Source organism: Eutrema salsugineum, unplaced genomic scaffold, assembly GCF_000478725.1.
Source record: "Eutrema salsugineum unplaced genomic scaffold, Eutsalg1_0 scaffold_8, whole genome shotgun sequence".
Classification (NCBI taxonomy): Eukaryota; Viridiplantae; Streptophyta; class Magnoliopsida; order Brassicales; family Brassicaceae; genus Eutrema; species Eutrema salsugineum.
Window position 1 is genome coordinate 10241146 of NW_006256414.1, and position 72089 is coordinate 10313234.

The 72089-nt window shown below is 35.7% G+C and overlaps 5 protein-coding genes across 8 annotated transcripts; 1 reads left to right on the top strand and 4 right to left on the bottom strand.

Moving 5' to 3' along the window:
* Positions 1-19321: 19321 nt before the first annotated feature.
* On the bottom strand, positions 19322-21407 carry LOC18009708 (protein AUXIN RESPONSE 4). The gene is made up of 2 exons (XM_006392410.2): positions 20141-21407; positions 19322-19641 (listed from the first exon to the last, which is right to left on the bottom strand). Exons 1-2 carry the CDS (start codon positions 21329-21331, stop codon positions 19423-19425), a joined length of 1410 nt encoding a protein of 469 aa, XP_006392472.1. The 5' UTR covers positions 21332-21407; the 3' UTR covers positions 19322-19422.
* Positions 21408-24463: 3056 nt separating this feature from the next.
* On the bottom strand, positions 24464-28696 carry LOC18009646 (mitogen-activated protein kinase kinase kinase 2). Of its 2 annotated transcripts, none has more exons than XM_024149764.1 (17): positions 28278-28696; positions 27746-27787; positions 27519-27584; positions 27314-27424; positions 27151-27231; positions 27000-27065; positions 26779-26861; positions 26612-26693; positions 26429-26529; positions 26290-26329; positions 26141-26200; positions 26003-26052; positions 25703-25928; positions 25417-25587; positions 25014-25321; positions 24813-24883; positions 24464-24720 (listed from the first exon to the last, which is right to left on the bottom strand). In XM_024149764.1, the coding sequence occupies exons 1-17, from the start codon at positions 28572-28574 to the stop codon at positions 24626-24628; spliced, it is 1950 nt and encodes a 649-aa protein (XP_024005532.1). In that variant the 5' UTR covers positions 28575-28696; the 3' UTR covers positions 24464-24625. The 2 variants fall into 2 exon arrangements, with proteins under 2 accessions (XP_024005532.1, XP_024005530.1); XM_024149762.1 differs by having other exon boundaries at positions 26988-27065.
* Positions 28697-32764: 4068 nt separating this feature from the next.
* Positions 32765-36157, top strand: LOC112082235. 2 transcript variants are annotated; one of them, XM_024149785.1, is made up of 6 exons: positions 32765-32893; positions 33635-33697; positions 33840-33972; positions 35154-35442; positions 35532-35857; positions 35930-36157. In XM_024149785.1, exons 2-5 carry the CDS (start codon positions 33655-33657, stop codon positions 35616-35618), a joined length of 552 nt encoding a protein of 183 aa, XP_024005553.1. In that variant the 5' UTR covers positions 32765-32893; positions 33635-33654; the 3' UTR covers positions 35619-35857; positions 35930-36157. The 2 variants fall into 2 exon arrangements, with proteins under 2 accessions (XP_024005553.1, XP_024005559.1); XM_024149791.1 differs by lacking the exons at positions 32765-32893; positions 33635-33697 and adding an exon at positions 33708-33729.
* Positions 36158-39348: 3191 nt separating this feature from the next.
* LOC18009574 (putative UDP-glucuronate:xylan alpha-glucuronosyltransferase 4) lies at positions 39349-43365 on the bottom strand. 2 transcript variants are annotated; one of them, XM_006392412.2, is made up of 3 exons: positions 42564-43365; positions 40287-40735; positions 39349-39828 (listed from the first exon to the last, which is right to left on the bottom strand). In XM_006392412.2, the coding sequence occupies exons 1-3, from the start codon at positions 43363-43365 to the stop codon at positions 39349-39351; spliced, it is 1731 nt and encodes a 576-aa protein (XP_006392474.2). The 2 variants fall into 2 exon arrangements, with proteins under 2 accessions (XP_006392474.2, XP_024005537.1); XM_024149769.1 differs by having other exon boundaries at positions 40287-40729; positions 42564-43308.
* A 22493-nt stretch (positions 43366-65858) lies between these two features.
* LOC18009695 lies at positions 65859-67570 on the bottom strand. Its single transcript, XM_006392413.2, has 2 exons — positions 67302-67570; positions 65859-66872 (listed from the first exon to the last, which is right to left on the bottom strand). The coding sequence occupies exons 1-2, from the start codon at positions 67546-67548 to the stop codon at positions 66073-66075; spliced, it is 1047 nt and encodes a 348-aa protein (XP_006392475.1). The 5' UTR covers positions 67549-67570; the 3' UTR covers positions 65859-66072.
* Between the last annotated feature and the right edge of the window lie 4519 nt (positions 67571-72089).

Sequence of the window (72089 nt, forward strand, 5' to 3'; positions counted from 1 at the left end):
ATTTGAGAAAGGAAATCTGAGTTATAAGTTCCAAATAAATTTGTAGTGAATGAATAAATTAATAAACTACTTTACTTTTTCATATTTCATATTATCAAAATGGTTGGAAATTATATTACCTTCTCACCACACAATATAATGTTATAAGACTTGTTTATATTATTCCAACCTTTTAACGTTATAAAAGAGAAAACAAAATAAAGGGAGGATCAATAAATATATACTTATTGCCATTTGTTTAAAAGTTCCAGAGTCCAAAAATACTGTATAACACAATGCAAAACATTAAGCGTACTTCAGAATAACATTGGGCCACAATAAAAGGGCTAATTTGATAATGTTGAAATAACACAAAAAAAACCTAAACAGATTGTCGTAAAGAGCATTTTAAAATCTTACTGAACACATCTTTGAACACATATTAGTTGTCTTTTTCTAAACGTTACCACTTTTACCAGTAATCAAAATCTTCAAACCAGACCTAGACTTCATCCTTGATAATACAACATATAACTGTCCATGTGAGAACACTGGTCTAAGTAGGAATAAACCAACATTTTGAAGAAATTGTCCCTGACTTTTGTTGATTGTCATTGGAAATGCCAATGTTACAGGAAATTTTCTTCAACGCATTCTAAAAGGAAAACTCGTTTTCGGAGGTGTAACGAACATTCTAGGAATGAGAACCTTATCTCCAACCTTATCGGTTCATGTTATGATTCTACCCTCTATAACATGGCGAGCCAATTGTGTAACAATCAACCTAGTGCCGTTACATAGACCTCCATTAGGATCAATGTTACGCAAACACATAGCTGGTGCACCTATCTTAAGTTTCAAACAATGTTTGGACAATTCAGAAACTTTGATTCCATTCAAAAACTCTGTAGGATATGTTACCTTGTTAGATGGGTCTTTGCCGCTGGGTGCAATGCTGTCAGCGCTCAGGTACGAATGTTCTTCACCTATAAATAAACATTATAGGAAATTCAGTACGTTCAACAATTGACTGAGATTCAATAATATATATATATATATAATACATATAATTAGTAGAATGTGTTACTTGACAGCAATGACAACATATAATCATTAATTTGATCAACATTTTCGTTTGTGGGACTCATAATAGCACAATGTTGATAAAAGTCTTCAGCATGTTAACTATCTATTAATTTTCCATACACTTCTTTAACTATAGTTTTCATTGGATCGCTCTTTGATCAACAAATTTTCTGGAATGTCAATATCCACAACTCCATCATTTGGAGTATTGATTTTACCATCAGCAACAACTAATGTCCATTCAGAGAATGCCTTAAGTTCAGCGACAGCGACATCACTTAGTCCAGCAAGCAATCTCATATTATTTATAAGTCGTAAAACTTTGCAATCATCCCATAGTTCTAAAGAATTGATTGTTGCCATAACTGTTTCTGATCGGCCAGCATGAGGAATTATCGGAAGTATCTGACGGAAATCACCTCCAAAACAACCACCTTCCCAGCAAATGGTTTTCTCACAGGTAATCTGATGATATCATTTAGACTTCTATCTAAGTTTTCGAAACAATACTTGCTCATCATCGGAGGCATATTGGCAAGATTTGATCCAGGAGGCATATTGCATTATGTAAAATCATCTGGATTTATTGGGATTTCGAACCTCGAATGAGCTGTTCTACCACCTTTTAACAACAGAGAAGCAATCCCCATCGATGCAATATTGATTACTACCTTACCTGTAGATCGAATAGCGGTTGAAAAGCAACTCCAAAGATATGTTTTACCAGTACCTCCAAAACCATATACAAAGAAAACACCACATTTGTTGTTCAAAACAGCATCCAAAATCTCTTCGTAAACACCTTTCTGCTCATCTGTTATCATGGAAAGAAGTCTCTCATTCTATTTTCTTTGCTCCTCAGCATTGTAATTAAGTTCATCATCAATCAATCGGATGTCGTTGTACTCCATGAAATTATCTTGTTTTGGCATACAATCTCATTTCTTTAGTAAATGTCATCTGCTTTCTAAGAAATCATGAATCTCTTGCAATGCAATATTTTTAATCTGCTCGGTCGATAGATTCAAACCTGAAATAATAACAAAACACAAAAAGATATTTAAAAAATGATGACCAAGTTGATAATTGTAACTTGTAGAGCAAGCTTCATGTATTCAATAATTACAACTGTTGCATACCTTCATATCCGCTTTCAAGACGACGTCTGTAAAGTATATCATTCGTCAAATACTCTTACATTGCTTCCCAAACTACACCAGGTAGTGTTAAACAATCACCTAGCAACACTATACTAAAAAAAGCCTGAGATACCATCTTGAAGCCCAGATGCTAGCTTCTTTGATGCCTTCGATATATTATTTGTTATCAACTAACAATCTTAATGTATCACACGCTTCTTTGAAAGTTTTATAAACAACGTCGTCAACTGTTTTAATATCATCATAACATGTTGGACCTCTGACTGTATTAATTAACATTGTGAGATAATATGTCTCGTCACCGTTTGGATGGATATGAGCAATCCTTCCAATAACAAAGCTTTATTTTCTGGGTTTCCACTCTCTATGTTTTAGATGCCGAACAAATTTTGTTGGTAGCTCTGCATAAATTAGTTTTCTCGCATCTAGATATTTCTTACATGCTTCAAACCAACCTAGAAACATTGAAACACTGATTCCAACCCGTTTCAGAATAGACTCAAGAGGCTCGTCTTCATCATGGACATAAACTTCACGGTTCGGAAGATGGAAGAAAAGTTTTTCCACCGAAACAATCCCATAATGAGTTGGACAACCTAAAATTCTCTATGTCGCTTCGCAAGCAGAGACATATCTACATTTTAGGGAAAAAATGTGTTTAAAACGTCTCAAAAATATATATAAACATATAGGCCATATAATGATATAATTATCACAAATATACCTGCAGTTGTAATAATTTTTAATTTCATCCACAACTCCATTCTCATCTTTGTCTAAAGCCGCAAAGACATAGTCACGACCCTTATGAATATATTTGAAAAAATATTTCACAACTCGCGTTTGAGTGCACCACTCAACATTTATTTGTGCACGACAACGTAGCATAAGATCCATGTTGTATAGTACAACATATCCATTGTCAATATTTTATACAATTTTTGGTGGAAAACCTATTATCCCTGCGCTGTCGGTATGATGGAAATCCGTTGGATCCATCGAAGTTTCATCATTGAAAGATCTTGGAAAACTCTTTGAACACTCCCCGTTCACCATGCAAACATTGTAAGGTTTAGCAGCTCCACATGGTCCATACATCATATTTTTACCAACAATATTATAAAGGTCTGGATATGTTGTTTTTAAAAGAATCTCAGCGCTGATGTACTTGTCAATATCATCAGTAGTTCGTAATTTATTTTTATCTTTCAAAAATAACAAAATATGGGCGTGTGGCAAACCCCTCTTCTGAAACTCTATTGTGTACATAGTTGAAAGACATTATAGTAAAGTCAAAACATGGTAATACTCTTTCATAAAAATAAATGACATAATTTCACCAATGGATTACTATAACAATAAAACATACCAGCAGCTATTGGACCAAAAATAGCTCTTTTTTTTTTGTTAGTTCAGTCATCAGATTTTCCAGTTTCATCTTGAAAAAATGGCACATAATGTATGGCCTATCCTCTGTTATTAGATTATATTTCTGGAGATACCGTATAATCTCGGGCCATTTTGGATTGCGTGTAAATGTAATGAAAAAATCCGGAAAACCAAAATATTTGCATATGGCTATAGCATCTAGGTAGTGCTGAATCATATACCGTGGTCCATTGGTAAAACTCGCCGGCATATAAATTCTTGGACCTTCTGAACTAAGATTATCGGCACCCGCTTCAGATGCCTTCTTTATAGTTGTATAGTTATTACAACGAATATTTTTTCTGGTTGAACCACATATAATGTAGTCTACTGGATTCAATTATGGTATATGCATCCACAAGAAACTGTTGAAATAGTCTACCTGATCGATTGATTGTAGGAGTCTCACCACGTCTCTCACAAATCCGGAATGCAAAAACCTCTCACATTGTTACTGATTTACGTTTCCTAGCCTCCGTTTATTCATACGCAATTGGAATCTTCAAATGAAAACCGTCCTCTCCATATGAGAACAATAAAGGATATTGAAGAAGAAGGTATGTAGGATGTAATTTACTAATCCTTTGAAATCTTCCATCCATAGTGGACTCAATAATGATGTCTCTAGTTTCCCCTTTGCATAACAATTCTATTAACTCTATCGGAGGATTTCTATGTTTAGGGAGGACAATTTTGCCCTGCTTAGAACAAAGCGTGAATATGGATATCAATTGTCTCCTGGAATTTCTTACACGCTCTCCATACCAAAATTAAGTCACAGTGTCCACATTCGAATGCGGGATCTCCATCATCATAATATTCTGCCAACAAATAATTCACATTATTGTGTTCTATATGAAAATAAGTTAATAACAAAATAGTCATTCTTGTTACTTACTATTTGGTTGAACGGCAAATTGAAATCTTGATATTGATCCAACTACATTGGGAACAATTGTCAGTTATATATTTACATCTGCCTCCACGTTATTAAATTCATGGTTATATAAACAGTCATAAGGAGTAAATGTGTGCATACGTTTCAAGAGTGGGGGTGAGTTTTCTTTGTTAGATGAGCTATCTCCTGAAGCCATTTTTGAAGTTCATCTATGTATGACTGTTTGAATTTTGAAAACATTCGCCAAGAAATCACTTTAATTATTTCCCAATAAAAAAGATCTTTTTACATTTATTGGTTTCCTAAGATTACATATTTTTAATTTAAATTACGGTTGTCTATAATTATTCAGTATTTCAAAACAAATCTACCTTCTTTTTATGGAGTTAAAATGAATTTTTCTTTGAATTTAGAAATAAATGTATAAACTGAAAATAGTTATTAAATCGAAATTTTTATTGTTATCTCGATTTTGCTATCTTGTTATAACCGATACTTCATATACAATATGAGATATCTCATACAGACGTACGTAGCTAAATAAAATACTTATATTTCCCTTTTTAAAATATATTGCAGAAAAAGATTGATCTGGAATAAATTTCCATTTGAATTGCTTTACGGAATATTTACCAAACCTAGAAATTTAAATTAATTATTGTTAGCTCTGCAAATCAGAATAGATTATTCGACTATTCATTGTTTCACAATCTAAATTTCGTTGTTTGGTTCGTATTTTCAAGAACATGGGATTATAAAGAAAAATATTGCAACTTTATTAATAATTTATTGAAGCAGGAATACAAATCTTCAAGAACATCATGTAGCAGAAATATCTAATTTAAAGTTCTAATGGAATTACTTCCTAGGACGCTTGTTGCTCATGGATGTATCGCACTCTTCTTCACCAATGCTGTGACTATTCAACTGATTGTTTGCATGGTACAACGATCCAAAGGAAGTATTACCATTGTCCTGAAAACATCCAAGATTAATTGGAAAACAACAATAAATTTTGCACAACTTTAAAATTTTTATAAATCAAGCTGTGTATTAGTATATACAATTACTGAGGACATATTACCTGTGATCTAGAATCCTATTCGGTAATTGTTAAATTCGAATAACCCTAATCAGCGTGAACAACTACTTGTTGTTTTTAGGCAACCTACAAAAAAAAATCATTTGTGAATACAATACTGCAAAAATATTTGAAAAGTGTATATATTACAGAAAACATACTTATCTTTGAAGTCTTTGACGATCTTAATGTCAGAATCAAACATAATTTTAGTGGAGTTGAAAGAGTTCTATGTTGAAATAACACCTAAAAAATCAATCAAATTATAAGATATCGCATAACTTGTTAACAGTTACAGACAACTGTGTGGAGTATAAGATATTGAGAACTCACGTTTGAACTCTTGAATACGGACAAAGCGCATTAGACAGACAACGACAGATTCCATATGTTGTTTAATGTACTCAACGGTCATCAATGCATATTCTCCCCATAGTGTACATTTAATGTGAACATCACTTGAGCATAAAGCTAATCAGCATCGCATGTTGAAAAGATGTTTCAAAAATTAGAAAAAACATTTAAACTTACTTGGTATCACGTAGTGTAATCCACAATTTGCCGGTTCTTTTGCCTTTAATTTGAACAAATTCAATACTCCCCACCGTGATAATTTGTCCAATAACATTATCAATAAAAACATCAAGAACTTAATAATAAAGTAAAACATGGACGTTTACTATAATTAACCAATAAGAAAACATACCAAACAGAAGATTTCTGTCGACCTTGCCCTCCTTGATACGCTTGAAAGCAGTCAAATATTTTTCCGCAACGTTTACTGGAAAATCATAAATCTCATACGCAACGGTTGTCATGCAGAAATAAATCTTAAATGGCAAAGAAGTAGTCCTAAAAACATTGTGGTACTCTTTCAATAAGAAGCAAGTAATAGAAAGAGTTCTCCCTTCAATAAGAAGACCCTTGTGCTTTTCAAATAATTCTTCATCGGTGGCAGCGTGAATCCTTGATCTCTGTTATAGAGAAATTTTTATCACTATGTAGTTCAAAGATAAAATCAAGACGGCATAAAAAAATAAATATATGAATGACATACCTCCTCATCCAATAAAATTATTTCGATTCTAATACGTGAATGTTTGGTAATCACTTTCCAGATGTAACATATCTTAGCCCTAACTTGCTGAATGGTAGTAGGATCTAATTTAGCAAAAGGAACAATAGGAGCTCCATATAGGCGTACTATAGACATTTTGAGAAGAGAATAATATCGTTTCAGCCTTTTGGTATGATGTTATATATATGGAAAACAATTGAGCAAAAGAAACCCTAAACTATTAAATTCAAATTAGAGAACATTCATATTGTCGTTAGAAGAAGTAGCTATAGTTCTGGAAATGCTATAGTTGAGCGGTAAAGATGGATATGTAATCTTACTGATTAAATTGAATTTAATATCAGAAGTACCTATATATGCGATAAATGGTGGTAAAATATTCAAAAAATGAAAGATATTTAGGCATGTATGAAGTCTTGAGCCATATGATGTTTTTAAAATACACTTAATTGGGCCGGATTGGGTATAAAGATCCGCGTGTTTATCCGTTTATAATTTTAGGTTTTTAATTATTTTAAATCAGGAAGCTTGTAGAGAAATTACTCATCAACATTTCTGAACCAATAAAAATTGCGCAGAGGTAGCGCCTTTGCCATGTCACATTTGACGTAGAATAAATATCATCATTGACGTAGGCAATGACCTCGTTTTAAATTAATCAAATTAAAACACATCATATTTTTTTATTAAACTACATTCTCATTTAATATATAAGATTTTTTAGATTTTTTAAAAATTTGAGAAGTAATAAAAAACCAAAAAACCAATCAAAGTCTCCATAATTACAAACTCAATAACGGTTTGGATCAGGTAAAGTCAAGATCTGGTGAAATCCTCCACGACATTGGGTCGAATCCAATTAAATCTTTTCAAATCCCGATTTAAACCAAAAATTAGGACAAATTGCTCATATACTCTTTAAGGATTAAAATCTATTCTACCATACTCTCTTTTATTTCTGTCATACTCCTCCTTTTAAAAGAAATAGATTACTCTCATTCTACCTTTTACTAATATTAAAATTTTGAATTAATAAAAGTAAAATACAAATAATTAATTAAGAAAAAAACTGGGCTAGTCAGAATCAAACAAAGCCCCTCAATATCGGATTCACACGACATCAAACCCCCTATCCGACGTTGATCAGCCATCTATGGTTCTATCACCATTGGAGCTGATTCAATTCAGGTTATTTCTAGGCCTAAAAAATGTGTTTTAGCTTAAATTTATGGTCTGTTATTTTGATCTAGAAACGATTTTTGATTTTTCATTTGACATTTAGGGATTTTGGTGTTCATAATAAATAGACATTGGGTTGGTAACCAGTCTTCCCTATCTTCTTGGCCGATTAGGACATAGCTTTGGTTGAATGGTATCAAATCGTAGGATCTTTTTAGTGTTTTTAGTCTGAATGCACTTAAACGTTTTTTTTTTAAGAGACAATGAACAACCGTTATAGAGAGATAAATTTCTCTATTTGAAGATATAATACCAGTGATGATTACGGATGAAACTCAAAATACCTGCAAGTATGCGATAACGTTTAAGGCATCATCTATAAAGTAGATAACGTATAAGTTGTCAGTGGATATATGCAGGAAGATTAGGATAGATGAAAATACGATGAAGCTGAATTTGAGTTACCTTTTGGTGCAAGTGAATGATAGTCCTATTCAAAAAAGAAAAGTGAATGATAGTCTTTCTATATATTTTTGATGATGAAGACATGTATGGTTATCTAACAGTTGTGGCTAAACATCTATATATAAATGTTTTGCATATAGAGGTCATAGAAAATCTTTTGGATGTGGATATAGGTCATATAGAGGTTATTGCGTCTGCATTTATAGTTATATAACTAAGCTATACTGATCTTCGAATGGTACAACTTTTCAATTTCATTTATTTGTATTTATATATTCTTTCTATTTGATATAACTAAGTTAAATTGATTTTTGTATGGTACAATTAAGTTCGATTCCCTTTTGTTGTATTTTTTTTTTCTCTCTGTTTGGTACTCTATAACTATGTAAAACTGTGGACGAGAAGCCATTTTAAATAAAACTAGAGATTGCCCCGGGCTACGCCAGGGTCTTTCATAAAATTTTCTTTTTGGATTTATTATAATTGGTGGTATTTTGATAATGTTTTCAAATTTAAAATTTCATATCATAATAATAAAAATGTGAGAATATTTAAACGTAAAATCTACTATTTGTAAATAAAATTAGCTCTTCATTATGAATATAAAATTTTGTAGTTATAAGATTTTTTTTTTTTGTTAACAACTTCAATAGCATGTAAATTTATATACCATTATAAAAATTACATAAATAATACTTTTGTTGTCTAAGTAATTAGCAGTAGAGAATATTCAGAACTCTTTGACAATTTACTAATCCGCAGATAAATAGGTTTTAATCTTAAAAATGCATAGAATAAACAGGCAAGTATAACTCAAATGTATAAACATAATCGAAAAGAAATTGCTGCTGTTATACCAAAAATTTGAACAACCACCAAAAGCACACCAAACTAAAATGGGAGCAAACCAATTCAAACAGTGACCTACATGTTCTGCATGGACAATGAAATGTTAATTAGTCATTTTGTGAAAGAGATATTTGTTGCTAAGTTGTCTGTAGGTATGTTTCCCATTTTACCGAAATCCCTTATAGTCTCTATTAATTTATCGAAATAAAATCTTGTTGCTAACGTAATTGTAGCTTTCTTGCATTAGTTCTATATTTTAATAATTTTTAATAAGTTTCATTATTGGATACCGAGTTAATAGATGTCAGAAATTTGCTGCTTGCAAGAAGTTCATAATTTGACAATAGTGCATTTGCAAGAATTTGATAATTTTGTAGATATCACCCGTTTATAATAAGACCTACTGTGTGAGTTTTTGAGATTTATAGCATGTATGAATATGATGTTATACCAAACTTTGTCGTGCTTGTAGATATGATCAACATTACTGTCCAAAAAATTACGCAGTTATTGTTTATTTAATATACGTACTTAAATCAGCATTCTTTTAATTATTTTTCATTATTTAAAATGAAAGAATATCCAGATTTATCCTTTTTAAATCTCCGGTTGACCAACTTTGCCTTCCAGAATTTTGATCATGAAAAAAGCTTGAGCTGCATTTTTATGTGGTTTTCAAATTCGAAGATTGACAATAAGCCAACATGTAAATAAGTTATTTGCGTTCATATGAAATACGTCAGAATCTCTCATATGTCTTTATTGTAACATAAATATTTATACACCAAGTTAGTTATTTACACACACAAACGGCAAAATCATGTGCTAAAAGAAAGTGAAATTTTGGTCTCTGGCTCTCTGCAACAGTTTTGTGATCATTAAATCATTAGTACATACATAAACAAAGCCATGGACTTTCTGTAAACTGAAGTGGACACTATTGAAGAACTTGAACCGACCATAAATTTAGTTACCTTGAACAGTGATTTGAATTCTGTGTATAAACCAGATTAAGTATTGCTGATAAACTCCAGCCAATTATACGCGGAGGCAGCAGAAGCATTTGCCAAAATAGCATAAAGAGACAGAAAGCTAAGTTAAATTGATTTTTGTATGGTACAATTAAGTTCGATTCCCTTTTGTTGTATTTTTTTTTCTCTCGGTTTGGTATAACTATGTAACTGTGGACGAGAAGCCATTTTAAATAAAATGAAACGGAGAACTATATGAAAAAGAGTAACATAAATATTACAAAAATACTTAAAACATAATAAAAGGACACTTAAAATAATTCCAAAATAGCATTAATATTGCGACCAAAATAATTAAAAAATGGCCTTGATATTTACCATTATCACTTTTAACAGAGAACCAGGTCAAAATTAGCGACCTTTCAGTTTACAAATTTTACCCGAATATACATTAAAATTAGTTAATTTTGCCGCGCCTTGTACGTACTGATATAATTTCCATTTGATTGTTTGAAAATTCAATAGTAATTTGGATTCATTTGTTTTTTATTTTTAAGTAAATTATACCTTATCCGGCGCTACGCGCCGGTTTCTGTATATATGCTATTAGCACAGATTGTTTTGCTATATATGTTTTTAACTATTTTGATAAAATATCAGTTTTGATAAGATAATCTTTGAATGTATGGTTTGGCTGATAATATATGGTTTAGTAGGGATTTCTAAGTTTGAAAAACCAGGTAAAAAATTGCATTTTAAAGCAATATATTTTCTTTATGTATTCTCTTAAATTCAGTCATTCAATATTCCTTTTTCTTAGTTACTCACATGAGAATTAGGTTTTGAACGCTGATGGTAGTTCATCGAAACGCAGTTAAATCCCTACATAGTTTAGCTATTTGGCAATAATTGTATTATTTATGGACCAACCTTTTTTAATTTTAATTTCTGTCAAATATTGTCCTACCTATATGTGTCTAAACATTTCCTTTTTGCATGAGAGTATTTTTATTAACTTTTTGCACAGTTTGTGTTGTTTTCGAAAGCTCTGTTATAATCAAATACTATATTTTTACCTTGTGGAAGGAGATAGTTTCTTCTGTGTATTCACCAAATCTACACTAATAAGAGAGCATATGGGCAGTCACATCTTATTTAACCTACGATTATGTTTACACAATCAAAAAGTGTTTTTTTTTCTATACACCAAATCTCTAATGGAACACAAACGAAGCGAAGATCATTGGACCACATATAAATAACATACATAAACAATCAAATATTCTCCAATATCGGCAAAAGGAATGTCTCAGAATCCCGACTGAAAAATATGAAGCACACTTTCCTTTTCCCATGTGATAAAATATATTTTTCGCATAGACTTTTACTTCAATCTTATATACATACACATCAATTGCAAAGACTCTGACTTTTACTTCATTCTTATATACATCACTTCAATTTTATCCAAACATAGAGTGCTCTGTATACATGACGACCGAATTCATCTTGACTACCCTACAAACAATGAATTGTAATGCTACCAATGATAGCGTACCATGAGCATTTCACAAATATTATTCCTGAACTGAATCGGATATCTAAGGCTCTTTTTCTTCATCTGTCCATTTCTCAGACTTTAAAATTTTCATATACAGCAAAATCAACATAGTGTTACATAGAACCAAGTGTCAATATAAAAGGCCGAGTTTAGAAACTTTTTTGTTTATGCCTATCTCTGAGTATCCAACCCAAAAGATACATCACACCATAAACCTATTAAGATTCTTGGGAAACCGATCGTGTATAACGTATAACGCCGTGGAACACTTTCTTGCTGAACCGTATACGCTGATGTGCTCTTCCTCAGCTCCTTTTATACAGTTTGAAACCTTCTTTTTCATCGCAAGTAGTGATGCCAAAATTTAGATGTACCATTTGGTCTTGGCAAGATCCCTGGCATAAGTCAAGAAGAAGCTGAGTCTAGGGTGATGACAACCTTAAATGCAGTTAGTATATATGCGTCATTATATGCAGGGCGGCCTATCTTAATTTACATACCAACTATTATTTATCAAAAATTGTGTAATAATTTTTGAAGAGGAATTGATGTTAAGATTTACCTGGAAAAACGTGTGACCAATAGAAGCTAGGATCTGGATGCAGCTCTTTTATTATGAATAAGCTGTCATTTGTTCCCTTCTTTTCTTAACTAAAGAATCATATTCTAAAGCTACATGATGAATTGGCTAGGTATAAAAAGTTAAATGAACCGGAATTACCTTAAGTAAGTTAATCACAGGGAACCACCTAGTTCCGTGTTGTTCGAACCAAAGATGATGATATGTTGTCTCGGTGAAGCCGTGAAGGATTTATCTGCATTGGCACACTCTGTCTTCATAATATTGTGATCAAGCTGGTAGAATCTAAATCATAGACTCGATGGTAAGATATATTTGTTACTACAACATCAAGAGTAATATGATGTCAGGAACGATGGACATTAGGGGATTTAAGACAGTCAAAGATCCTCTTGGGCATCGTATAGAAACGTCTATCAAACGGTTTTGATAAGAAGGCGAAGGAAGGCAAAGAATCATTGTTTCATGTTCATAATATCGATTGTAATTTGTGGCATATTGTATATAACATTTAAATAACCCAAAGTAGGAAGAAATTACCTCTGAAATCTCAGTTGTACCAGCTTGCTTAACCAAGGTTTGGTTATCAACCTCGTACAAAAAGTTGGTGGAATCTGCAACCGTATTCGTTAGTCCTACTCGTATGTCCATCATTTCCCACAACTTGGTTTCCTTGACGGCGACAGAGGCAACTCGGAATCCACCTTCTTCCTCTCCTCTCCAAATTTAAAAAACGAAGGTAAAGACATGAGATAATATGGTAAGTTCTATATTTGAGAGAGAGAGAGAGAAAGAGAAGGAGATTATGGGTCGTGTAAGGAGGAGAGAATTGGAACGGCCATGTTTAAAGGAAGAGATGTTGAAGATTGAAGGAAGAGAAAGGGTTGAAGATTACGGTCGAACATAAGTTTTTCTGGGACATGTTTGTCTAAATAGCTGTTTTTATCGCCGGCCACAAATTTAGCCATCAAAACTACACTAACAACAAATTAGAGAACAGGCGTCGGCTGAGAAGAGAACTCAGAAAGTCTTCAAAATAACGTTGGGGGAAAGAATGTGAAGAGACTTTTGATAGGAGGATGAAAGCATTAGTAGATTCTTGTTTTTTTTGTTTAATTGTTTTGCTAAATCTGCTGACATGGCAAAAGGAGAGAGTTTTCTAAAATAGCTGATGTGGACACATTAGGAGCCTCAAACTTCTACTTTTATTAGAGTAGATTTGTTTGTTAGATTTTCTTGTATTTTAATGTTGGAAGACAAGATCGTGAAAACAGTATAGAATAAAAGAGGGTAAATAAAAACATAATAGTATCCAAATAATTTAGTTTAAATAGTTTTGAGATTTTTTGATCATTCTTCTATGTATTTTAGACGTAATTTTTTTGAAGTGCCGTATGAAATTATTCAATTTTGATCACTGCTTTATGTGTTTTAAACATCACAAATACCGTCATTCCATTAGTTAGAGATGTATATTTTCTTTTTATTTTTTTTTTACTTTTTTCTTAGAGTTTTTTTTTTTAATTTCAGGTATTTTTTGTTTTAAAACGACATTCCATTATTTTTTAAATAGTTTTCATTTTTTGTTTCTTTTAACATTTTTGTTAGATTTTTTCTTAATTTCGGAAACATAAGAAATGGTAAACACTAAGAGATATAAATTCCATTTTTTTAAATGAAAAGTGTTTTTGTTAAATTTGTTTTTGAATTTCGGTTATATATAATTTTAAAAACTGTTTGATTGACAATAAAATTAAATATTAAACCATAATAATTTAGACTAATTTATTTTAAGTTTTTTTATACATCAATAGATAAGAACAAAAAAAAATGACACGTAACTACAAAATAGGGTTAAACGGTTCTTTCAACAGCCAAAATTCATTTTGGAGCTGACACGTAAGCGAAAAGCTATGAAAATTGTTGTGAGCGTGATACATAAGCAAATCACTACACAGATAACTATATAGATTCAAGAATATCATTAAAATAAACTGAATGTTCCCAATAATGTGTTTGTCAATATTGACTAATTGTATTAATAACGATTTTGCACGTTCTAATAATACTCCACGCATTTGATACTTTTGTAACATTTTTCCTTCAACGAATTTATATTTTTATGGTGAGTTTGTTAATATTAACCACTTTATGAACCAAAAGATGCAAAAATGTGCTTGTGCTAATATTCTTCTATGAAAACAATTGAAATGTACTATGATACTTTTAATCCAGTGTACAACAAAAAATAACAAACTTAAAATAAATATTACTATTTGCATGCGAGCATAAATGAATAACTAAGAACAACTTCTTAGAGAGACTTTTGAGATATTTTATATTGTTCATATCTCTCGTGTATTGAATATCAGGAACGACTCTCTTATAAAAGAGGCTCGGAGATGAGGAATCTTATTCTCCCATATAGATCAGACAGAGTTGGTAGAGGTGGTCTCACGGAACAACCATATTACTGGACTTACGTGATTTAATCAAATGGATAGATGACAAAATTATGAATAACTAAGAACAACTATGCAAATAATTTCTGAATTTATTATTTAATTACCATGTGGCTATTTTTTATTTGATTTAGTGCGGCATATTTTACACCAATGAAGAAAAAAAATTTCAAATTTTATATCCCTAGCTAATATATTGATATATTGGATAAATTTATATTTTATTTATATACTCCTATTAAGCAAGTTTACATTAAATCCTAAACGACATTTGTTGTAAAAAAATGATGATATATTATGTAATAGAAGGGCTATACATTTTGGTCAAATCTATTTTAGATTTCTACTACTTTACTGTTTTATACTTTTCTGGTAGAAAGTCGAAACCATGAAAGATATATGGCATTTTTCTTTTATGATCAAACAAATTTGTTTATGATGAATAGTTAAAAAAATGCCAATTTTCTTACCTTAAAAATTCTTGAATGTATGGGAATGTAGGTCAATTCTAAATTTCATTTCTAAACTTTGATCACGCTTTTATTGTTTTTATGTCATCACAGGAAATTTACGGTAATTTTCATTTTAATATCATTTTATGTCTGCATGAGAAATTTTGTTTTTTTAATATTATTTTATAATGTAATTTGTATTTTTTATAGATATAATATTTTTCTAATAAATGATGCAATTTATTTTTGTGTTTAGATAAAATTTATTTTTAAAATCATTTTGTTTTAATAAATTTGACCATGATTATAAAAACTAATTTTAACTCGTTCATTCGATGGATTCGAAAAAGATTATGAATATAAAAACAGAATTTTACCCTATCTATTCATATTACCATATAATATATATTAATTTTAAATATCTAAATTTTTAAAATAAGTAAGTATGAAAAAGTATATAATAATATATTGTTTATTATCTTTATCATTATGAGAATATTATTTAAATTTGGATATTTAAAAATAAAATAAGTTAATATCTTATTTACTATTTTTTTAATAATAATAATAACTGATTTTTGTAATTTTGTTAATTAATCTTAACAATATCTAAGAAAATCTAAATTAATTGAATTAAATTTTAAAAAAATCGAAATTAATTTTAAGATTAAAATTAGAATTCATTATATTATTAATTTTTGGAAATAACTAAATCAGATAAATGAAATTATTTCTTCATGTGGCTATAGAAATAGTAGAAACCAAAAATAATATGTTTGGACACAAAACAAGCTATTTCTTCAAAAATTTGAAAAATTGTTTCTTCATGTGGCTATTTTATGAAACAAGGCTTCAAACCAACCAAATTTGGTATATACTATATATATATATATATAAGTTAAATCCTTAACTTTTACATTTCATATAATGCAAAAGGTGAATAATGTTCTAAAATTTGAAAACTAACGTTAGAAAATAGTTGATATATATATTTTATTCTTCGATCAGTTAAATCCAAATTTCACATGGCGGAAAAGGAGAATTAACGTTCAAATAATCAAATATGGTTCAAATCTAGATCAGCTAAAACTCTCTCTCTTATTCTCTTTCTCTCATCAATGCGAAAAAATGAATCATAAACCAATATTGGTCTATATATATATATATAATTATATATATATAATAGTTACTATTTTCTTCCATCTTTTTGTCGACCTATTTTCTTCAATTTTTTTTTTTCTTACAGTTTTTGATGTCTCAATAATTGACTTGAAAATGTTATTATTTTGGAATACCATGATGCGTTTATCATAATATGCATTCATCCATATCCATCAAAGATTGCGAGTATTCATTCGAGTTTCGTGGGAGTATTTCTTTATGAATGAATCTTCAATGCAATGTCCGAACACTAATTACTAACCATAAAATGATTTATTTTTATATATCATATGTAACTCACTTAGAAATAATTATCATATCTCGAAAGTTTGTCTCAAACCACGATTATTTAGTAATTTTGATTTTATTCTAATTATAAATGTTCTAAGCAATTGGTTTCAAACTTTTTATACATTTCAATTAGAGTTAATTTTTAGTAATTGCTTCAAATTATATTTCACAACATTTGTTTAATTTTATTTAGGAAAAATCTAATCCATAATCAATAAACACTAAATTATATAGTGAGGACAGAGAGGAGACTTGGAGAGGGTTCTTCAAGAAGCTACAGACCTTCGAGCTACATTCATCCGAAGGAACTACACAAGAGATATGCAACGACGGCATCAACAAAAGAGGAAAAAGAAAACACAACGGTTAGTATTAGGGAATACTTGGCAATCAAGACAATATCTTAACAATATAGAAGTATTTCCATTTAGTTTGTATATTGTATATTCTCTTAGATTTGCATTTATCACTTTGTACGTGTATATAAGTTCGACCTTTTTTGGTCTTGTGAATACAAGAGAGAATTCCAGCTTCTCATGGTATCAGAGCTGCGAAACAGATAAAATCGATTCTCTCATAGTTGAAACTTTCTTATCGATCAAAAACTTGTTCGAGTTTTGTTCTCTGTTTTACGATGGGGAAAGACGATGACTCTCTCGCGGTGGCATCGACGACGAAGACAAGGAAGACGATTTCTTCCTACGACTTGACCTCCGGAGATAATCCCGGAGCGATCATCTCTCAGCCTTTGCTCAACGGGCAAAATTACGACGAATGGGCTCAGAACCTTCGTTTGGCTCTGAGTGCTCGAAAGAAGTTTGCTTTTGTGGATGGAAGCATTCCGAAACCGAACGACGACTCACCGGATCCCGAAGATTGGATGGCGAATAATCATCTGATTGTGACGTGGATGAAGTTGACAATCGAACCAAAAATACGAAGCAACATCTCTCATCGCGAAGTGGCTAAGGATCTTTGGGATCATATCAAGAAGAGGTTTGCGCTTAAGAGTGGAGCACGATATCAGCAACTTCGAGGAGCTTTGGCAAATTGTCGACAGATAGGTTCTTCGGTTGAAGAATACTTCGGACGGTTGACGAAAATCTGGGATTCCATGACCGATTGTTTAACGACAAAAACTTGTACTTGTAATAAGTGCACGTGTGATTTGGCTACAGCGCACAAGAAAGAAAGAGATGCAATCCGGGTTCATGATTTTCTTTACGGGCTTGATGATGCGACTCATGGAGCTGTGCGTTCTCAAATTTGCGCACAAATTCCTCTACCAGATCTTGACGCGGTCTACCAAACCATCGTGCAAAACGAAACGGTGCAGTTGAATGCGAGAAAGGATGTTACTCCGGTAATGGGATTTGCGGCTCAAGCTTCGTTCTCCAATCAACGACGCAACACTGGTGCTGAGAATGGAGTGACGCGCAACCAGAACTCGGGGAAAGGCTCGAATGGAGGTTTGAATGGAGGTACAGGTGTCGTCTGTACAAGCTGTGGGAGAACAGGGCATCTGGCTTCGACTTGTTTTCGGGTTATTGGGTTTCCGGAATGGTGGGGAGATCGTCCCAGAAATCGCAACAACTTGCAAGGAGGAAGCACGACCTCGTCGACTCGCGGACAGGGATCCACTGTTCGTGCGAATTCAACTCAGGTGATGACCGGGCAAACTGAGGTCGCAGCGAACCTTGCGCTCACAGATGCTGACCGACAAGGTCTGACTGGGTTCTCTGATGCTCAATGGCAGACTCTGATGAAGCTTTTCCAGCCTAACTCGACTCCGTCTACCTCACGTCTCAGCGGTAAGCTTGATGAACCTCTGTGGATTTTGGATACAGGAGCAACTCACCATATGACGGGACGCTTGGATCTTCTTTCGAATATACGTCCGGTTGCCCCAGTTCCTGTTCGCTTGCCTGCTGGAGAGAACGCTTTGTCTAGTCAACAAGGCGATATTCGATTGACATCTCACCTTGAGCTGCGAAATGTTTACTTTGTCGACGACTTTCATACGAATTTAATCTCGTTTGGACAGTTGCTTACCGATAATTATTGTGTAGGGCAAATAACTGATCGACTTGTGGTTTTGCAGGACCGCATCACGAGGACGCTGATTGGAGTGGGTGATCGTGAGAGTGAGGGACTGTACCACTTCCGAGGACTTGAGACGTTGACTTCTTATCAGACTAGTATTCTTCCTATCATTTATCCCACGCGCAGAGAACATGAAAGCAGACAATCTAGCAAAGAGTGCTCGAATCTACCCTTACGATATGATATATGTAAATTTGATACCACTATTTTAGGTCACTGAACCGTTTTAGGTAACTAGGCTATTAGACAAAAAAAAAAACTTTATAGTTTTTCTAAGCTTTATATAGTTTTCCTAAACCCTATAAATAAATTGATAGAACTAAAATTATTAAATTGAAATTTCTTTTTGAATGAATAATATCTAAGTTATCTTTTTATGGAAATAATTTTTTTCAAATTTTAGTGTAAACTTATTCTATTAAAGTGATTAATGGATGGTAATTATTACGAAAATTACAAAAAACAAAATAAATTAAAAAAAAAGTTTTCAACCTATAACTTGATGTTGTAGACTATGAATAATGATATGGCAGCATAAGAAAATGGGAGATTCAGCTTTATATATATAGATTTTAGAATTTGAACAAAAACAATCTCAAAATAGTCATAATAACCAAAACAAGAAACTCAAATGTATATCAGGTAGTCCATCCCTCACCAAGACCGTAAGCATCCGTGTAACCAGCATGGGCATGCCCTTGGTCATGATGATGGTGATGGTCACCACCGGCCTTTGCTTCTTCTAAAACTTTCTTAACTTTCTCCGGGACAGGTTCTTCAGCAACTCGTCTGATGGATCTCGGAAGCTGAGAGACGAAATCAGCAATCTTGTCTGCAAGCTCGCCGGATTTACTTTCCTGCATCATCAAAACGACCACAGCTTTGTGATAGAATTTATGTAATTACTCTCAGTTATATACCCTTCAATGATACAAACGACCGTAAGTACTCTAACTCTAATCTAAAATGTCAAAAATTTAGATTTTCTATTTCAACTAGACAACTCAACAAGTTCATCTAATCAAAATGAAAAAACTGCAACTTTGTGTTCTACAAACAAGTTTAGCAACACAAACAAAGAAGCTACAGAGCTAAACAGCATCTCCAATCGTTGGAGAGAGCACAATAGATACAAAATCATGACAAAACAAAGTATATACAAGAAAACAATCAGATCTTAACAATGTTAAACCTCAACGATAACTGATTATGACGCTCTAATTTCTGGTATTGGATGTGGTTCTAAATTATAACCTTAGTCATTACATGCTAGAGATCGATTCAGTCGATCTTTTTTTGTGCAATTCGATAAAGCTAATGCCTAATATGACTTCTAAAGTCCAATAAATCTCTAACCTGAGGCCACCGGGTGCCTGAGTGAGTGACAAACTTTGCCTTTGGAAGAGCCTTAGCTATACGTTGGCCCTCATCGCTCCACTCTTTAGACCCTTCTCTAGACCAAATCACTTGCATCGGGATAACACTAATCGCATCTGAGTTACCCCACTGGGCAATGTCAAAGCTATGATTGAGCTTCCTCCATGAACCAACAACAGCTTCCCTCCCATTTCTTCCCTTTAAGAGTATTCTATGAGCTTCGATTTGCGATAAAGTCATCTCCTTTGAGCAACGGAAGCTCACTAGCTGCTTAAAACCAAACCAAAATCCTAACAAAACCTCTCTAATTACCGGTACATTCAAAACCCACAAAGGCAATGCTGGGCTAATACTGGAGTCAATAAGCGATATACTTCGAATACTGGGAGAATTCTCCGAAACCCAGTTTGAAGCTAACCCTAGAGCTGAATCATGAAGAACCAAATGCACAGGAGCTAAACCCAAAGTGTCAATCACTTGACCTAAAACCCTAGCTGTTTCTTCACTCCCTATTTCAATAGCTTTCAAGCTTCTCCGTTTCGAGTTCTGGAGTTTTATGATTTCCTCATACGGCAAATCTCCGGTTTCAATCATCTGATCAAACGCCCAGAAAACACCTTTCTCTTGAATCAAACCATAAACTTCCTTAACCCTAGCCACAAACCCTATGTCTCTATCTCCACCTACCACAACCATCGATTTATCAGAGAATCCATTTCCGGGCAAATCAATAGCCACACCATGAATCCCTTTCGATCCTAGCGATTGGATCATTCCCCGAAACGCATACGAACTAAGACCTAACCCATGAACGATTATCACATTCACTGAATAAATCGAACCAGATTCAGCTACAAAAACCTCGATCGGTGACTCGTCAGGGTTTACCTGGACTTTGATTGTTCGTCCATCTGAGTAATGTTGACGGAGAGCTGGTGGGAGAGAGAGAAACCAGGATCTTGGATCGTTGTGAGAAGAGAAAAGAGAGAGAGATACAGAAAGGATAGTGGCGAGAGAGACGACGAGTGTAAAGTGGAACCAGAAAGGGAAAGGATTTTGAGATTCGGGTTTATGTTGGGGATTCTTCATAGCCGCCGATTCCGACTTCGAATTAATCTCAGGTGTAACTAGGGTTTTCGATTCCTCTTCTTCTTCAGTGATAATCGCCATTAAAGAAAAGCTTTTGGAAGCTGTAGAGTGAGTGAGAGAAAGTGAGAGAAGTGGAGCTGTCTTTTCACAGGGCTTTTCTTAGTAAAAGTGAAAAGAGGAAAGTTTCCTTCAAAAACATCATTCAAGCGTGTTATATGTATGAGAATATTTCTAAAATTTTAAATTAAATACAATAATATATCATAAAAAAAATTTATGAATGCGAAAAGGAAAGTGCAAAGTGCAAAGTGCAAAAGACACGAATTTATTTCAAAAATCGAGAGAATTTTGTAATTTTGTTTTTGGTTGAATATCCTTGGAAAGTTTAAGTTATGAATTATATAAATTCATAGTTCGTTTATATAGAGGTAGAAAATTTAAACGCATACGTTTCTTTATGTCTCTTACGTCTCTTGATACAAGCATGAATGTTCTTCATTCATTTTAAATGACTTTCGAAACAAATCGAAGCTTTGGAAATTGGGAAACTGTTGCGATTTGATTGGCTTCTCCAAGTAATCACTAGGATTGGACATTAGGTTCGATTTTTCAGATTTCATTTTGTTCAAGTATAGGGGTTTAAGACTTCTATATTGGAACCCACGAAAAATTCGTTTGGTTCTCATTTTGGTTGCTTTTGGTTCGGATTGGTTGTTGTTTAGATTGAAGAACCGCAAAAAAATCAGCTCGGTTCTTATTCGGATAGCTTTTGGTGTGGATAGATTGAAGAATCACTTTGGATCCGAAATATATTTGTATCAGTTACGTTTATTTATTTGAACTACTTAAACTATTTAAAAAATCTGAAATACTTAAAAATATCTAAACTATCGGAATTATGATATTTTTATCCGAACTACCCAAAATAACTTTTAAAAATTGAGTTTATAATTGTAATTTAAGTATTTTATTTTCTAAAAGTTTAAGTGTATATAATATTTTATGTTAATAATTGTATTTTGACTCAAGTATCTATCCATTTGGATATAAGTTCAATTCAGGTATCCAAAATATTTTTTTTTTTAAAAAGAAACTGTTTTGGTATTTATGACTTTGATTCGATTCCTTTGGCTCCGGATAATTTGCCCAGGCCTGACTAATCACTGTCACAATCACAAAACATGAGAACCATGAAAAAAACAAAGAGTCATTTGACGTTTGCAGCTCAATGTTTGTGTTCTGTCATCCGTGATAGGAAGCTCTGTTAAGAACAGGTTTATGCTTTCTAATTTCTCCTATTTCTGGTTCAGCCATTTCGTTTATGTAAGCCGGTCTGAGTAAGTCTAGACCGTTAACTTATATCAACAAACCTCTAATTGTTATCTAGACCGGTCTGAGCAGTTTCTAGATCTGATTAATATCCTATCGTTATTCCGATCTCATATTCCCAATTGAATACTTGGGAAATTGCTCATTTTATTCCTCAACTATTTGCAATTGGCATAAATAATCTCCAACTATCGTGATTGCAAAAAAATTCCTCAACTCAACGTTGACCACGCAAAATTAAGATTAATATAATCAATCGTTAACTGAGAAAACGGAAGACGTTACATTAAATCTCGTTAACTTTTTATGAATCTAATTTCGCAGAGTTAATATAAAGTTGAAGAATTAATTTGCCAAATTAAAAGTTGAAGAATTAATCTGTAAAATTATAAAACTTGAGGAATTAAATGAACTGAAATTTAAAAATATACACATAATTGTTAAAACTTATTGATAACAACGGTAAAAATTATTACGTAGCACTAAGAACTATTGAATGTGAGAAAACTATTAAATTGTTTGTTCATAACAATTTTAATGATTTTCGTTTAACATTAAAAACTATTAAATTTGAAAAGAGAAAAATCAAAACAATTATATAAAATTATATAAGAACCTAACCGATAAGTTTTTACAGTTACAGAAACTTTTTTTTTTGTATTTGATGTTTTTAATAAAGTAATCTTAGTTGAATCTCTATTGTTCATGCATGAAAGCCTAAATTACTTGGATCTTACCATCGTATTTTTATAGATTTATATAGTCAGATTCGAACCGTAGAGAATGTGGGATAGGTATCAACTACTTTTTTTTAATTTCTAGTGAGCCACATTTTTATTTTAGATTAGTAGTTTTTGGACTATAAAATTATATTGTAAAGTATTGTTTTATAATTATAAAAATCTGGTTTGTAGCACATGAGAACCATCACGTATATAAAATTAAAAATATATACGTTTGTTAAATTAATTTCTAATATTCTTCTTATCTTTTTATGTTATCTAAATTTTGTTTTTTTCTTTTGTATTATTTTGAAAATAGATCAGAACTAAACTGTTTTCAAAAAAATAGAATTTACCTGTTTTTTACCACATGATTTTTTTTTTTGCAAAATGCTACATTTTTTTCTCAACTTGAACTACTATTTTTATTAGACCAGAGCTATATATAGTTTATTTGATTTTTTGCACATTCAATAGTTTTTAGTGCTATGTAATATTTTCTTAACAGTTATGTGTATATTTTTAAATATTAGTTCATTTAATTCCTCAAGTTTAATAATTTTACAGATTAATTCCTCAACTTTTAATTTGGCAAATTAATTCCTCAACTTTATATTAACTCTACGAAATTAGACTCATAAAAAGTTAACAAGATTTAATATAACGTATTCCGTTTTCTCAGTTAACGGTTGACTATATTAATCTTAATTTTGCATGGTCAACGTTGAGTTGAGGAATTTTTTTGCAATCACGATAATTAGGAATTATTTATGTTAATTGCAAATAATTGAGGAATAAAATGTGTAATTTCCCTTTGAATACTTTTAGTTTTATATAATTATACTTCCTTTATCGAACACCACAAAAAGTTCTCTGGCGAAATGTTAAAAGCTCAGATTTTAAATATCCTTGACTTTCCTAAAACCTATTAGTGATCCCACTTGCCAGTATACCTTAAATTTTGTAAATCAAGAACTGAATAAATCAGATCAACCCAAAACATAAAACAAATGTGGCCAATTCAGATTAGAAGAAGCAATCTTATATTCTATATTCAAAGTAACGGGAAACATATATGACCCTTGTGGTTGGCCCAACCCTCAATATGCACCAACACTCGGACATCAAACTGTACTTTCAGCAAGTATCTTACATAGTTCTATATGTATATGTATTCAAACTTCAAGTTGACGCATACGAGGCACATATATTTATATGTATAATCAATCATATATACTAGTTGAGCAATCGAAAGATCAAAAGCAAAGATTTAGAAACAGTACGAGCCTTGAGAGACAAAAGTGCAAAATTGGCTGTGTACATATCATTTGCTCGGAGATGCAAATCTCGACCTTTCTCTATGGCGGCTCAAGCTTCTGTCTCTTGGGGATGATCCCATCCCTGCTTGCTGCAGAATCTCTGCATCAACATATGATTTTGAGTACATATAACGTGTGGTCTAGAAATGAGATTACCACAAGGAACGATGAGTTCATGAAAAATGCAGTTACCTCTTCGCTTTCTTTCAAGTTCTTGGTCAAGCTCTTCCTTCCATTTCCTCTCTATTTCGGACAGTGCAACACTGCAAAGTCGAAAACAACCCAATTACAAAAACATTTTGGCTTCTAGTTAACGTCACTAGATAAATGAATCGAAACCGTTAAAGTGAAACCTTAAATTCTAAGCAGAGCGATAGCTGCAGTAGAACTTACCTCTGGCTGTTTGATACCTGCTCAGCATCAGCACTTGCATTTGCACTGCTATTTTTCGGCACAGTGGAGCTACTACGGCTTTCTGGGCTCTTGGAACAACAAGCTGGATCTGTTGCTCTAGAAGGTGAACGGCCAAAATGGCCCTGACTCGGAGACCTACTTTTTGGAGGTAGTTTCAAGAAACCGTGAGGCGTCTCCTCTCGTTTATTGTTACTGATATTACTCTCCATGTAGCTGGGAGAGCATGTGATCAAACCGTTGTAGAATTCTTCAAAGAGAGGTGTCTGTAACTTCTTTAGATCTGTAGCCTATAGTTAAGACATTTTACCAAGAAGTCAATATTTGCAAACTCTGAGTTGGATATCAAATGCGTTGTGGAAATAAAGCATTGAACATGAGTCACCTTTTCATCTAAGAAAGCTTTAATTTTTGACTCGGTCAGCTCATTTTCATCCTCCGAGTATGATGGCTGGTCCACTTCCATGCTGATTTTCGTAACTGTATCTCCATTCCCAGAACTTTCGTCAAACTTGCACTTCAAGATATTAGAGATCTCACTCATGGTATCACAGCTCTGCCCAAAGTTTGCAAGTTATGCTTGCAGAAATAATATGAAACCTAAATCGATTTGATTGTTCAAGGAAAAATCTGACATGTTGATTAGAAAGGTGAATTACACAGAGGCTTACCTTCTCGGCATCAGAATTTTTCTCAAGAGTAGGGCCAGCCTCCCCATCATATGTCAAGAAATTATCATCGTCAATCAAACACATGTCATCATCATCATTGTCATACCCATTATTATTTTTCCGCCACGAATTGTTGTTTTGGATTGAATTCTCTGGAAAAGCAAGTGTACAACTCAGACTACCCAAGTTACAGATGTCTCCTACATCGTCGCACGTAGATATTTGACTGTAAGAAAAGGGAACAGACAGTCAGAAGTCAGAAATTCAGCTTAAAAGGTTTGGCTTCAGGTCGGCGCTTACTAGCTTTTCATGCCCGTTAACGCTGATGGTAAAGGAATGCTTGAATTTTCCTGAAAGTATAAACACAAAGCGACATACTATCAAAACTCTTACAGAAAAACTAAGACGATATTCGATAGCTGGATAATGTGAACGTACCATGACGGAAGCAAGAACTGTAGAAGCAGTCTCGTTCTGTTTGCCCGTAACAAACGGATGCTACCAATGAAAGAAAAGCAAGAACATTACAACTCAAAGAATTAAAACATGTGACATCATTGGATTTCACTACACTATTGACTATTCACCTTTAGCAGCTCAGAAGCGGTAGACCGCATATTTGGTTCTCTGCCAAGACAGGACATGATGTTTCAGCAATCCATACGAGAAGTAACAGATGTTACGTTTGATTTCTAATCTAAAATTTATGGGTCACAATTAGCTTACTTTTGCAGACACTTGAGTAAAAAATCTTCTGCGTCAGAGGAGAGATTGTCAGGGATTGGAGGATGTGACTTTGTCGTTCCAATGTGGAAGATAGCAGCAATCTGAGAAGAAAATATGTCCACATAAGTTCAAGAAACAAAATTATTCACACAAGTGAATAAAAAGGTATACAAAATTAAGCACCTCTTTATACTGCTCACTCCAAGGAGCTTTCCCGGTCACCATTTCAATCACTGTGCACCCTACGCTCCATATATCAGCAGAGCTGCGTAAAATAGGCACATGTAATATGAAATCGACTACAAATCATGTAATCTTGTAAATACGAACATGTTTTAGTTGATCCTTACAAGCTATGCCCAGTTTGAAGGATAACTTCTGGAGCCATCCAATAGGGAGTCCCTTTCATAGATTTGGCACCCGAAATAGTAGCCTAGAGATAAATCCAATTGTATTAGATGGGAATCATGATAAAGAATATGTTACAAGAACAACTTTCAAGACTAGAAAACACAGAGTCGAATGGTTTTACTTAATAGAAGACTGAAAACTGACTTACCAACTCCGCTACCTGTTTGGATGCACCAAAATCAGCAAGTTTAATACATCCTTTGTTATCTACAAGGATATTAGCACCCTGAGAACAGAAGAACCTAGACTATCACGAGCAAGGAGACGAGATATTTCTGAAACACTTTCATAGTACGTGAAAGAACAGATACCTTGATGTCACGGTGCATAATTGCATGATTATGAAGGTATTCCAAGCCCAAAAGCAGTTGGTTCGTGTAAGTCCGAACAACCTTAGTCAATCAGTTTAAAAGACATTGTTAGCACGATTAACATATAAGGAAAACCCAAAAGATTTTTTAAGTAGTGACTTACAGATTCAGGAAATGGTCCAAATTTCTCTAAGAGAGATGATATGGATCCACCAGGAACAAATTCAAGAAGGATGTTCAAAGTTTCATCTTCTCTCACCGTGCCCAAATACCTCTAAGGATACAAAAATGGAATGTCTGAGTTAGAAAAAAAAAACAACTGATGAATCTATCAGCATTGCAAGAATATAGAAGCGTTCAGTGCTTACAACTATATTTGGATGGGAGTGATTCTTGAGAAGCTTAACTTCCTCTTCAAGCTCCTGAATATGAGCCTTTTTTTTGGAAACATAGTAGGAAAGTCATGTAATGAATCAATCAGCTCATTGTAGAGAGACAGAGAGAAACAATTAAGATCATGTAATGGACAAAAGAAAAGGAAATGTAGCACAAAAATATATATATAAAAAGAAACAGGTTGTATTGTTTGTTAAACCTGAGTTTTCTCCTTGGATGCACAATTGGATGCAATCAGAACCTGAGTAGAAACAACTAAACTTAGCTCATGATCAAGTCAAATCTGCAACCACTCAAATCCACACAAAAACCCTAAATGTGACCATGATCATTAGAGTGGACACCGAAAACGAAGTAGAATCATGTGGTTGAAACAAGCTAAGCTTCTGGGTTTACTACTAAGGCGACAAAGCAAAATTTCGAGGAGGATTACAGTTTCAAATTACTAAAAATTGGCTAGTTACAATCAATTCATGATCAGGTCACATCGAAACCTATCAAAGCAAAAAAAAATCTAATTCGAAATGTGTTCATGATCAATTGTATAAACCATTAGAGTGAACACTGAAAACGAAATACAATTCTTTGATTAACTAAACGAACTAAGCTGCTGGGTTTATCAGAGATTTAGAACGAATCAGCTTGCAGACCTAGCAGATAACTCATTAGCGGAATCAAACTTAACTAAGAGTCGAAATCAAAATCAAATAGCCAAGTTTCAGAAATGGGACCTGTTTAACGGCGAGAAGCTCTCCGGAATCGAGATTCATCCCCATGTAAACAGTACCGAAGGCGCCACGGCCAATCAACTGACCTTTCCGCCACCGAATCGGAGGTTTGATTTGAACGGTGGTGTTAGGAGGAGGTGGTGATGAGTAGGGTTTGACGAAAACCCTCGATTTGCGGATGCAGGAAGTGATTTTATCGGCGAGAAGAGAAGGAAACGGAGGATGGTTCTCTTGGTTCTCATCGTCGGCGGTAGAACGGTAGACTAGTGACCGGCGAACCGATCCGAAGAGATCTTGCATTTGAAACTGTTTCGAAATATTCAGTGTTCTTTTGTGTTTCTGTGTTTCATCTGGCGATTTTAGAGGATTCAGATTTCCATTGAGAGTGGGGGAAAAGGGTAGGAGATTCCATTTTCAAAAATAAATAAATGACTTACAAATACAGAAATACCGAAGAACGAAAGTCACGAAACTTAAAAAAAGAAAAAAAAATATTAAACGAAAAGAATTGCGGAAAAAGAAATGAGACAGTTTTCTAAAAATTCTATATTCTGGTCAAAATTAAGAAAATGAGAAAACAGTAAATTGATAAGACAATTGTCAAACACTTTGAAAGTGTTATTACTTTTTAACCTCTCATTCTTTTGTTAGGAGTCTTTCTTTCCGTATGGAGTTTCTCTTTCATCATTTTTCTTTCGTTAACATATAAATTATACAATTACATAACTTATTATCATATTACATATTTTATTAATATGATAAATATTATTTCATCTTGCTAATTCTAAGTTTACATCAATAAAGGATATGTTATCTTACTAACACTAAATTTGTATTCGTTAATAATTTATTTAACGTTTATAATATACTATTTTTATCCGCTAACAATTTATTTATCATTTCTAACATAATATTTGTATTCGCTAACATGTTATTTATTTTCAAAACATTGAAACTTAGTTAGAGCTAAGACATTGACAACTATCTACGTTTTAGAGCATATACATTTACAGCTATCTAGGTTACTTTAAAAGTATGATATTAATTTGTTTAACGCGATACAAATAAATTTAACATGTTAACAATTTATATATTGCACTAAAACATCTGTCTAGAATCAGTATCCATGACGACGAAAGGGAAATCGTCGACGACTTCTCGAATCAGTGCCATCTCTGATTCAAGATTCTCGTTCCACACCTTGCAGATTTGTATCGAGTCGTCCTCTGGAAACATTGTCATGATTTGTGATGAAGCTTGACAGATCTAGAGCAAAATTCGATCCGGTTTGCAGAACTTAACAAAAAATCAATCATTTATACCATTAGAGCACAGAGAACAAAATCTGAGTAGGTACGTATTAAAACATTTAAACAAAAAAGACAACAATAAATTATAGTTTTCATCGCTGTCTATGTTTCAAATTGTAGTGAGGAAGAGAAAGAAATAGGTGTGAGAGAGAGTGTTCGTCGCTGTAGGCTTCGAATTGTAGTGAGGGAGGGAAAGAGATATGTGAAAGAGAGAGAGTTAGAGGAAAAACTAAATAGGGGTAAAATTGTATTATTGAAAAATGCACAATACTTGAATAGTTGTTTTTCCCATTTACCTAATTATGAATAGTAACAAGGTCATATGGTACATTTACTTAAAAGAAATCCCAAAACAAAAGATGTTAAAAAAATAAAAATAAATTGTTTCTCTCTCTTCACTCTCACATATCCTTGAGAGAGACGAATTCTGATTTCAATCTGAAATCAGAATATTTCACCGGATTCATCCGGTGTTTTGTTGTTGTTAATATTCAGACTTTGTTCGGTTTCCATTTCTGTGTTAATTGGATAATAATTTCCAGCATCGTCCGGATCGCTATTTCTGGATTTGGAATAAGTTTTATCTTTTGTTCTCTCTTTTGCATGTTCGTCAATTCAATTCCTAGAAATAAAAATGACTCTCCTTTTTATCAGACTTCTTTGTTCTTCTTTCAATAAGAGACTGAATCTTCACCGCCCTGATTAAAAGGTGTAGTTTCTCTATGGTGGATGCTTCAAAGCTTTTCAGATTGTTTGGTTCAGAGTACGACGAGTTGGAATTCTTTGTTGTGTTTGATGGTCTTCCGAGGAGTAGTTTAACTTGAGCTTATGTGTTTTCCATGGATTTGATTTAAGGAGAATAAATGGCTCTTCTTCTTATGGGTTTTATGCAAAAGATTTTGCAATATTCAGAGAATTTGAGTCGTCCTTTGATGCTTTTCCATTCAACTTTCTTCGCAAAGTCGACTTTCCTGCTTCTGAGACGGCAGAATCCGACAGCAGTGGCACTTTCCCGTCAACCATCTTTAGTTATCTATACTTAATGGATTTAACGTTTGAGCTTTTATCTAAACCGTGAATTTGTAAGGGTTGGCTTTTGAATATTGTACTATACTGCTCCTTCATGGGTTTTTAATGGAATGGCTGACCAAAACAAAAACTAAATAAATAAATAACAAACAAACATCAAAATTTTCTCTTTCAATCTAACAAAGCAGAGTAATCAGAATAAGTATAGGCTTTATGAGTAATAAAATCTGCACATGCGTTGGGTTATCGACCTTATTACACCTAATCGATTACTCGCAAAGCTCGATCAAGCTCGAACCTCCACTAAAACACCAAGAATCAATTTAAAATTCTCTCGCTTTTTGATCACTCACATACTGACATACACAAGGAAAAAAACCAGTAAACAATTAAAAAACACACAAATTAGTTACCTAGGGTTTACTTTTAGTGAGGAGATCTACGTCTCTAGGACCAGATCTCCATCCGAAAATTTCACTAGATCGAAGAAAGCACGAGTCTCAAAGTTTGAAAGCTCGCAAGGTAGAAGACGTTTTATTACAACTGTGTCTAACAGCTAAAACAACTTTCCCTAAACTGGGATAAACCAAAACCTTACGTCAATTTGATCAATTCGATAACCAATCTCAATGTCTAACTAACCTAAACCCAGACATTAAACTAGCCAATAAACAAGATTGAATATTAGACCACTATTCAACATTCTCTACCTTGGAGTTATATCAATATGTTTACCATCTTCCTTTTTATGCCAATACCTCTTCGATCCTCCTATAAACTATAGCCATCCAGATTTACACCACCTAGCTCACCTCTATCTTTTCAAACTTTGGTGACTTTAAGTAAGTCTAACGTTAAGTCAAACTTACCCACATGAACCACCTTCGTCAAATATCAGCTGGATTCCTACTTGTGTGAATCTTCAAGATTTCAACTTTCTCGTCTGCAATAATATCTCAAATAAAGTAGTATTTCACCGCAACATGCTTTGTGCGTTCATAGAATACATTATTCTCTGACAAACATATGATGCTTTGAGGGTCACAAGTAGCTTCACTGCTCCATATTGAAACCCAAAGTCTTGAAACAGACCCTTAAGCTAAATAGCTTCCTTTGCTGCCTCTATCAGTGAAATGTATTCAGCTTCAGTCGTTGACAAAGCTACTACTGGTTGTAAACTCAACTTCTAACTTACAATATTACCGCCTATTATGAAAACATACCCAGATATAAACCTCCTCATGTCTAAATCAGCAGCAAAATCTGAATTACAATAGCCTTGAATCTGTAATTTTTTTCCCCTTGTGTACACCAACTGAACTCCTGCAGATCCCTTGATATACCATAACAACCACTTCACAGCTTCCCAATGATTATGACCTGTCTACTCATAAAGTGGTTCACTAGACCAATTCCATATGTTAAATCCAGCCCAGATCCTACCATTGCATACATGATGTTACCTACATCAGGGAAATAGGGAGTTACCTCTGTGTTAATGCACATTGTCATTCTTAACCAACAACAACTTGAAATGAGCTCCAATAGGGTTTTGAGAACTCTTAGCACCATCTATTCTAAAATTCTTCACAACCTTTTTCAAATACTTCCACTGAGACAACCTGAGCACCCTTTTTCTGTCTTTGAAAATATTAATTTCGAAAATTCTCCTTGCAAGACCTAAATCTTTCATCTCAAACATTGTACTCAGCTCCTTCTTCACTTTGTTAATATCAGACATATTCTTCGCAGCCAACAATATGTCATCCACATAAAAAAGTAAGTATATGTAATTTCCTCGCGCAACTTCCTTTGTGTGAACACACAAATCATGCTCACTCGTGCTGAATCCTTGAGATGTCATGACTTGATCAAATCTCTTGTTCCACTTCTTTGGAGACTGTTTTAAGGCGTACAGATATTTCTTGAGCAAACATACGTTATCTTTGTTTTGTAGATTCTCATACCCTTCTAGCTAGGGGTGTTATTGTTGGGTTTTTATCCGATGTAAACCCGAAACCCTCATATTTTTTTAAACCCAATACTTTGTTATTTTAGCAAAAAAAAAACGGGTGGGTCATGCTTTCATTTTACCCTGTCGGGTTCTACTCTATCGGGTTTAGGGTACCCATGGTTTTTTTTTAACAAAACACTCTTGCAAAAACGATGCTGTTTTGCCCCTCTATCGTTTTCTTCCATCTTCTTCTCGCAAAAATAATCTCTAAACCCAGATTTGTGGGTTTCTGTGTTGAGCGTTCATTGCAATCGAGTCGGATCCATGTACGTTTGTTTTCCCCAAATTGCTTTATTTCTCTTGTGATAGATTATATGGAGAGGAATCGGGATGGGTTTGTGCTTAAACTGGTTCTTGCTTCATTGGGAGGTTTAATTAGAACTTGAATGGCTTTAGAGTTTAGATGTTAACTCCTAGTAATTTTATCGGGTTTGTGCTTTAGATTTTGCTTCATGTGATAATGATTCTGATTTTGAAATTGTCGATCAGAACCAGTTTAGATGTATTTGGAATGTGGGTCGATTGTGATCCATCGGATTAAACGTATCAATTGCAGTACTGTGTTAGATCTGAATTTGACTCTGCTAGTTTCTACCTTCTGGGTTTGCTCTCTCATGCTCCTGTGATTACTCTAAACTCTCGGTTTTAATTTTGATTTTGTATGATTTTTGTTTGCCTTCTCTCTCTCTCTTTCTCTTGTTTGAGCTACAAGCGTTGCAGATTCGAGTGTTTATTTAGTTGCTGTTTCTCAATAAACCAAAGCTGCTTTATTCTATTTGATGTTAGTTTAGTGAATTAAGTTTGGTTATTGCTAAACAAGTCAAAGCTAGATACCAAATCCATCTGAGAATCTCGGAATACGAAGATGGAATTAAAGTATTTGTATGTTAATTCATTAGCTTTATGGCCTCTTTAAGTGATAGACTCGAGCTTTTTCTAGAATCCAAAGACCCAAGCTTTATCTGTCTTGGTCATAACTTTCTGATTTCACTTTGTCGGAAACTCAGGTACAAGGGTATATCCCATTATGAAGGAGAAGAAGGAAACAACCATTCATTGGTCTAGAGACGGTGTGATTCTAAGAACTCTCATATGTTCCTGAGTAATATCTTTACTACAGCATAAGGAACATGAATCATTATTGGTTGTTTATTGGTTGCTTCCTTCAGATTTTTTTTTTTTAATCTAATTGCATTTTTAAAAAATTTGTAGAATGGATTCTCATACACTTGAGACAATGGCAGCTCTTAATGCTGAGAATGAGTATATGGAAATTAATGAGGATGAAGAAGCGACTCCAGCTGCAACACACAGTGAAACACAACCTACTCAACCAGTTCAAAAGGTACCAAACTCTAATAAACGCCAAAAATCTAAGGTTTGGAATGAGTTTGTGTCAGTTGGAGTAGAGGAAGATGGTAAACATAGGAGTAGATACATCCACTGTAATAAGAAGTTAGTTTTGGAATCTACTCAGGGAACTTCAGCTATGAACCGCCATTTAAAATGTTGTCCAATGAGGCCTCCAGAAAGTGAAGAAAATCAGTATGATCACAAAGTAGACCGTGCTATGATTAGTGAGATTATTATCTACCATGATCAGCCTTTCAGATATGTTGAGTATGAAAAGGTTAGGGCTAGAGCTGAGTATTTGAACCCCATGGTTAGGCATATATGTCGACAAACAGCTGCATCTGATATCTTTAAGAGATATGAAATTGAAAAGGAAATGTTGAAAAAGGTATTTGTAGAGCACAAAGGCAGAGTGAGTTTTACAACAGATATGTGGACAGCTCGTTACACTATGATGAGCTACATCTGTTTAACTGCACACTATGTCGATGATAGCTGGAGATTAAACAATAAAATTATTGCTTTTTGTGAATTGAAACCGCCACATTCTGGTGAAGAATTGGCTAGTAAAGTTCTTAGTTGCTTAAGGGAATGGCATCTAGAGAGAAAAGTTTTCTCTATGATGTTGGATAATGCTACAACTAATACCCAGTATGCAGAACATTCTTAAGCATCATTTACAGATGATCACTGGTAATGGATTGCTGTGTGACGGAAAATTCTTTCATGTTAGATGTTGCGTGCATATTCTAAATCTCATAGTGCAAGAAGGATTGGAGCTAGCTACAAGTCTTTTGGATAACATTCGAGATAGTGTCAGATTTTTTAAAGCATCTGAATCAAGTATAGACTCATTTGCACAATGTGTTGAAAGTTTAGGTATCAAAAGTGGAGCTGGGTTGTCTCTTGACGTACCAACACGTTGGAACTAACATATGAGATGCTTGCTAGGGCTTTGAAGTTTTGCAGGGCATTTGCTAGCTTTAAAGCGTGTGATAGGAATTATAAATCACTGCCTTCTGAGGATGAATGGGATTGAGGAGAGAAGATTTGTGATTTTTTGAAGCCATTTAGTACCATTACCACTTATTTCTCTGGCGTTAAATATCCTACAGCTAATATCTATTATCTACAAATGTGGAAAACCGAGTGTTTATTGAGAAAGTATGTTAGTTGTGGGGATAGTGCAATGGAGGACATGGCTGGGAAGATGCAATCTAAATTTTCAAAGTATTGGGATGACTACAGTCTTACTCTAGCTATGGGAGCTGTTCTAGATCCGAAGCTGAAGACCCAAATACTTAAATCAGCTTATGACAAAGTTGATGCTATAGTTAAGAAAAATCTGAAGTTGCTTTATGAAGAATATAGGACCAACTCTTGGACTTCTTCGACTATTTCAGCAAGATCAACTGCACATGAGCTTCTTACTGAATCACCACTAGAAGATGATCCTAATTATGTAAGTCGTTTTCTAATCTTTTCTTGTTCAATAGAATATTGTATCTCGTGCATTTTTATCATGTGTTTCATATGTTTTTGTTGTTATAGGATCTTTTTGAGCTTGAGAGGAGTATCCAACCTGGTTTAGACAATACAAAATCGAATTGGATATTTATTTGGAGGAACCCCGGCTAGATTTGAGGTCTTTTACTGACATTGAAGTTCTAAACTATTGGAAAAACAACGGGCAACGCTATGGTGATTTGGCTTCTCTAGCTAGTGATTTGCTTAGTATTCCCATTACTACAGTGGCTTCTGAGTCTGCTTTAGTACTGGAGGTCGGGTATTAAACCCATATAGAAACCGCCTTCTTCCAAAAAATGTTCAGGCATTGATTTGCATGCGCAATTGGTTTCATGGTTTTGCAGAGGAAGGTAATCAAAACTAGTTTATAGATTCTTTACTTTAAGTATATTGTTTAACTAATTCATATTTTCAAATTTTAGGTGATATTGAATATAACTTTGATGACGGAAATGAAGATTCTACTACGGCAGGTAGCTCAGGACCAAGATAAAAACGTGTGAGATGTCGACTATTTTTATATTTGTATGACTAAGTTTTAAGTGATGGTGCACTAAGTTTTTAGCCTAAACTTGTTTATTTTTTTAGTTATAATTCCAAAATCCTTTTTCAAATGTTTCTTATTTATACATCTTTCTTTGAGCTTCATATTTGCAAAATTATGTTTCAAATAATTCTTGTTTATGGTCAAATGGATAATAAAAATTAAAAATATAATTTATATTATTTATTTTGCAAAATACAAAAAAAAATAATAGAAAAAAGATAGGGTAACCGCGGGTAACCAAAAACTCACGGGTTTATTTCGGGTTACACTATAGAGTAATAAAACCCAATAGAGTTAATTGAAATAGAGCTTATAATGGCGGGTTCATTTCAGGTTTGGATAGAGTAGGGTAAAATTACCCAATACAACACCATGACTTCTAGCTGATACATATATAGATCCTCCTCCAAATTTCTATGAAGAAATGCAGTCTTGATGTCCATTTGCTCCAATTACAAGTCAAAATTAACCACTAAGGACAAGAGTATCCTTATGGAAACATGTTTCACTACCGGCGAGAATATTTTCTGGTAGTCAATTCTCTCCTTTCATAAAAATTGTCTTGGCTTTACCTACAAGCCAAGCCTTACGATCTGGCTAAACATCTTTAATTCCTGGCTATACCTTGAATATCCATCTGCAGCTGATACTATTTCTGTCTTTAGGTCTATTGACTAGATCCCAAATTTCATTCTTCTTCAAAAAATCGATTTCCTCATCAGATGCTGAATACACATAAGCTACAAAACCGAACTTCTTCATGTGCTTATACCCTGGTTGTGTTCCTAACCATAACATTTCAAGAGTCTTGAAATCAATTGCAGATGATGGAGACATTATGTGATTCTGATTTTCACCTAGTGATTTCGTTGGTGATGGTTGAGAAAATTGTCGTTGCAAACTGTATTTTTTATTTAGTAACAGAGTTTCACTAAATAATGGCATAAATTATAACTTGTGTATAATGGTTTTAGCATGATCATGAGCATATTCTTAATCAACCAACGAGAATCATGAGAACTTCTTTCTGAATTATGAGATGCTCTTTTCTGCTGCAGGAGATTCTACGGTTTATTTGGTTCAAGAAGTTCTCAATTTTCCGTAGATGAGAATGGGGTACTAATAAGTCTATTATGTATGCGCTCTAGTTTACAGGATTTACTTTAAATAAATCTTTGTTTTGCATGTGTTTTGGCTACATTTAGTTTCTGCAACATGATTTAACTCACAACAACAGTCACCTGGCCAACACTGGCCATTTTGAAAGTAATTGGCCATGAATCTCTTGATAATTTATTAATTGTAAATCACCATAGTTGCACATAAAAACCTCCAATAGGATGATAAAAGGTATTATTTGTTTGGATCTTTATGCATATGCAATTCCATAAGTTGATAATTGTTTTTTTTGTTAGTTTGTAAAGCCTTTTGAGATGTCAAATTTGTTGAAATTCAGACGGTATGGCCAAACCGATGTGGCTGACGCAAATGGCAAAACCAACATGACCCAAGATCGAGGATGACCTGATGGAGGACTCATGTATGGTGGACTCAAGCATAGTGAACCCATGAGACAGTTTAAGTGGTTGACCAATGCCTGGTAGGTCAAAGTAGTGGTCCAATGTGCTAAATCTATGCATTTTCCAATCTGATCATTAAGTGTTTAGACCAGCAATGAGTGATGAAGGCTCTTACATGCATGAATTTGAAATAGTATTTAGTCTAGTTATCGTTTATTATGTCATATTTCCTAGAATAAAGCTGTTGGACAGTATTATAAAAAAAAATTCTATGAGTATATAACTTATGGCATTGAATAAACGTACGAGAGAAGGAAGAGAGGCTCTATTGAGCTTGTTGTCTACTCTATTCTCTACTATTGTTCAGCTCTTAGACAGCTTGTATTTTAGTATATTCCTCGATAATCAGTTCTAATGAAGTGAATCACAAACCGCTCTCATTAAGCTTGTTCTGGTCATTGTGATTCTCCTATATTCTTTATTCTTCCAAATATGTCTGGTACTCTTATTGTCTCGTATTCTCACTCTACATTCACGTTCTCATACTCTACAAGTCACTCGCTGTCAGTCTCTTCTCTAGGAACATTAATATTGTTTTAGAGCGTTTGCACCTAACTGGTGCTATCACAGATTTCTACATAGACAAAGGCCTGTGTATAACAAATTTTTACATGGTAGCAGAGAGCTAAGATTCTGCAACCCTATTCTCCTTCTCTATTCTCTGGTCGGTTCCTATTCTCTGCTCTATTCTATGAATCTTTAATTCTTCAAGATCTGTCATTGAAAACTCAAGTCAAATTGTTCTTGTTATTTTCAGAGAGGATAAATTTTTTTTCCGTGTATGGCCACGAAACTGCTTTTAGTAATCCTGGTCTATGGCAGCATGTTTGATGATTCTCAAGTTTCTGCAAAGGAGAAAGAAAAATCCGTAAGAAAGGAGGAAGTCGAAGAGGTTCTCAACACATCCAGTTCATGTCAACTGTTAAGCATATTCGAAGTGGTTTGATGAGGACCAGGTCGTTCACGTCATATTTCTATGCACTGTGGAACATCAGATCCGTCCTTTGATGTGCTCTAAAGGTGGTGTTATGTTCTTTGACGGCATTGTGCTGTTCAAAACAATTATTAATAATGTGTAGCTAGAGTTGAAGAGGGGATGATGTCCAAACGGTCTTCATGGCAAGATTAGCTTCTTCTTAAGCCGATCTTGAGAGTGGATGTTAAAATTTAGACCGTGTGGCTAAACCAATGTGGCTGATCCAATGAGAAAACCAACATGACCCGAGAGAAGAACCAAGTATGGTGGACGAAAATGTGGAGAACCCGTGAGAGGGTTTAAGTGGTTGACCAATGGTAGGTCCAAGTTTTGCTCCCATGGGTTGAATTCATGCATTTTCCTATGCAAGCATTAAGTGTAATGACCAGTAATAAATGATGAAGGCTCTCCTCTTGTGAACTTTTTTTACATGCATTAACATATTTTTAAAATATATCACACAATATCACCAAACAACAAGAGCCAAGTTTTGTTTTTAAAGAAAATAGGAAACATCAAATGTTAGAAATTTATTAATTTAATCATATGATTAAACGACTGTATAAATAAATAAACAATGTGGATTAGTAACATTCTACATTGTAAACTGTCGTCCCAAAATTCTCCACTGTATCTTTTAAAACTTTCGGGGGCAAAACTCTTTTCTTGAATCAGAAGTTCAGTCTCAGTTCCCAAATTTCTACAAGTCTCCAGCAAAATCAAAAAGCTAAAACCCTCTCACTGAACAAGAAGATTCTTCTTCCTAGGATCTTTCACTTTAATCTCCCAATGCTTATCAGGCAAACTATTGTTCTCAGCAATTCTCCTCCACTTCTCGATCCTCTTCTCCATCTCCTTATTCAACCCACAATAACCCTTCAACTGATCTGACATCTTGTCATATACTTTCCACCATTTTTCATGCACCGAATCACTTGCAAACACACGCCGCACGCTTATGTCCCAGTTGCAATCATAGTCTCTGTAACATACCCATGGCTTCAATCCCAAGTAGTGCACACCCTCTAGGTTCTCCGGAAGATCGTGCGTTCCTTTGAGTTTTTCGCCAAAGTACTTCATTGTGTTCACTCTTTTTGATAACCTGTGCCACCATACAAATATCTCATTGAGAAAACCCTGGTCTCCGCCATTGTATGAATTGATCTTGAAGGATTTCTCCATTAATTCTTTAAACAAACATGGCGATGGCTCAAAAACCTGCAGATGTAAGAAAAATTAAAGTACTACTTTTGAATTGATATTCCCTTTGTTTCAAAATAAAAGATGTTTTACATAAATAATAATTTTTTTTTTTTAAATGATTTGGTAGAAGTACCGTAGAAGTGTGAGAATATCAGAGAGAATATAAAACAAATACAAAATATAAACAGTTGTCTAACTTTTCTGGCGGGAAAATATATAAGCAACATGGAAACAAAATGTTAAGAAAATAGGTCATATTCTGCTGGACTATTTTCTCTATTCAGCTGGCTTAATTGGTTTAATATCAAAATTCAGGCAATTTTTTTTTCAATATAGTATATGCACAGGATGTGTTGCCTGAATTATTAAGAAAAGATTTTTCGCCAATAAGATTGCTATTTCAAATTTTATTTCTAGAACGTTTCACCAAATTATTTGTTAATTTATAATTTGTTAAACTGAAATTATATTACCATGATTCCGGAGTTGAATAACACTTTGTCGTTGCCTGAAGCCGATAGTTGCGGATAGTAGAAGAGATGATCCATCTTCTTGAGAATGATGAAATCTGCATCTATGAACACAAGTTTATCATAGTCAGTTACTTGCCACACACGCAATTTGCTGTAGTTCCACTCATTGTAAGAGTCTTTTTTGGCGAAAGGACTGCGAATTCTGTCAATCAGCCGAAGGTTCCATCCCGCAGAGCTGAGACCAAGAAGGGACCTGTTGGTTATGGACTGATCGTGGAGGAGAACCATGTCCTTATTCGATCCTGATTGTCTTATGCTTTGTGCTAAGGCTATTGCACCACAAACATAGGCTTCGGATGAGTGTAGTACTGTCACGTAGGCGACCCGTTGCTTACTGATCGCCTCGGATGTAAGATTATCTTCATTTTTTTGTCTCCATACTTCTTGGCCTGTAAATAATCATATTTCTAAAATCGTGAGTGAGATAAAATTAGCAATATTTTGATAAATGAAGCAATGAGAAGAATGAGTGAAAAGAGAAAACTTTGGTGAATAACTAGGGTTTGTGGGAAGCAGGTTGAGGGTTGTACTCAAATCTATTGAGTTGTATGATTACATATTACAAAGGAATACATATACGATAAAACCTCTATAAATTAATAATATCAGAACCATAATATTTTATTAATTTATTGTGATATTAATTTATTTATAAATTAATAATTATTAATTTATAGAGAAACTTTGTTTTGCACATATAATTTTCTAAAACTTTCTTTCTAATAATGTTATATTTAAAAATTTAAACAAATCTCTTAATTCAAATTATGATTAACAATGATAGCTATTGCATTATAGTAGTTTTTAATAGCATATTGGATAGTTTATATATATATATATATATTTATATGTTTGAATTAATTAAAAAAAATATTGTTACTATCCATATTATTGATGATAAAATTGAAGATATCACTACAGTACATTTAAAAATATTTACATGTAAGAAAATTAATTATCACATCAAAAAAATCATCATAAATTTTAAATGTATATCCTAAAACAACAGTAAAAACTACTAATATAATAATTAGAGAGATGAAATCCAATTAGATTTCAACAATAAGTAAAAGCAAACATATTAGTCATATTTTAGAACATTATATTTACATATATTTGCATAAATTTATATAATTATTATTTTTTTTGTTTTTGTTGGGACCATATATTTACATATGTGTTTCAAAAAAATATTATTATATTATTTTATCGAATTTGATGAATTTTTACATTGACTCGAATTAGAACCAGCAAAATTTATTATTTTATAGTGATTATTAATTTATCGAGTATTAATTTATAGATGTTTTACTGTATATTGAATCAAATATAAAACTCAAAATTTAGATAATTACTCCATGATCTAAAGTCTATATTATCATTTTATCATTCTTTCCCTGAATAAAAATGATATAGTGACGAAATATGTTTAACGAGTTTTAATAAATATATACTACAAGTTTTGAGAGAAGAAAACAATTTAGACGTGTCATGCAATAATTTCATCCAACATTAAGCTGTACTTTAAAATGATTGAAGTTTGTTTTGTGATCCACGTCCTTAATTTCCAATGTAGGAAAATAGAGTTTTTTAGTCCTATATGTGGGATGAATTAATTAGTACTATTTAAAATTACTCCCTCGTTTCAAAATATAGGTAGTTTTAGATCTTTTCACACATTAAAAAAACAATTCAATTTTCTGTTTTACCCAATTTACTATATAAAATAAACAATTTTAATTATGAATACGTCAACAAACTATATATGTCGCAATATCAAATTTAGAAAATGCATACTGTGCAGCACGATCTAATCGCACCAACCATTAACCTCGTAGTTCTCACTTTTCACTAAAAACAAGTACGGGATAGCAATAAAGACTATCCAAAAGAACTTAATTAACATTTGTTAAAATTTCATAATTCATTAATCAATTGCTATTTATTAGGAAAAATAATTAATTTCGTTTTTGCAAATTAATTTCTACATTGTTACTTTTTATATAGTTTCAATATTAATTAATTAATCATTATATTCTTTTGCATATAACGGTTAAATGATAATAATATCTATATAAAATGTCGAAATAACACAAAATAAGTTACTGTCCATTTTTTAAGAATAGTGAAATTTTAATATATTAAATAAAAAATTCAGTTATAAAATCAAATCTATTTCTCTAGAAAAATAAAGAGAGGAAAAAAATCAAAACTTACCGACTTGAGCAAATGGAGAAGCAACGTGACATGAACCAGCAGGCATGAGAAGCTTCTGCTTCAACCTTGGGAGATTAGGCTTATACACCCAATAATCCCCCACGCGCCTCACGCGCTCATCGCACTTGAAGATCTCATGCATGGGCCCACATAACCCGATGAAAACAATGTATACCGTCGAATCAACCCTCCGTAACCCACTCCGGACAGCTAAATTCGCCACCGCCAAATTAACCTGGAGCCTGAAAACATCCCTTAGCCCTTTATTCTCCGACCATCCATCGCATGGAACTCTAGCAACAATGACGTCCACGTCAGCATCAGAACCTTCTGGCGTAGGGAGAGGGATTTCGGGGCAGTAAGAAACCTCCTCGTCGATCCACTCTGGGAAGAGACTCTTCCAAGTGACATTTGCCGGGATAGGATCCAGTGACACGTGGACATTCTTCAGAATCAACGGACCACTAGCCTCGTAGCTTTCACGTTCTTGCTCATCGAGGTTAAGGTAGCCGACTCGGATTCGCTTTTCCGGTAGATAGTTACGGACAAGTCGGAGCCATCTTGGGTTCCTATTGACTTGCGGCGAAGGAAGATCAATCCGCAAATCGGACGACGGAGAATTGATGATCTCGTCTATAAGAAAAAGAGGTTTAAAGGCTAAGATCAAACCTAGAAGTGACAATGAGATTATTATTAGATAGACCATGAAGATTTTCCCTCTAGAATTTTGAGGTTTCGCACCCATCTTTAACTCTCTCTCCTCTACGTTTTCGTACCTAGAAATCTTCACACGCATTTTCATTTGTAATGGAAAAAACTATATGTATGTGTTAATTTCTGCGTGTGTGTTTGGTAATAGAAGGACTGATTTGCATGGACGCACGTCGGCGTGGAAAGTCAAAGTCTCTCTCTCTCTCTCTGTAATTGTTTAGTTCGACTGATTATGTGAATCCCGCGGTAATGCCGTAATGGTCGTGGTGTTGTGCTTATAGATATCTTGAATATTGGTTGTTGATAATTAGTCCATTAATATTCTTAGACACGCTTTTTATTTAAATCAAATAAAAAACTGGATCCAAAGATATACAATAATCTCAAATAGCAAAACAATTAAACAGAAATCTCAGTTTGTTTTTAAATAAGGACATAATTATAAACAAAAAGGAAAACATCAAGGGATATCAGGTCAAATGACAAAAATATTAGTAATTTCTTTGAAATAAATGACAAGATTTGATAATGAGAAATGCATGCCCGTGCTCAAACGAGGTGAATGTCAGTCATTTGGTTGTTTGATCAGTATAAATCAGAGTTCGATAACACATGATCTAATTTAATAAAGATGACACAATTTCTTGCCTTATGCTCAGATTGAGATATAGAGATAAAAGAATTATAGGAATAGATGATTCCAGTACAAGTGGGAGATTGTTAGGAATATCCTAAAATTATCTGAACTTCTCTAATTGAAGTTGTAACGTCAAAGTTTGACAATCATATAATATTAGGTGGTTATAATGTTTTACTAGAAACCACTTATAATCTATAGATTATGAATTTGTTGTAATGTTGATCCTACAGATTTATACACCTAAACATACTAGATCGATAATATATTGGGTTTAAGAAATGATATATATGATTATATTAGATATAACATATAATTTAAATGCATGACTAATAAAAGAATAATATATGTATGACATATATTATATGCATGCACGTGATGGACAGTAAAAATAAGTTACGTTTTCGACTTTGTTATTAGAGTTTGGGCTTTGGTCCATTAAGCGTTAATGTGCTAGGTTATGTAATTTCATTATATAGTATAACTTCTATAAATTAATATTCGATAAATTAATACCTTGATAAATTAATATATTTTAGATATATGATGAGATGTCTAATTAAGGTAGCCTCTCACGAAAATCCTAAAGCATAATTAGAGATAAATTGTTTATCAAGTTTTTGAGATCTGATCTCTACGACACTAGCATCCTGTCTTGATATAGTTTGTGTGTGTGCACGACGTTTGGAGTGCTACACAACCTTGTTTTCTTTCACTTCTCCGCTACAAATATACTACAAATCTGATGATCTAGATTCAATTTAGTATTTGTATGAGTTCTTACAAATTGAATTCATAGCTAGTTTTATAAATCATTATATGAATTCCAACACCATAAACTAGTGTTATACTTGCTTTGGTGATAATTTTTTTATGCTAGGTAGTGGTAGATGTATTTCGATGGTTATGCTCTAGAGGTATGATCTTTGAGATTTTGAGTCCCTGTGATCTTGGTTTAAAGCTTTTTCCAAGCTTGGATCTTGTTTTTTTAGGACAAACAAAGGTTTAAGTATGGAGGAGTGGATAACACCATATTTGTACCCATTTCCACTATTGATTTCTTATGCTTTTTCAAAAATTTTAATTAGCTTTAAGTATTTTCATTACAGTTTTCCTATATTTGTAGTTTCAAGATTTTTTTCAGGATACTTAGGGAAAAATATAGAAAAATGGAGAAAAACCATATTTTCAGCTCAGAGTCAAACCGTCAGAATTGCAGTCTCAAATGTAGCTCAAAATTGGAGACATTCAAGAGGATCCATCTGCATTTCCATAGCACTTTACTAATAGACAATCCAACGGTTCAATAGAAAGATACATGAAGATCAAGATGTCCCATTAACACGCCTGACATTCAGCTGATCCGCAGTAAACAGCCTTCTGGTAGCGTCCCACACTTCTCACCCGCAGTGGACCATCTTTCCACCAGTCCAGGAGGACTCTCACCCACGAAGCATCATATCTCGGCCCCAAAGCCCAAAATCAAGCTCATTTCGCAATTTCTCTTTAGAGAAGCCGTAAGGACGACCTAGAAGACTTGAGGACCTATAAATACATTTCCTAGCAGCTCTATTTCGGGTGTGTTCTCCTGTAATGAGTTTTTAAGCCACCCAACTTTTGTTTCTTAGGTTTAGGTTAGGGAGATAGGGATCTTTACCTTGAACCCTAGTTTTATCTTTTTTATTAATCTATTTCAGTTTATGTATCTTTCTTTTATGTTTTTGTTTTCTTTCATCATGTAAGAGTAGTTTAGTAGTTGAGTTTAAAAGATCCATCGAAAGGATCCATATGTTCGATTAGGATTGCTAGTTTTCTCAGCCATATTGTAGATCTCATTTCTTCTAAGTTGTACTTAATGCATGAGGTTAGAGTTATGAACTAATCTCTGAATCTAGGATTGATCAGAGCCATGACAGTGATGTATCAGATCACATTACATAGCTTTAGAAGAACATAGTCGTTGTAGGAGCCGAAAGATACCTACAGAGAATATGTGAGCAAGAATGAATCCCGTTCAGTTAATACATGATCTTACTCGCGGCAAGAGACGAAAGCTACTTGTTGAATTTAAGTGATTAGTTGGTTAGGGTGAGGACAGTTCACTAGCCATATTAGTGCCTATTCTAGTTCCATGCAGATACTTAGATATAGATAAAGACATAATACCTGTAGACTAATTGGAAAAATACTTATATATCAATTAGGACATATGGGAGGAGTCTGCGTCGACCCCTTTGAGTATAGAACCCTAGCAAGAATCAAGCATCCCTTAGATATCCTTAACAGCCCAACTTCTCTTTTAGTTTTATTTTGTCTTTTCTTTTTCATAAAACCAAAAACCCTATAAAAAACCCCTCAGTTTATTAATTCGCTTACTGTGCATTTGCAAGAAACTATGGTTTATAAATTTAAAACTTCATCTGCGGCCTCCTAATCCTAGCAGCATCAATCAGCTCTGCTTCCTCAACTCTCTTTTTTCTACGACGCATAGAAGCAAGTACAATGACTTCCTTAAGTCTCATCCGAATCCAGATGGTTCTGGCAGATTCGTCCCACCTGGTGCGTATTGGTACTACACAGGAGAATACTTGTACTATTGATAACACCGGATTTTGACAATTTTTATGGATCACTTTAATATCTTTTGCAGGTGTTTTTACTCAATTTTCAAAGGTTTTTAAAGGATTTCTATGTTTTCGAATTTTAAAAGACTTTTCAGGTAATTTTGGAGAAAGAGGTGTGAATTGGAATAAAAAGACTATTTTGGATAAATTCAGATTGTTAGAACTCTCAAGGAGAGACGAAGACCTTTTCACCGTCTAATCATTCCCTAAAATTGGACACTTACCTGAAGACTCAACCAGCGCTCAAATTCACTTGGTTTGGAGACATTCCAACGGTTGGATCTCAAGCATTTGTCCCAGAGACATTTGAAAATGGCCAGAAAGCTATGGGACCGCGGCCAACAAGCCATATATCACAGTCAAGGCTATGCAACCGCGGCCAAGCACCCATTCACCACAGTCACACACCATGCGACCGCGACCAACTATCTTCGAGTTAAGAAGCCCATTTCTGAAGCCCAAATAATTTCCCAGCCTTAATTCTGAAACCCTAGACACCTTGGAGTATTGAAGACTATAAATACTTGTCATTTAGGTCGTTTTTAGATATCTCTTCCATACTTTTACAGTGAACTTTTCTTAGCTGTTTTAGCGATTTGTAGAGAAGATTTCTCAACCTTGAGTTCATCAATAGAGAAGCTTTCTTTCATCTCTTTTGTTTATTATTTTTAATTGCTTTCATTAAAACCAATTATGATGTTGACCTCAGCTATGCCTGAGTAGATTCTGAGTTGGGCATAGGGTTCCCGAAAAGGGCTCTCATTATCGAATAAGACATCTAAGTTTTAAGATCTGGGATTTTATTTTATGTTCTTTTTTTATTCTTGTTCTTAATGCATGTATGCGTGATTGATCACCTCGTGTCTGATCTAGATAATTATTGTTGCGAAAGTTTTCATTAAGTATCCGACCTAGAATGAAACGAGCGATTCTGCCATAGGAGTGGAAACCTACCTATGGGTGAGTCGTGAGTATTGACGAGTCCTATACAAGTTCTTGCATTTTTTCCCTTCCAGGGTCATAGTGGAAACCTACTGGTCAAGGTTGCGAGAGACAGTTGGATATGATCAAGACAGTGACGTAGTCATACCGCCGTACTTTAGCTCTAGAACCCTAGATATTTTGATATCTAATAATCTCGATCTATTACCTTAGTTGTTAAAACCGATTATGATCCTCATAGAGTTCCCTAAAGCCCAGCGTTTTTAGTTATTGTTTACCACCCCATCGATTATTTACCTGCTTACTTAGATCTTCATTTTTGCTTGTTTTCATTTGATATTCTACTTTCATTTGATATCCCCAACAAACATCAGTCAAGTGAGGAGCTTCCATGGATTAGCAAGGTTCTATCGGCGCTTTGTCAAGAATTTCAGTAGTATAGCCGCACCTCTCACTGCTGTTGGTGAAGACAAGTGTTGGTTTTACCTGGGGAGAAGCTCAACAAAAGGCATTTGATACTCTCAAGGAGAAGCTTACCAATGCACCGGATCTGGTGTTGCCAGACTTCAACAAAACGTTTGAAGTGGAGTATGGTGCATCAGGCATTGGCATAGGAGCTGTATTGACACAAGGAGGGAAACCAGTAGTGTTATTCAGTGAGAAGCTAGGAGGAGCTACGGATAACTATTCGACACATGACAAAGAGTTAAATGCTCTAGTTAGAGCTTTGGAGACTTGGCAGCATTATTTGATGTCAAGAGAGTGTGTGGTCCACACTGACCATGAAACACTTAAGCACCTTCGAGGACAAACCCATCTCAAGAGGAGACCTGCCAGATGGATGGAGTTTATTGAGACTTTCCCCTACATTATCAAGTACAAGAAGGGCAAAGACAACATAGTGGCAGATGCTTTATCTCGAAGACATGCACTCATCGCAACTATGGAGGCCAAAGTTATGGGTTTTAAGTTCATCAAAGACCTTTACAAAGAGGATCCAGAGCTAGGAGAGAGCTTTGAGGAGTGTAGAAAATGAGTTCATGGCAAGTTCTACATCTACGAAGGCTTTATGTTCCGAGATAAAAGACTTTGTATTCTGCAATGTTCTCTTAGAGATCTCATTGTCAGAGAAGCTCATGGAGGAGGATTGATGAGTCACTTTGGAGTAGACAAGGTGCTTGCAGTGGTGAAAGACCACTTCTATTGACCTCACCTAAAAAAGGCTGTAGAAGCTCATTGCGCAAAATGTGTAATCTGCAAGAAAGCCAAGTCTATAGTGCACCCTCACGGCTTGTACTTACCATTACCGATTCCTACACACCATGGGTTGATATATCGATGTATTTTGTGCTGGGGTTGCCAAAGATCAAGCACAAAGACTCCATATTTGTGGTGGTGTACAGATTCTCCAAGATGACACATTTTATACCTTGTGCAAAGATTAATGATGCATCTCAAACGACAGATCTATTCTTCAAGGAGGTGGTGCGCTTACATGGAGTGCCAAGAACCATTGTATCTGACCGAGATAGCAAGTTCTTGAGCCACTTTTGGAGAAATTTTTGGAAGAAGCTTGGCACTAAGCTTTTGTTCTCTACTACTTGTCACCCCCAAACAGATGGCCAAACTGAGGTGGTGAACAGAACCTTATCTACATTGTTAAGGGCCACTCTTGGAAGAAACATGAACAACTGGTTAGAGTGCATACCCTTCATCGAATTCGCCTACAACAGAGCTCAGCATTCAGCTACAAAGATGTCTCCATTCGAGATAATCTATGGATTCAAACCCAAGACCCCAATGGAATTCACACCATTACCACCTGCTGAAGCCGTGAGCTTAGATGGAGAAAGAAGCGCTGATTTCATAAAGAAACTACATCAAAAGGCAAAGGAGAACTTGGAGAAGAGAACTAAACAATATGTGAAGCATGTCAACAAAGGACGGAAAGAAGTGGTGTTTGAACCGAGAGATTGGGTTCTGCACATGAGACATGAAAGATTTCCAAACCAAAGGAGTTCAAAGCTAGCACCAAGAGGAGATGGACCTTTCAAGATACTAGAGAAAATCAACAACAATGCATACAAACTCGAGCTACCATGTGAGTTTAACATATCTTCACCTTTCAATGTATCTGATCTAGCTCCATATTTTGCAGATGATCCATTTTTGAGGTCAAAACCTCTTGAAGAGGGAGGGAATGATGAGGCCATCCAAGCTGAGCCAGACTTAACCGAGTCACAACTACAAGATGTTAAAGTACCAACTATTCATGAATGCCCAATAACAAGACAAAGAGCTAAGATCCTCCGACACAAGTATAACCAAAGCATGTTGCAAGCAATGTCTCAAGTGGATCAAGTCAAGCCGAGAGAATACCATGAGACAAAGAAGCCGTATAGTGAAGCCCATCAGCAACAAGCTTGGACCGGAGTACTTGAAGATTTTCAAGAGATAGAAAATGGCCCAACACCAAGGAATCAAGATGTCTGGCCCCTTTTACCAAATTAAACCCAAGTCTACATGCTGACTATCTCGCCAATGAACCAAGATATTTAAGAGGAAAGATTCAAAGCTTAGTCAAAGACACACTAGTCTCGACCACCAAATAAGGTAAGTGTTCAATCAGTTTTTATTTCTTTGACTAACAAGTTTTTGTCTTTGATTCCTTGCAGAGACAATTAGTTTAGACAATCTTTCTTTCCTTTTTTATTTCCCTTTAATGTTGCATTTTAATTTACAAGTCCTGTTATTTTAAATCTTTTTATTACTTTGAATCTAAGCTGCTAGGACCATTGTTTTAAAGCTTTCCTGTCCTGTTGGTGCCAAAGAAAGCTGGCTCATGGCGCATGTGTGTAGATTACCGAGCCATCAACAACATCACCATCAAGTATAGACATCCAATTCCAAGACTTGATGACATGCTTGATGAGCTTAGTGGAGCCACCTTGTTCTCAAGGATCGATCTCAAGAGTGGATACCATCAAGTGAGGATGAAAGAAGGTGATGAATTGAAGACTGTCTTCAAGACCAAGCAAGGTCTCTATGAATGGATGGTGAAGCCCTTCGGCCTCAGCAATGCACCAAGCACTTTTATGCGTCTAATAAACCAAGTTCTTAGAGCATACATCAGTAAGTTTGTTGTAGTTTATTTTGATGATATTTTAGTTTACAGCAAATGTTTATCTGATATGTGTCACATCTTGAGCTTGTTTTAAAGACTCTTCGACAAGAAGGCCTTTATGCAAACTTAAAGAAGTGCGCATCCTGAATGGATAAGTTGGTTTTCCTAGGTTTTGTTGTGAGCTCGTAGGGATTACAGGTTGATGAGGAGAAGATAAAAGCCATCAAAGACTGGCCGGCCCCAACAAACATCAGTCAAGTGAGGAGCTTCCATGGATTAGCAAGGTTCTATTGGCGCTTTGTCACGGATTTCAGTAGTATGGCCGCACATCTCACTGCTGTGGTGAAGAAAAAGTGTTGGTTTTACCTGGGGAGAAGCTCAACAAAAGGCGTTTGATACTCTCAAGGAGAAACTTACCAATACACCGGTTCTAGTGTTTCCAGACTTCAACAAAACGTTTGAAGTGGAGTGTGATGCATCAGTCATTGGCATAGGAGCTGTATTGACACAAGAAGGAAAACCAGTGGTGTTTTTCAGTGAGAAGCTAGGAGGAGCTACGGTTAACTATCCGACACATGACAAAGAGTTATATGCTCTAGTTATAGGATTGGAGACTTGGCAGCATTATCTGATATCAAGAGAGTTTGTGGTCCACACTGACCATGAAAATCTTAAGCACCTTTGAGGACAAATCCATCTCAAGAGGAGACATGCCAGATGAATGGAGTTTATTGAGACTTTCCCCTACATTATCAAGTACAAGAAGGGCAAAGACAACATAGTGGCGGATGCTTTATCTCGAAGACATGCACTCATCGCAACTATGGAGGCCAAAGTTATGGGTTTTGAGTTCATCAAAGACATTTACAAAGAGGATCCAGAGCTAGGAGAGAGCTTTGTTTAGTGTAGAAAAGGATTTCATGGCAAGTTCTACATCTACGAAGACTTTATGTTCCGAGATAAGAGACTTTGTATTCTGCAATGTTATCTTAGAGATCTCATTGTCAGAGAAGCTCATGAAGGAGGATTGATGGGTCACTTTAGAGTAGACAAGACGCTTGCAGTGGTGTAAGAGCACTTCTATTGGCCTCACCTCAAAAAGGTTGTAGAAGCTCATTGCCCAAGATGTGTAATCTGCAAGAAAGCCAAGTCTATAGTGCACCCTCACGACTTGTACTTACCATTAGCAATTTCTACAGCACCATGGGTTGATATATCGATTCCATGTGCTGGGGTTGCCAAAGATCAAGCACAAAGAATCCATATTTGTGGTGGTGGATGATGACACATTTTATACCTTGTGCAAAGGTTAATGATGCATCTCAAACGGCAAATATATTCTTGAAGGAGGTGGTGCGCTTACATGGAGTGCCAAGAACCATTGTATCTGACAGAGATAACAAGTTCTTGAGCCACTTTCGGAGAAATTTTTGGAAGAAGCTTGGCACTAAGCTTGTCACCCCCAAACAGATGGCCAAACTGAGGTGGTGAACAGAACCTTATCTACATTGTTAAGGTCCACTCTTGGAAGAAACATGAACTACTGGTTAGAGTGCATACCCTTCATCGAATTTGCCTACAACAGAGCTCAGCATTCAGCTACAAAGATGTCTCCATTCGAGATAGTCTATGGATTCAACCCCAAGACCCCAATGGAATTCACACCATTACCACCTGCTGAAGCCGTGAGCTTAGATGGATAAAGAAGAGCTGATTTCATAAAGAAACTACATCAAAAGGCAAATGAGAACTTTGAGAAGAGAACTAAACAATATGTGAAGCATGTCAACAAAGGACGCAAAGAAGTGGTGTTTGAACCGGGAGATTGGGTGTGGCTGCACATGAGACATGAAAGATTTCCAAACCAAAGGAGTTCAAAGCTAGCACCAAGAGGAGATGGACCTTTCAAGATACTAGAAAAGATCAACAACAATGCCTACAAACTCGAGCTACCAGGTGAGTTTAACATATCTTCAACTTTCAATGTATCTGATCTAGCTCCATATTTTGCACATGATCCATTTTTGAGGTCAAAACCTCTTGAAGAGGGAGGGATTGATGAGGCCATTCAAGCTGAGCCAGATTTAACTGAGCCACAATTACAAGATGTTGAAGTACCAACTATTCATGAAGGCCCAATAACAAGACAAAGAGCTAAGATCCTCCAACACAAGTATAACCAAAGCATGTTGCAAGCAATGTCTCAAGTGGATCAAGTCAGGCCGAGAGAAGACCATGAGACAAAGAAGTCGTATAATGAAGCCCATCAGCAACAAGCTTGGACCGAATTACTTGAAGATTGTCAAGAGATAGCAAATGGCCCAACACCAAGGAATCAAGATGTCTAGCCCCTTTTACCAAATCAAACCCAAGTCTACATTCTCACTATATTGCCAATGAACCAAAATACTTAAGGGAAGATTTAAAGCTTAGTCAAAGACACACTAGTCTCGGCCACCAAATAAGGTAAGTGTTCAATCAGTTTTTATTTCTTTGACTTACAAGTTTTTGTCTTTTATTCCTTGCAGAGACAATTAGTTTAGACAGTCTTTCTTTCCTTTTTTTATTTCCCTTTAATTTTGCATTTTAATTTACAAGTCATATTGTTTTGAGTCTTTACTTTTAAAAGTCTTGTTGTTTTGAGTCTTTTTATTACTTTGAGTCTAAGCTGCTAGGACCATTATATAAGGTCCCATTACAGCCTTGTATTTTTTTTACCTTTCATATCAATAAAAATCTAACTTTCTTCAAACCAGTTTTCTTTGAGAGAAACTTGTTTAACCCTTTGCTCTAGTTGAGACCAGTACCTCCTAGATCAAAATTCTCGTGTTTTATCACAAGTCTTACACAACTTGTGTGGTACACGTCGATCCACATTTTCATTAGACGCTACATCGATTCACTTGTCTAGAGTTGCTCATTCATTTGAATCAACCCTTGGCCATCGACCTAAAGCTTTGCTTCCGATTCTACACAAGTCCTTGACAGTTTGGTGCTTGTATAATTTTGGAAACTTTTGGTATATATGTTTGGGCTACTTGCATAAATGACCTGCAAACCTAAATTGTAGGTCTTTTTTTAGCAAATTTTAGATGATAGAATTAGAAGTTTTGTAATCTATCATTGTAACATTCCAAGTGTTGTATTGTATTGGTTTATGGTTTGTAAGAAGACAAGTGTTGTATTTCATTAACTAATAGTTTGTAACAAGACAATCTATGAAATATGAGTTCTGAAACATGAAAGTCGCTACATAATGAGACAATCGAGGAGGCCATTCCATAGCAACTCCAAGTAATATTTTCCAGAATATGACTGTCTCTAACTTCCAAAAGCAGGGATCACAAAGTTGCTCGCCGTAAAGAGCCTCCAGAATTTGCTCTCCCATCCAAAGGTCACCTTGCTACAAACACAATTCCTTGAGGAAGAATTTGCAAACAACTGGAATACCATTTCTTCAAACTCGCCTGGCTTGCTAAAATTCCATGGAAACCTGTTGTATCGGTTCATCAGCCTGAGAAAGATCTAGAATGGAGTTGAATACCTCATGGCAACCATCCATGGTTAGACGAAGTTAGACGAAGCATAATGCTGCAGTATGTAGCCATAAGGCATCCAGTGTCTGATGCCACCCTAATTAAACCCAACCCTGCTCGTAGGTTTTCTTCGTAGAAAATCAAAGATACACCTCTAAGGAGTAGCGAGGTAGGATTGCCCAACTCCAAGCAGCTTGTAAAGAATGCACCCACCCTCCCATGTTGATCCCAAACCCATGGTGTTTTAAGAGATATTAAATCCACTGCTCTAAAAAAACCCTCTTCATTAGAAATATCGTTGAGGGTTTTGGAAGAAACCCTAACTTAAAAAAAATCGGTGTACGAAGAAGAAGTCATTTTCATAAGTATCTCGAACAAAAGATCTGAAAGGAGAGAGTTCATGTTTATTGGATTGGCCATATTCATATAGCTGGAAAGAGAAGTTTGGGTGATGGTGTATTTGTATGTATATAGAACAGATACAACGTTTGGACAGATACACCGTCAAATAAGACTGTTATAATCGTTTCATACATAAACCATTTTAACAAATAATACAGCAGACTTCTAACATAGACTACTAGCTTAGACTTCTCACGAAGACTTCTTCTTCGCACACAGACTTCTTCTTCTAATGCGGACTTCTCACGAAGACTTCTTCTTTTTCTTGTGGCCAATCTTCGATGACTAAGTGAAAAGCACAATAGCTTAGAAAATCAAAAATGAATTTTGCATTGTAAATAATTAGATGAATAGCTGAATTCAACTTGCACAAGGTGGTAAAGTATGACCAGTTTGCTTGCATTTTGAACAACTGCATGGCTTGTGCATCTTCCTTGGTTTGGTGTCTTTCATCATTACAATTTCTAGCCATGATTGCCAGCGAGACTTTTTCTGTCTGCCTGGTTTGTGACGAACATCTGGTGGCACACATTGTTCTGTACCAACTCCTTGCACTTATGTTAAATTGGGATAGACTCAGCAATATTGCTAGTCTTTATATTGGGGACCAAAGCTTAACTTCTGCGTCCTCCAAATACTCTGAAAGATCAGGCTTGATCTGCCGTAACTCCTCCATGTACCGGTTATAATCGTAGATGTTGTACGCATATGCAACACGTATGACCAAGTATAGCAAATCTTTTTCCTTAAACTTTGTAACTATGTTATTTTGTAGATAATAATAATATATCCTTCGTGATGCCCATGGGAAAACAGTTTCACATGCGTTCTTAATAGAAAAATATTTGTCAGAAACTATCGCCAAAGGATAACCATCTGAAACATATTCAGGCAGTTTTGAGAAAAACCATTCCCATGCAGCGTCATTTTTCAGCGTCTATAATTCCAAAAGCCAATGAAAATATCTGAAGATTACCATCATGTGCGGTTGCCACTAACATAACACCTTCGTAATTCCCAGTTGGATGACATCCACCCACCACAATAACTCTTCTAAGATATTGAAAACCAACTATCGATGCTGCAAAAGACGCGAATAGGTATTTGAATTTATTCTCATCATCAACGTGAAGAGTTGTTAGAGTTCTCGGATTCTCTTTTTGAAGCAGATGTAGATAGCTGGGAGACTCACATATCCATCTTCAGCTGTTCTCCTCACCAATTGTTGGGCATATATCAAAGCTCATTAAATCCTTGATATGTTGTGGTATGAAGTAGAATAATCCATAGTAATGCCAAATCTATGCTTCATTGAATTCTTGATATGTTATGGTCTAATTCCATCAATTATGCCAAAATAGCTTCTAAACAGCCTCCCAATATATTGCGGAGTAAACTTCCCACAGTAAGCCATTCGCTCTGACACTGAACATGTATGGACTTTCACATACTTTGTCACCCAAAACATGTTTTCTTCATTATTCACACTTGCTCTAACCTTCCACCCACATTCTTCTACCCGACATTTAGCCACAAGCAGCGTCTTTGTAGACTTATGTGCTTTGAAAGCAAATTTTAACATTATCGCCATCAATTGCAACTCTGATAACAGCTTTTTCTTGCTAGGGAAACTCGCACTGACATAGATATTGTCAGACCATGACGTGATAATTCTTCTTGCTTGACTAGAACCCTTTTTCACATGATCAGCATCGATATCATCTTCATCTTATACTTTATCATAGACATTGTAATCTTTACTGTCAGAGTAAGCTGATGGATCTGCTGGATCTTTAGTATCTTCATTCACATCATACGTGGCTGCCTCGTCATCAGTAGTATATTCAGCATCTTCATCAGACTCCTCATCTACATCTTCAGCTGAATCTTCCTAGATCTTCTCAGTATCCATCGCCATTTTGTCTCGACACACAAAGACGTACCACATGCATTATACTTTACTCAATCAAGCTTTGAACTTGTCTATCATTGGTGACATGCATTGGAGGTTTATCTAGAGCCATATTTTGCAACATTGACTCCGGTAGTGAGTAAGTTAACTCCACCAACTCAGTCTTCTTGTCCAGATTATAATCATGTGCCATTTCAGTAAGTTCCCCAAAGGTACAACCATCACTCAAAAAGAACATTATTTCTTCTTTGCCACTATCCACCACAAAATACCACAATTTCTCTTCCATCTTCCATTCTCCGTAAACAACAGGCATTTGAACCATTCTCTGTAATAAAACACACAAATAAGCCATATTAGCAAACAAAATTACGAACCACATTATTTCAAACACGTAAGAAACAATTTTTACTATATAGGAGACTTCGTGTGCAGACTTCATTCCTAGACTACAGGTGAAGTCTACTCTTCGATGCTAACTAGCTAATAAATCAAGAAATTTGATTTTGCAATAAATAACGATTTAAAACAAATGAAACTTATTGAGTAGTTAAAGCAGTTGCTAACACACATGTCAAAACCTAAAAAAAAATAAAAATCATTAGGATATTCTTTAAATGTGTTTTTAAAATAATGATACCACACAGACTTTTCGTTTTCATTAGAAGTCTGCGTAAGAAGTCTATTTAAAAATAGATTTTTTTTTCATTTGACCAAAACATTGACTTTATCATAGTAGACTTCAATAGTAGACTTCAAGAAAAAAATGTTAGTTTTGTATTTGACCAGAATTTTGACTTTTGGAATACCCTTATAAAGTCTGTGATTGAAGTCTGCTAATTTCACCTGAAGTGTACTGGAAAAAGAGGTCAGTTTTGCATTTGATTTTTCAAAGTAGTCTTCAGGTGAAGTCTACTAAAAAAAGGTTACTTTTGTGTTTGACTGAAAAATTTCAGAGTAGACGTCAGGTGAAGTCTACTTCATTTTTCGAAAAAATATACTTCATGTGAAGTTTACTCTTCAAAAAAAAGAAATTAAGTCAAACGCAAAACTAACCTTTATAATTTTGGTCAAATACAAAAATAACTTAAAAGAAGACTTCGTGCGCAGACTTCTACAGAAGAATTCACTTGATAGCTACTTTTAAAAAGTTAAAGTTTGGTCAACTACAAAAAAAACCTCTATTTTCTAGAGATTTCTTCCGACGTCAAAAGAAGTCTACTTTCGCGACACAAATATAGAAATTACCAAAAATGAAGTGTATCATTATCTAAATCCGTTTTGAGCTCGTTTTCTGGTCTCTTTTTTTTCCTCTACCCAATTATTACATCACATGTGGCTAGTCGTAAGAATGGTTCGGGAAACATCCTCGACCGGCTCGGTATGATTGATTTGGGAAAAAATAAATCCTCTTGCTCGAGCTCCTTTTGCAAGACCATCCGCCTGTATATTTAAACTTCTGGGGATATGAGATAAAGTGAACTCTGAATAGCTCTCTCGAAGGATTTGAAAGGATTCCAGCTCATTCGAGAAGGACGACCAATCTGCTGGAGACTCAGACATGCTCACAAGGTCCGAACAGTCCGTCTGAAAGTGAACCGAAGTCATATGTCTTTCTCTCCCGCAAGACATAGCCCATAGGAGGTAATCCATCTCAGCATGAAGAGCCGAGAGGCTTCTGCGACATCCCTATAGTCCAACAATTTCATTTCTCCTGCCAACCTCTAAACTCCACCCGAGACCGCTAACCGGTCCGTGATTGATCTAGGAAGCATCAATCCGGCATATCAGGATCCACAGGTCTTTGGTTGAGGGAATCAGAGGCAGGAATGGATTTATCTTCCCAGTATCTACTTCATCCACGTCTTCATCTTCGGGTTGGCTCGCGATTCTCCAACTTTCTGCTTCCACCTTTGCATGTAGCGAGGTATCTTCCGGGGAGATTTCTCTCCCGTTGAAGATTTTATCGTTCCTTGCTTTCCAAATAAACCATAGGATCCAAGGATATACATCCTTTTGAGGATCTTTCATGCCTAGCTCTTTCGTTTTCGAAAAGAGAAAGCTCATATTTTGGTAAATAGAGGTACTCGAGAAGAGACCCGGAAGGGATGGAAAGTCCGATAACATCCAGAGCTGTAAGGCCGGGGGACATAAAAACAGTAGGTGATTGATAGACTCCTCTGGATCCCCACAGCGGGGGCAGCATTTGTCAGAGCCCAAGTGTCGATAAGTAAGATTCTCGCAGGTAGCAACGCAGCCTGATAAAGATTGCCACATAAAGTGTTTCATCTTTCCAGGTGTACGGACTTTCCAAACATGACTTTGAAGTACTGTGATACTCGGTTCTCTCATCGCTCCAGCTTCTAGTTCTAACTTCATCCTTCTAATAAGATCATATCCTGACTTAACCGAGTAAAGTCCTGATTTGAAGTGATTCCATGCATATCCATCCAAGGTACGGCTAAGACTGGGTGCTCGTTTTCTGGTCTCTCAAACACCCAGAACTCTGAATTTCACCGAAAAGAAACAACCTAGGACATGGTTATGAAAGAATCGCCAAAAATGTATCACCCATGACAATTGTAAATCAATCCAGAAGTTTTGGAGATGAAATTAGAGAGAATAAAGAATATTATGAGTTTATGAACTTTGTTATTTAGTAATTACAGCTTTAAAAATCGGTTGAAAAGCATTTAAACTTCTAAAGTGGTTAATAATGATTGGAGATATCAAAGAATATAGCATTTTCATAATTAAGGAAATATTAGAGATTTGTTTAGTTTTTGTATTATAATTAAAAAAAATTAAAATATTAAATATATAATGGCATTTTTGTAAATATATATATGAGTGTGAATGATAAAATAGAAAAGAATGGTAAATTTAAGAAAGAGAAAAAAAAATTATTTTTGTGTTTGACCTTAATTTTTAAGTCAAATTTGCAAAAATTCTTAAAAAACTATCATGAAAAATTGTAGAAAACAGCTTTTTCCTTCGAGAAAAAAAATTTGTTAGTTATCTCCTATCAGAAATTGGAAGGATAGGATTATAATCAGATATTATGTAGAAAACATTATCTTAAAAAAATTGTCGAAAACTTTAAAAGGAATTTCTAACCACTCCAAAAGTCAATTTTCCCAACTGATTTTTTACCAGTCTAACCAAATTTCCTATGGACATTTTAGTCCTAAGTAAATTTTAGTACTAAGTAAATTTTTGACCGCTTTCTAAAGACTTTAGTTTTTTTTTTTTTTGCCTCAACATCAAACTTTCCATTAACCAAATGAGAAAATACTCAATTACAACTCTGTTTTTCTTCCTCAATAAAAGGTAGAACACAATCAGGCATGATAGAAAACAATTTGGATGCATGATTCAACAGTGAAAAAGCTTCCTTTGCCATTCTATCAGCCACACGATTTCCATCTCTAGGATAAAAGCAAATCTTAAATGCATACGGGGAACTAAGGATCAGCTGTATGTCCTGATGGTAGCTGCTAATAATCGGCCATGGTGTCTCATCTTTTAGAGCATCCACCAACGTCTTCGAATCAGACTCAAAAAGAACATTCTTGTAGCTTAAATTTGAGATACAGACCATGGCCCAGCGCAGAGCTTCAGCTTCCGTATCAATCACTGATTTCAGCAAAGGTAATGACTTAGTTCCAGCCCATAAAGCTTCCCCGTTGCTATCTCTTAGAATCCAACCAATACCGCTTCGGCGATGATTATCATCTCTTGCTCCATCAACATTACATTTCAACCAGCCATCTGGGGGAGGTCTCCAAGAGGATCGTGTCACCGAAGCAGAGAGAGGTTTCACAGTAAGCTTAATCACCTCTTTTCTTTGAGCCCATTCCTCAGAGTCTTCTTTTGCCTTATTGATAACCTGATGAGCCTCCCATGATATGCCTTTAAAAATAAAGTCATTCCTCACCTTCCACAATCTCCATAGAAGCCAGGGGACATAACAATGTAAATTATTTTGATGGCTCTGAGTGTCTTTTACCGTTAAAGCTCGGTAGAGATTGGTGAAGAGAGTATTGTGCGTAGCTGCATCAGGTGGTTCAGAGATAGGAGAGATCGTCCAGACTAGTCTGGCAAAAGGACACTGGAATAATAAGTGATTGACACTTTCATCCTAGGATTGACATCGAGCACAAAATGGGTCTTTGAGAAGGTGCCTATGAGCTAGATTGCCTGCAACAGGTAAACAATTTGAGAGACATCTCCACAGGAAGTGTTTTACCTTTAAACTTGTGTCCAAATTCCAGATAAGTTGGTATAGCGGGTCTAAGCTGGGCTGGTTGAGCTCTTGAAGATTCTGCTTTTTGAGGACGATATTGGCTGCCACCCAGTACCCGGACTTGACCGTGTAATGCCCATTTTTGGCTAAATCCCAGCAATAAGAGTCCATGGTGAAAACACCTCCCGGTCTGACTTCCTCAATCATTTCGCAGTCCTCATCAACAAAGAAGCTTCTTAATAGATCTCTATTCCATTCATTACTACCAGGGACGATCAAGTCTTTAACGTACTTGAGATTAGAGATAATGTTACGCATATGTGGAGGTACATCTCTAGTAACTCTGATCGGCCTAGCAGGTTTACATTGAAGCCATTGCTCATGCCAAATAGAGATACTTGCACCATTCTGATGAGGCTTTGCGCCGCAAAAATGCTTTTCCATGCATATGAGAGTCTGGATCCAAGTTTAACGTTCAGCGGATTTGCATCTTGAAAGTATCGAGCTTTAAAAACTCTTGCCAGGAGTGTGTGTGGTTGAGATATCAATCTCCAAAACTGCTTCCCCAATAGTGCAAGGTTAAAAGCCGCAATGTCCTTAAAACCAATTCCTCCCATACTTTTTGGCTTGCAAAGTTTGTCCCAAGATTTCCAATGCACACCTCTTCCATCCTTCTTATTTTTCCACCAAAAATCCGCCATTACTTTGATAAGTTGATCACAAACAGTCTTGGGGAGGAGGAAACAGTTCATTGTATACGTGGGTAGAGCAAGAGCAACAGCCTTGAGCAACACCTCCTTACCAGCTTGAGATAAGAAGTTGTTTTGCCATCCAGAGACTCTTTGATCCATTCTTTCCTTTAAATAGCTTAGAATGGTGACCTTGGAACCATCAAAAGCTTCAGGGAGTCCGAGGTAAATGCCATCACCACCTTCTTGAGAGATTCCAAGTTTATTTTTAATCCATTCCCTTCTGTCCATTGGAATCAGCTTGCCGAAGTAGATACTTGACTTTTGATAGTTAATACGCTGGCCCGAGGCAATGCAATATTCATCCAGAACTCTACTCAGCTGATCCAACTCCTCTTCACTATGATTACAGTAAAAGATACTGTCGTCTGCGAAAAGTAGATGCGAGATAGGAGGAGCTCTTCTTGCAACCTTAAGACCTGAAAGTCTGTCCTCCTTTTCTTCCTTCATTAATCTGCGAACCAGGACTTCAGTGCAGATGACAAAGAGGTAGGGGGAGAGCGGATCTCCTTGCCTGATTCCCCTAGTTGGCACAATTTCACCGTGAGCTTTACCATTTATGAGAACCTGGTAAGATACAGAAGTCACACAGGTCATGATAAGATTGACGAACACTGGATTAAAACCCATAACATAAAGCGCCATCTCCAAAAATCTCCATTCAACTCTGTCAAAAGCTTTGGAGAGGTCAGTTTTTATAGCAATGAAATCTTCAGAGCACTTGTTCTTTGAGTTTAAAGCATGTATGAGCTCATGAGCAATTAAAATGTTATCGGTGATGAGCCTTCCTTTCACAAAAGCCGCTTGTGTCTCTGATATAATTCTTGGCAGCACACTTTTGAGTCTCGTGGAAAGCACCTTGGCAAGAATTTTATAAGCTACATTACTCAAGCTGATCGGACGAAAGTCAGCCATTCTATCAGCGCACAGCTTCTTTGGTATGAGACATATGTTAGTCTTGTTTAGCTCCTGCTCTAGGTGACCACTAGTGAAAAAATTGTGAACCAGACCGTGCACATCCTCTCCGATACTTTCCCAGAATTGTTGAAAAAATTGACCATTCATCCCATCAGGTCCAGGACACTTGTCCGGATTGATATCAAAGACAGCCTTGCGAACCTCCTCTATAGAAATCTGAGCCAGCAGTTTCTCATTTTGTTCTCGGGTAACAACCATATCTTTCAGCATGAGATCATGAAAGTTACTAAGGTTAACCCCAACATCCTCAGAAGAAAACATGTTCTTAAAGTAAGCTTCCGCCACTCTTCCAAGGTCCTTCTCCGCATACCATTCTTTACCCTGATCATCAACAAGCTTTTTTATCCTATTCTGAGCCCTTCTTGATTTAGTGGAGGCATGAAAGAATTTTGTATTCCCATCTCCAAGATTTAGCCATTCCACTCTGCTTTTGGTTCTCCAAAACTGCTCCTCATTTTGATTTTCAAGGTGCAAGAGTCTTTTCAGCTGAGAAAGTTTCTCTTGATTGAAAGGAGTTTGTCGAGTTGCTTGATCGATCTGGTAATGGAGTTCTTGAATCCGAACAGATGAGTTAGGCTTGTTTCGCCTTTTCCAAGTTGATATAGCCTTTCTGCATTCCTTGATTTGCTGCGAAAAGGTAATGGGACCTCTAGTCGATTTTGCTGTCTTCCAAGCTTCAGCAATCTCCGATTTAAAACCTTCCTTTTTTAACCATCTTTGATCAAACTTAAAGCCAGCCCATTCTTTCCTGTGATTTCCGAGAAGGCAAGTAATAATTGGGCTATGGTCCAAACAGTTTTTTTGAAGGTAAGACGCTTGTGCAAGACTAAACAATTCGGACCAAGCTTGGTTTGCCACTGTTCGATCCAGTCTGCATTGAACCAACTCCTCATTTCGAACTCCATACCAAGAGTATTGATATCCCAAGTGCTTGATTTCCCACATGCCACAATCCAACAGCATTTGTTTAAACTCCTTGCAGGAATCATCGTTTCTGTCCGCTCCTCCAAGCTTCTCGCGTGGGTCAACTAGCTCATTAAAATCACCTGTCATCATCCAGGGTCCATTTCTGTTCAATCCAATTCTAGTTAGTCTCTCCCAAACAGAACCCCTACATTTCTTAACAGGATCTCCATAAACACAAGTAAGGAAAAATTCATTATCCTCCCAAATCACCATTACATCAATCATTCGCTTATCAGAATACAGGACCTTGACAATTACAGACTCTTTCCACATCAAAGCAAGCCCTCCACTTTTACCAACAGGTTCAACAGTGTGTAGATCAAAATATCCAAGATGCCCAACTACATTTTCCAAATAGCTACGTTTATTTTTGGTCTCACAGAGGAATGTGATTTCCGGGAAATACCGACCTCGTATTTCCCGCATTTGACGAACTGTAGGGGTATTCCCCACCCCCTGGCAGTTCCAGCTCAGAATTTTCATAGAGAGTTCGAAGGGTTGGTATTAACCATCAACCCTTCTTTCAAAGATTTACCATGATCACCAGACTTGTTCAAGGCAAAGCGATCATGTTCTTGGGCTGTCACTTGGACAGAATGCGCTGCCATACTGGCAGAGTTAGTCTTCCCTCCAGAATTCTTCGATCCGGAGTGAGTCCCAGAAGCTCCAAGACGGTTGAAAACAGAGGGAGAAGTGTCAGTCTTCGCTTTTTTTGACTTCCTTTCCTCACTTCTACTGACTCTTCTTTTCTTTTGAGAGCAATGTTCCTGGGTGTCGTACTCTAAAGACCCTTCACCCAATCTGTGGAAAACCGAGATATTGGGGTCACTTACTTCTTTAATCGTCGATGATTGATGCTTTTTTTCACTGCTGCCTTTGCTTGAGGATGTCAGAGATTTCTCTTTGCTCCCACTTTTCTCAGCTGAAAAAGGTTTTGATGATCCTAGACGCTCAAAGACCGAGGGAGATTGGAATGATCCAGAATGAGCAAAATTCTCTGAGGGGCTTTTAGGAAGGGGATCACTGCTTTTGGGTCTTGATCTGTTAAAGGTGGATTGAACTGACTCTCTATGGCTCGAGGAACTTCCTTTCTCTCCACCTTTGGGGACTCTTCCAAATTCCTTTTTCCTCCAAGCAAGTCTCGGAGCAGGCTTTCCACTGAAATCAGAGTTGTGCGACCATTTGAGTCCTTCTTTAACATTACATGTGTTTGGGGAAGAGCCGGAAGTGGTTATAGAGGGTGCCTTCTTGCGATGATCAGAGGTTTTCAGGGCAGGTTTCTCCAGCATAATTTCTTTGCCATAATTTCTTTTCTTATCCTGAGAGACTTTCTTTTCAACACCCTTAGCCTGGTTGTTGGCTCTTCTTCTCGAGGGTTCAGGTTGTATCTGATATGGGCATTGGTCTTGGTCATGAGTAAGTCTTTTGCAGAGGAAACAGGCCTTGAGAAGCTTCTCATAAGTTAGCTCAGTATAAACCTTCTCTCCAGTACTGAAACGAGCAAGCTTTCTAAATTGTAGCGGTTCATCAGCCCAGATCCAGGCGTGCGCTCGTACATACTCCAGTGAGTCAGAATTTTTCGCATGAAGCTCGACCGCATCAACTTTCCCAAGGGGAGAGATTAGACTCTCGATAGCCTGTTTCTTCAAAAGATGGATAGGGATCCCTTTAATGCGGATTCAAAAGGGGATTCGCTTAAGGAAGTCAGGACCAGGGTTCGGAACCCATTGGTCAATAGCAACAATCCATCCATTTACGAACCAAGGACCCTTCGTGATGACATAGTCTAGGTCTCTTTCATTTTGAAAGATGAATTGAGCCGTGGAATCGCTAACTCCCCTTCCTTTCACTTTGTCTTCCATGCCCCAGATCGGAGGAAGGGCCTTGACTAAACCACCGACTTTGTGAACAGCTGGATTCATGCATCTTACAATAACACTCATGGTATTTTCTTCAATAAGGTCCTCATTTTCCAGATCTGGAATATCAACTGGTTCTCCTTCCTCCAGGAGCCCTCGCTGCTCGAGCTCCTCCATTAGACTGAGATCCTTCTTCCTTCTTGATCGATTCATTTTCGGGGACAAAAGACTGAGGAAATCGAGAGAGGCCGAGAAAGTAGCTAGAAGAAAATCAAAAGAGAGGCCACAAAAGACTAATGAACAGTGAAGGAAAGCACTGAATGCAGATTTGAAGAGATGCGATCTACTTTTTGAGAATTTTTGCTCGCAGAAGAGAGGATCGCACCAAAACCCTAGATCTCATCGCCGCATGAGAGGATCGCAATCCTTTCGATCTCTTGTGGCTATTACATTTACGAGACCAAAGACTTTAGTTTGTAGTTTCCTATCAATATTTCACCACTTCTATTTTCTATCATAATTTCATGGGAAAATGGTAGAAGTTTGTTCTCACAAAAATTTGTAGGATTGTCTTTAGGAATTCATTTTTTTTTTGTATTTTTTGGCAAATTGATCATTAAAATAAACAAGAAAATTTCATAAAAGTAGAAACAACAATAGTGAACATAAAATAAGTATTCAAAGTGATTTAAAAACTAATCCAATGTCACGTAGTGTTGACAAAACACAGTGGTAAGATTAACAAATATTATTCAAACACCCAACTTCATTCTTAAACTACTACTACTATAAACACCACCATCCACCAACATGCCGTTTGTATTTATTTTTTGCAGAAGATTCCAACACCACTGCTTGATCCGCCTGTGCAATCAATGGTGTTTTGATTCAGTAGCAACGGCTCTATCTTGTCTAAACTTCCAGAGCCGCCTGAGTAAACACAAGCATTACAACCTGTTTCAAGAAGGGACACTGTTCTGTATCTATCTTCCCCACCAACGACCGGCATAGCCACGCCTGGTTTTGCCGGATTCTTGAAATCCTCTCTGTATGTTCTTCCTAAAACACCTTCCACGTTTGGGGATAACCTGAAGAATCGGAACTGAACTTCCAGGTGGGCAAAACAGTCATTTTCAGGTCTTCCGTATTTATGTATCATGTTATCTTCCTTTGTCACCGGAACCACGTTGACCCAAATCTCGGCAATGTCTGGTATAGTGACTAGCACGGAGTTTATGTCTGAAGTTCTCTCGACCTGAATATATCCTCCAGGAGCACTCCACGCCGATGAATCACGTTTTGGTAAAGAGATCTCTGTTCCCTCGAATGAAAGATGGAGATGGTCCACTTGCTGGTCCCATTTTGCGGCTTTTGTGGCTTCGAGTGAGAAAGTTTTTTTGTTGGGGCCAAAGATCAGCCCCAAAGATTGTATCCACGTGAAGTCTCTGTTCCGACCAGAAGGTCTGAGACCAATGAAACGTGCATTCACTTGGAGGTCAACGTCAGAGATGAGAGCAAAATGCTCATCGCGTTTACCGTGAAAATAGAAGACGATGCCATCGCCGCCTATAAAACGTGGGTCTAAGCATGCTGACCCTTTACCGTTGCAATTAGGCTTTCTATCTGTTAACATAATATGAATATATGATTAGTTAACATTCGTTCGACATCATTTTGAAGAACTGGAATATGAAAGGAGTGTTTCAATCTGGATAAACCGATGCCATCCAATCCGAATCCGAACCAAATCAATCAGTCCTAAAAAATCAATTATATATTAATATGGTGTAAATTTTTTAACTTTTTCTATATTTGAGAACCTAAATCTGGATCCAAACTAAACATAAATAAAGACGAAAATCAATCTACAAACGATATTTTCACTGAACAACGGAAATTGTACAAACGATCCATAATAAATTAGGTTGTGCCTTAAATATTCTTATTCCATAAACCAAATAGTCAAATAATATATTAGAAGAAAAAAAATCCAAACCGAAATCCATATTGAACACCATTCGGTAAAACGTATGGCATATTTTTTTTACTTACTTCGACAAGTAGCTTTGCATATAGGGTTAGAGCAATCCACGACGCATGACTTGGAGCTACCGTTGGGGGGGGAAAACGAAGGGCACTGATTTGGGCAAGTCTGCTTCTTAAGAAAGCATGGGCTCTTCTTTTGGAAACATGTCTTGGTTTCCGACGCTGCATCGAGTTGTACAATGACAGTACAAGCATAGAGCGTTAGAACCAATCCAACGTACAATCCACTGATGCACTTTAGATCTCCCTTCATTGCTTTGACTTTGCTTGGGAAATGAATTATTGTATCCTCTCATGTGACCTCCTTTTATAGAAAGCATGCATGCGTTGCAAGTTGGAATATTTTAATGAATGGTATTTAACAATTCGTGTGTACACCGACACAAACACACACATTACTTTCTTATAAACGAAATCTTAATAGGTTTATAGTAAAGTCAATGCTCTAATATGCGTTATTCTTTCGATGGCAGCATTGCTAAATCTAATTTTATTGGGCTTCTTTTTGATATTTAATTTGCTTGTCGAATAGAATTGGTGTACTCAATCTGGTGTGCATGTACTATCTACGTGATCTGGCTCTAAATCCAGTGGTAGAGCCAGTTTTTTTTTCATTGGAGACAATTAGGAGTGTATATGATTTTATGAGTGAGAGCATTACTATTAGACTTTGATAAATTGCACTAATTTTAAAAAATTCATTGCGATCATTCTCCCCCGACTTGATTCAAGTGGCTCCGCCACTCCTTGAAACTTAAATCAGAATAATTAAAATAAAATATAGTTTTTTCAAACTACAATAAAATAAATTACTATATCTAATATAAAATTAAATAAAGATGTCATATACTAAAGTTTTAAATAATCATTAGATATTAAAGAGAAAATATTAGATCTTTATAAATATCTTTAGGCCTAAAGACTCCGAATAGGACTATTAATAGAAACAGTGCAGAACAAAATGGATGCGAGTCGGGATGAGCACTTGACCGATATCACAATAACATCAATTTTCTATGAATTCGATAGTTTTCCACCTGTTTTACGACATCTCCATTCCAGACACACAAACATCACAAAAAATACATTTATATGATATCCATAAGAATTCCCTGACGAATCAGGTCAATAAACCTTCTATTACCTAACATCAAACAGTTTTCGTCAATAGCATTCGATTTAATAAGAAAAAAGATCCAGCTTTTGTGATTTAATAAGACTTATTAAGAACAAAGATTCAGATTTAAATATAATTTTTTATTCCCTTAACAAAAATTTTTTGACTAAGTTTCATTATCTTTTTTGGAGCAATTCTATATATGTTGATATGTTGTAATTACACGGCGTTGTCAGTGGGTAAGGTACTTCGCCACTATGCACATGTTCGTGTATGCGAACCGTGAATATCGGGTCAAATCATAGTGGAATTTCACCAAGTATAATCTTAAACTCTGAACAAAAAGCATGTGTCCCGTGTTTTGTTCAAATGTGTAGGGATTTCGCCTAGTGAGTCAAAGTCATGATCGAGTTTCACGATATATAAAAATAACCATGGACTATCGTTTACGTTTTATCACTGTACGCATTTTAAATGGTAAGAATATCCTATTTTCTACAAAATCTTAAAGAATGAGTTTTGGCTCAGAATCTACCCAATTATTGGGCCAACATAAAGTCTTCATATAGTAGTGTATTACTCCACATCAATGTAAGCTTAAATTGTGGTACTAATAAATTTGTATATATAAAGCATTGTTTTCATAATTTGAGCAATAAGAAAACCGATTTACAACATCTAAAATTTTAAAGCCGTTGCTGCGAGGACCCAACTACGATGAGTGGTCCAACAGTCTCCGGCTGGCGTTGCATGCACGGAAGAAATTCGGTTTCGCAGATGGTTCGATTCCAAAACCGGATGAAAACTCTGCTGATTACGAAGATTGATGTGCAAACAATGCTCTTGTCATAGCATGGATCAAACTTACCATTGATGAAACATTGTGCACATCTCTGTCATATTGCGATGATGCGTACAGCCTTTGGACGCAGATTCAGAAGCAATTTGTAGTTAAGAATGGCCATCACATTCAACGACTCAAAACCAAACTTGCTACGTGTCGTCAACAAGACATACCGATTGAGACGTACTTCGGGAAACTCACAAAGCTCTGGACAAGCCTTGCTGATTATCAAAAGGCCAAAACTGCAGAAGAGATTGCAAATGAGCGTGAAGAAGATAAACTTCATCAATTTCTTATGGGAATCGATGAGTTGTTGTATGGTGGAGTCAAGTCTGCTCTTCTCTCGCAAACTCCTCTACCTTCACTCGATGAAATATATAATGTGCTTACTCATGATGAAAAATCAAAGGCGTTGGATCGTTTAAATGAAGAACAATCTAATGGTGTGAGCTTTGCGGTAGAAACACAAGCTCGATCATCCACTCCTCAAGATGGCCGAGTCATATGCACATTGTGTGGTCGGAATGGTCATCTTGCCAACAAGTGCTTCCGCAAAATCGGCTATCCACCATGGTGAGGTGAGCGCTCGCGGTCTAAGTAAACTGCGGAAGCACCTGCTTCCTCTGCACCGAGTCTGTTTCCCTCTCCATCTTGTAGGAAGCATTCTGAGCCTGCTCGAGTCAACAATCTTTCTGTGGCGTCTGGTGCTTCTGGTTCACATGAGGGTCCTTCAGCCTCTGTTTCACACAATGCTGCTCTCATTTCTGCAGATTGAATCAGTTTCTGTGGAATCAATGATCAGCAGTGGCACACATTGGTCGCTATGTTGAATGAACAGAAGACATCCACCAATAATCCGTTTACGGGTATGTTCTTTTTTTTAATCTTGGATAATTGATACAGGCGCATCAAATCACATGACAGGAAGCATTGATTATTTTTCCGATATATCTAAAATGGCATCGATTATGATTAAACTTCCGGATGGAAGATTTACTACTTCAAATAAACAAGGGAATGTTTATATGGGATCAAATCTGAAACTTCATAACATTTTCTTCGTTGATGGGTTGCATTGTCATCTGATTTCTGTATCTCAACTGACTAGAGATAGGGACTGCATATTTCAGATTTCTGATCGCTTTTGTGTTGTCCAGGACCGCATCACTCGGACGCTGATTGAAGCGGATGAGAAAGTGAATGGATTATTTTTTTTTAGAGGAATCGAAGTGGCTGCGGCGATTCAGCATTTAGACTCACCGTCGTTGGAGTTGTGGCATAGTCGCTTAGGACATCCTTCTTCCAAAGCTTTAGAGATGTTGCATTTATCTGATATAAGTAGTGGTGTTTTTTTATTTCAAGGCATGCGAAGTATGTCTCCGTGCCAAGCAAACTAGAGATTCATTTCCTTTGAGTAATTATAAAACGAGTATGAGTTTTGAGCTGATTCATTGTGACTTATGGGGTCCATATCGGACAACTTCGATTTGTGGGTCTAAGTACTTTCTTACGATCTTTGACGACTATACTCGAGCTGTTTGGATTTACCTCTTGCCATCTAAACAAGCTGCACCACAACACTTACAGAATTTCATCTCTCTTGTTGAACGCCAATTCAATAGCCAAATCAAAATACTTCGCAGTGACAATGGCTCGGAGTTCATTTGTTTACATGATTATTTTGCTGAGAAAGGGATTATACACGAGACTTCGTGTGTCGGAACTCCACAACAAAACAGCAGAGTGGAACAAAAACACAGGCATTTGTTGAACGTTGCTCGTGCTCTTCGATTTTAAGCACATCTTCCTATCTCATTTTGGAGTTATTGTGCTCTCGCGGCTAGTTACTTGATAAATCGTACGCCTTCATCACTCCTCAACGAAAAGACTCTGTTTGAACTGTTATATAATAAACCACCACCCATGAATCACATCAAAGTGTTCGAGTGTTTATGTTATGTACACAACCAAAAGCATGGTAGCGATAAATTTGCGAGTTAGACAAATAAATCTGTGTTTTTTGGATATCCTTTCGGAAAGAAGGGTTGGCGAGTTTACAATCTTGAGACTGGAGTCGTCTCCGTTTCTAGGGATGTAATATTTTGTGAAACAGAGTTCCCATTCTTTGTTTCTCCATCATCCACTCCTCCACCACCAATCGACATTACAGATCCACACCCTGCAATATTAAATGATGATGGTGAGATATTTGTATCATCTGATAGGATCACTGAAATTACAGCACCTCTGGAGACACACTCTCTTGATGCATCTCCTCCAGTGGACAGTTCGACTGCTACTGCACTCTCAGAAATCCCTGCTCAGCCGACTCATGATACTTCAGAAGCTTAGTTGGTTAGTGATGATAGTGATTTCACCTCTGATGTTGCGATTACTCAAAACATTGAAACTTCTCCAGTTGCAAATGCTCCTACGATAGAAGTTACAGATATTCCAATTGAGTCACTCGCTACATCTAAACCCGAACTTCTTAGTAGAGGTCACCGACGGAAAAATAGGCCCACGAAGCTCGCAGATTTTGTCAGCACACTTTTGCATGAGCCATATCCGTCTGCTACTCCATACTTGATTGACAATTACTTGTTGAGTGCTCATTTTTTGCCAGGTTACCAGGCCTACATCTTCGCTATTACCTCTGCTGTGGAACCCAAAAGCTACAAAGAGGCAATCGAAGACGAACGCTGGTGATTTGCTGTCGAAAATGAAATGGTTTCTCTCGAAGATCTTGGTACATGGACGGTTGAAGATTTACCACCAGGGAAAAAGGCTCTTGGTTGCAAGTGGGTATTTAAGCTGAAATTCAACTCTGATG

Excerpts from the sequence above, each read along its gene's own strand:
- LOC18009708 (XM_006392410.2), bottom strand. The coding sequence starts at position 21,331 with ATGGCGATTATCACTGAAGAAGAAGAGGAATCGAAAACCCTAGTTACA. Across the intron at positions 19,642-20,140 it reads CAGGCACCCGGTGGCCTCAG|GAAAGTAAATCCGGCGAGCT; the intron begins GTTAGAGATTTA and ends TTGATGATGCAG.
- LOC18009646 (XM_024149762.1), bottom strand. The coding sequence starts at position 28,574 with ATGCAAGATCTCTTCGGATCGGTTCGCCGGTCACTAGTCTACCGTTCT. Across the intron at positions 25,929-26,002 it reads TTAACGGGCATGAAAAGCTA|TCAAATATCTACGTGCGACG; the intron begins GTAAGCGCCGAC and ends CTTTTCTTACAG. Across the intron at positions 24,721-24,812 it reads ACTTGAAAGAAAGCGAAGAG|AGATTCTGCAGCAAGCAGGG; the intron begins GTAACTGCATTT and ends ATGTTGATGCAG.
- LOC112082235 (XM_024149785.1), top strand. The coding sequence starts at position 33,655 with ATGAAGGAGAAGAAGGAAACAACCATTCATTGGTCTAGAGACG. Across the intron at positions 33,698-33,839 it reads CATTCATTGGTCTAGAGACG|AATGGATTCTCATACACTTG; the intron begins GTGTGATTCTAA and ends AAAAATTTGTAG. Across the intron at positions 35,443-35,531 it reads TAGAAGATGATCCTAATTAT|GATCTTTTTGAGCTTGAGAG; the intron begins GTAAGTCGTTTT and ends TTGTTGTTATAG.
- LOC18009574 (XM_006392412.2), bottom strand. The coding sequence starts at position 43,365 with ATGAAAATGCGTGTGAAGATTTCTAGGTACGAAAACGTAGAGGAGAGA. Across the intron at positions 40,736-42,563 it reads TTCTCCATTTGCTCAAGTCG|GCCAAGAAGTATGGAGACAA; the intron begins GTAAGTTTTGAT and ends GATTATTTACAG. Across the intron at positions 39,829-40,286 it reads TATTCAACTCCGGAATCATG|GTTTTTGAGCCATCGCCATG; the intron begins GTAATATAATTT and ends TTACATCTGCAG.
- LOC18009695 (XM_006392413.2), bottom strand. The coding sequence starts at position 67,548 with ATGAAGGGAGATCTAAAGTGCATCAGTGGATTGTACGTTGGATTGGTT. Across the intron at positions 66,873-67,301 it reads ATGCAAAGCTACTTGTCGAA|ATAGAAAGCCTAATTGCAAC; the intron begins GTAAGTAAAAAA and ends TTATGTTAACAG.